Source organism: Nicotiana tabacum, chromosome 16, assembly GCF_000715075.1.
Source record: "Nicotiana tabacum cultivar K326 chromosome 16, ASM71507v2, whole genome shotgun sequence".
Taxonomy (NCBI): domain Eukaryota; kingdom Viridiplantae; phylum Streptophyta; class Magnoliopsida; order Solanales; family Solanaceae; genus Nicotiana; species Nicotiana tabacum.
In genome coordinates, this window is record NC_134095.1 from 56,239,561 (window position 1) to 56,311,649 (window position 72,089).

The window sequence follows — 72,089 nt, forward strand, 5'->3', positions numbered from 1 at the left end:
TGTGTCTTATTTGTTATATGTTAATTGTGGAGTACGACGTATAGGCATGGTGATGAGTATCTATACGATGGTGTCAAGCATGCCCGTAAGTCTTGTATTATAACTGTTATGACTCCGTTGAGGTTTATTATGCTTCATATAAGGATTATTATTATTGTTCCCTTGCCAGGATGTTGTTGTTATATTATTGTTCTCTTGCTGGGATGTTGTTATTATAATATTATTCCCTTGCCGGGATGTTGTTGTTATATTATTGTTCCCTTGCCGGGATTCTGTTATGATTGGTATTGATAAATGAAAAGGGAGCGGGTTGTATGCCTGCAACAGTAACATATGAAATGGGAGGGGTTGCATGCCTGCAACGGTAACATATGAAAAGGGAGCGGGTTGCACACCTGCAACGGAAATATATTAAATGGGAGCAGGTTACATGCCTACAACGGTAATTATATGAAATGGGAGCGGGTTGTACGCCTGCAACGATAATTACATGAAATGGGAGCGGGTTGCACGCCTACAATGGTAATATATGAAATAAGAGCGGGTTGCACGCCTGCAACGGTACAATATGAAATGGAAGCGGGTTGCATGCCTGCAACGGTACTATATGAGATGGGATCGGGTTGCACGCCTGCAACGGTATTACATGTGTACTTGTTCTTCTTATTTCCTTATCTTTGCCGGTAATTTATTTATAGCATTCCTTACACTTCTCTACTGTTGTTTAGTTGTTATCTGTTACTCCCCGCAACATGTTTCCCGCGCCCAACTTTAGTCGTAATTATCTGCTTCTATTTCCGTTGTATATTATTTAACTGTACATGTTTATTTGGTAGTCTGGTCCTAGCCTCGATACTATTTCGCCGAGGTTAGGCTAGGCAATTACCAGCACATGGGGTCGGTTGTGCTGATACTACACTCTGCACTCTTTTGTGTAGATCCCAGTGCTATAGACTTTCGGACCGCATTGAGATTGATGTTTCTTGTTCATCAGGCGACTCGAGGTAGTCCTGCAGGCGTCCACAGGCCTTGGCGTCTCCTTCTATCTACTATTCCTGTTTCTTTTATGTATTTCCAGAGATAGTGTTGTATTTATTTCTTTAGACATTTATTTGTAGTACTCCTGGACAGTCTGTGAAGTTGTGACACCGGTCTTGGGTAGATTTGTTATGGAATGGTATTTGCAGTATTATTAAACTTGAAATTTAATCTTCTGCTTAGTAAATTTTGTTGATTGATAACTGTTGGATCTTAATTGTTAATGGATTTAGAATGAAAACAAGGTAAATAATTCAATTGGTTGGTTTGCCTAACTTTCACTAGTAGGTGCCATCACGACTCCCGAGGGTAGGAAGTCCGGGTCGTGACAAGTTGGTATCAGAGCTCTAGGTTACATATGTCTCACAATTCACAGACAAGCTTAGTAGAGTCTGAGGGATTGGTACGGAGACGTCTGTATTTATCCCCTAGAGGCTACAGAGTTAGGAAAAACTTCACATCTATTCTTTCCTATCGTGCGGTTTGGTTTCTCAATGTTGATTGGATTTCTACTCTGTTCTTTCGTAGATACCGAGAACACACGCTTCCTCATCCGATGATCAGCAGCCCGAGCCCCAAGCAGCAACTCCCACGAGGGGCAGAGGGCGAGGCCGAGGCCGTGCTAGAGGCCGAGGTAGGGGCAGAGCTTAGCCTAGAGCAACAGCACCAGCGGCGGAGCCTCAAGTTGACTTTGCTGATGAGGTTTCAGCCCAGATAGTTTCGGTGGGCCCAGCTCAGGTCCTAGAGGGGTTTATTGCTACCCAGTACTCCAGGATGCTCTGGTCCGTCTAATGGGCCTTATGGAGAGTGTCATATGAGCAGGCTTGCTTCCTGTAGCACCAGCCGTCTCTCAGGCGGGAGGAGGAGCCCAGACTCCTGCTACTTGTACTCCGAAGCAGATGGCTCCCCAATTCCAGACTCCAGCAGCTTAGCCAATTGGAGCAGTTCAGCCGGGTGTGGTGGCTCAGACCGGTGATGGAGCAACTATGTCTGCCGATGCTTTGTGGAGATTAGACAGGTTCACCAAGCTCTAAACTACTACTTTCAGCGATGCATCTCCCTAGGATTATCTAGACAGTTGTCATGAGGTTCTCAGGAACATGGGGATAGTGGAGACCAATAGGGTCGACTTTGCTACTTTTCGCTTATCTCGATCCGCCAAGACTTGGTGGAGAGATTATTGCTTGGCTAGACCAGCCAGATCGCTAGCTTTAACTTGGGAGCAGTTTACTCAGCTATTTTTAGAGAAATTTCTCCCTATAACTCAAAGAGAGATATACCGGAGGTAGTTTGAGTGTCTCCAGTAGGGTTGTATGACTGTCACTCAGTACGAGACCAGATTCATCGACTTGGCCCGTCATGCTCTTATCATACTTCCCACCAAGAGAGAGAGGGTGAGGAGGTTCATTGAGGGACTTATTCAATCTATTCAACTTCAGATGGCTAAGGAGACAGGGAGTGAGATTTCTTTCCAGGAGACGGCCAATGTGGCCAGGAGAGTTGAGATGATTCTGTCGCAGGGAGGTGGTCAGGGGTCTGACAAAAGGCCTCATCATTCAGGCAAATTTAGTGGCACCTCGTCTGAAGGTAGAGATTCTTTTGGTAGAGTCCATCTTCCTAGGACTTTTTCATTCAGCACTTCAGGCTTGTCACAGTACCCTAGGTGGCCGTGGTTCTCATATGTAATATTCTGATCAACAGTCCTACAGTGCATCACCAGCTCTTATCAGTGCACCTCCCCATCAGAGTTTTCCAGGGTCGTTAGCCCCAGTAGCCAAGGGCTTGTTTTACTTGTGGTGACCCAAGGCACATTGCTAGATATTGTCCTCGAACATCGAGCAGCTCTCAACATCCGGGTTCCCGTTAAATGGTTCAGGCACCGAATGTTCCACAGCCTGCCCAGCCAGCCAGAGGTGGAGGTAGAGGAGCTAGAGGTAAAGGTAGAGGTAGAGGTGTTAGAGATGGAGCTCAGGCCGCTAGAGGTGGAGGCCAGCTAGCTACAGGCTATCCTAGAGAGGTAGTCCAGGGTGGTGGGGCCCACCCCCGATGTTATGCTCTTCCATCCAGGATTGAGGTTGAGGCTTCCGATGCAATTATCACAGGTACGGTTCTGGTTTGTAATAGGGATGCTTCAGTGCTATTTGATCCAGGGTCTACATACGCTTATGTGTCATCTTATTTTGCGTTGCATCTGGTCGTGCCTAGCGATTCTTTGAGTGCTCCTGTTTATGTGTCTACACATGTGGGTGATTCTATTGTAGTAGATCGTGTTCATCACTCTTGTGTAGTTGTGATTGGGGGTCTTGAGACCCGAGTAGACTTATTACTGCTGGACATGGTTAATTTTGATGCCATGTTGGGGATGGACTGGTTATCACCTTACCACGCTATCTTGGATTATCATGCCAAGATCGTGACCTTAGCCTTACCGGGTCTACCTCGTCTTGAGTGGTGAGGGACTCTTGGTCATTCTATACGTAGTGTTATCTTATATATGAAGGCTCGACGTATGGTCGAGAAAGGCTGTTTGGCTTATTTAGCATATTTTTGTGATTCTAGCACTGAGGTCCCTTCTATTGATTCGGTGCCGGTAGTTCGTGAGTTCCCTGAGGTATTTCCTTCATACCTACCGGGTATGCCACCTGATAAAGATATTGACTTCTGCATTAATTTGGCTTCGGGCACTCAGCCCATTTCTATCCCGACGTATCGTATGGCCCCGCCTGAGTTAAAAGAGTTGAAGGAGCAGTTGCAAGACTTGCTTGAAAAGGGTTTTATTAGACCTAGTGTTTTGCCTTGGGGTGCATCGGTATTGTTTGTTAAGAAGAAGGACGGGTTGATGAGAATGTCTATAGATTACTGACAGTTGAACAAGGTTACAATCAAGAATAAGTATCCATTGCCGAGGATTGATGATTTGTTTGATTAGCTTCAGGGTGCCAAGGTATTTTCAAAGATTGACTTGAGATTTGGCTACCATCAATTGAGGATTAGGGCATCCAATGTCCCTAAGACAGCTTTCCGCACTTAGTACGGACATTATGAGTTCTTGGTGATGTCATTCGGGTTGACAAATGCCCCGACAACTTTTATGGATTTGATGAACTGAATGTTCAGGCCTTACTTGGATTCATTCGTGATAGTATTCATTGATGATATTTTGATCTATTCCTGCAGCTGGGAGGAGCATAAGCAACATCTTAGAGTGGTTCTCCAGACTTTGAGAGACAGTCAGGTGTATGCCAAGTTTTCGAAGTACGAGTTCTGGTTGAGTTCAGTTGCATTCCTCGGTCATATTGTATCAGCAGAGGTATTCAGGTAGATCCAAAGAAGATAGAGACAGTCAAGAACTAGCCTAGACCAGCATCAGCTACAGAGATCCAGAGTTTCTTGGGATTGGCGGGCTACTATCGTCGGTTTGTGTAGGGGTTCTCATTTATCGCAGCCACGATGACCAGGTTGACCTAGAAGTGTGCCCAGTTCAAGTGGTCGGACGAGTGTGAGGCGAGCTTTCAGAAGCTCAAGACACCCTTGACTATGGCGCCAGTGTTGGTTTTGCCCATAGGTTCAGGGCCTTATACAGTTTATTGTGATGCATCTCGTATTGGACTTGGTGCGGTGTTGATGCAGGATTGCAAGGTTATTGTATATGCTTCACGTCAGTTGAAGATTCATGAGAAGAACTATCTGATTCATGATTTGGAGCTAGCAGCCATTGTTCATGCGTTGAAGATTTGGAGGCATTATCTATATGGCGTGTCATGTGAGGTGTTCACGGATCACAAGAGTCTGCAGCTTGTTCAAGTAGAAAGAGATAAATTTGAGGTAGAGAAGGTGGTTGGAGCTATTAAAGGATTATGATATCACCATCCTATATCATCCAGGAAAGGCCAATGTGGTGGCCGATGCTTTGAGTAGAAAGTCAGCCAGTATGGGTAGTTTTGCATATATTTCGGTCGGTGAGAGACCGCTTGCCTTGGATGTTCAGGCTTTGGCCAATCAGTTCGTGAGGTTGGATGTTTCTTAGCCTAGCCATGTATTAGATTACACAGTTTCTCATTCTTCATTATTGGAGTGTATCCGAGATCGGCAGTTCGATGATCCTCATTTGTGTGTCCTTAGGGACACGGTGCAGCACAGAGGTGCCAAGTTGGTTACATTAGGAGATGATGGAGTTTTGAGGCTGCAGGGTCGAGTTTGCGTGCCTTATGTGGATGGGCTTTGAGAGTTTATTTTAGAGGAGGCCCATAGTTCCCGGTACTCTATTCATCCGGGCGCCGCTAAGATGTATCAGGATTTGCGACAGCATTATTGGTGGAGGAGGATGAAGAAGGATATCATTGCGTATGTGGCTCGGTGTTTGAATTGTCAGCAGGTTAACTACGAGCATCAGAGGCCTGGTGGTTTTTTTCAGAGGATTGAGCTTCCCGAGTGGAAGTGGGAGCAGATCACTATGGATTTTGTTGTTGGACTCCTACAGACCTGGAGGAAGTTTGATGCAGTGTGCATTATTGTTGATAGGCTGACCAAGTCAGCGCATTTCATTCCTGTGGCAGTCTCCTATTTTTCCGAGAAGTTAGCTAAGATCTATATCTGGGAGATTGTTTGTCTTCATGGTGTGCCTATGTCTATCATTTCGGATCGATGTATGCATTTTACCTCGCATTTCTGGAGAGCAGTTCAGTGGGAGTTGGGCACAAGGTTCGTGATTTGGCTTTCATGGTTAGTGAGCAGGTATTACTTCGAGTGTCGCCTATGAAGGACGTGATGAGATTTGGGAAGAAGGGCAAGCTTATCCCTAGGTTCATTGACCCGTTTGAGATTCTTGATCGAGTAGGGGAGGTGGCTTACAAACTTGCATTGCCGCTGAGCTTATCAGTCGTGCATCCAGTGTTCCATGTGTCCATGCTTCGGAAGTATCACGGCGATCCATCCCACGTGTTAGATTTCATCACTGTCCAGTTGGATAAGGACTTTTCCTACGAGGAGGAGTCGGTAGTTATTCTAGACCGCAGGTTCGTCAGTTGAGATCGAAGAGTTTCCCTTCTGTTCGTATTCAGTGGAGAGATCAGCCTGCTGAGGCATCGACCTAGGAGTCCGAGTCTGATATGCGGAGTAGTTATACCCATCTTTTTCCCAACTTAGGTACTTCCTTCTTATATCCGTTCAAGGACGAACAGTTGTTGCAAGTAAATTCAGTGTTTTGAGGCCTAAAATGTCCTTTTTACCTTACCTTGATTTATGTGCGTGGTCCGGACCCAAATTCGGAAAGCCTTCTATGTCAAAAGATGAGAAATAGAAATTTCTAGAGTTAAAAATTTGATTTTTGGTTGACTTTGGTAAACATTTTGAGAAAATGGACCTGGATCCGTGTTCAGATGATCCCAGGAGGTCCGCAGTAAAATAAGGGACTTGGGCGTATGCCCGAAAATGAATTTCGAGGTCCCAAGCCTTAGAAATCAATTTTTGAAAGAAATTGTTTTGCGGAATTATCTAAGAAATAAAGAAAAGAATTAATGTTTGAAACCATTGGTATCGGGCCCATATTTTGGTTCTGGAGCCCGCTACAAACTTGTTATAGTATTTAAAAGATAACTGTGAAATTTGGTGAAAACGGAGTTTATTTGACGTGAGTTGTACTTCCGGTTGAAGAGTTATGAACTTTGAGAGTTCTTGATGAAAATGTTGAGTTTTGAGGTTTAATTGATGATTTTACATGTTATTTTGATGATGTGATCGCACGAGTAGGTCCATATGATGTTTTTGAGCTAGTATGCACGTTTGGTTTGAAGTCCCGAGGGCTCGGGTGAGTTTCGGGTAGGTTCCGGGATGTTTTATGCTGAAAATATAGTTGTTGCACATCCAGAGATGTTGCAGATCTCTGAACCCGCCAGTGCTGACCGCATTGATTTTGTGTTGACCGCGTAGGGGCCTTTGCGGCCTCACTCCTTTTTGTGCGGTCCGCGGTGAGGAAGAATTTCACTGGTTTGATTTTGGAAGCCTATATCTTTTGATCTACAAGGAATTTTAAAATTATACAAAAACGAAAGTTGTAGCCCTTCGTGTGTAGTTTCCAGAAAGGTAAAGAAATTATAATTTGGACATATGTATAGAAAGTTATGACTAAAATACTAAAGCATGTCACTGCAGTCATTATTGTGAGCTCCGCGACCGCACTCCTTATTGTGCGGTCCACACAGGGGGTCCGAGAGGGGTATATTTAAACGGAATTTTCAGTTATTTTTTATTTTTCAAAATCCCAAAAACATAAGAGGCTATTATTCAAACAACCTTTCTTCTCCAAAACATTAGTAAGTGATTTCTAACTCATTTTCTTTACTCTTTAACTTCTTTTTACAAGATTTCATCCTAGAATCTAGGGTTTTCATGGTGGAATTGAGAAATTTTGGGTAAAACCTAAGAATATTGAAATTTGGGGATTTAGACCTCAAATTGAGGTCAGATTTCAAAACCAATTATATATCCGGGCTCGGGGGTGAATGGGTAATCGGGTTTTGGTTTAACCTTAGCTTGGGGGATTAGGAGTTTTGTCTTATTTGCTATGTGCTAATTGTGAAGTACGACGTATAGGCATGATGACAAGTATCTATACGTCGGTGTCAAGCATGCCTGTAAGTCTTGTATTGTAATTGTTGTGACTCCGTTGAGGCTTATTGTGCTTCATATGAGTATTATCATTATTGTTCCCTTGCTGGAATGTTGTTGTTATATTATTGTTCCCTTGCCGAGATGTTGTTGTTATAGAATTATTCCCTTGCCGGGATGTTGTTGTTATATTATTGTTCCCTTGCGGGGATTCTGTTATGATTGGTATTGATAAATGAAAAGGGTTAGTAACATATGAAATGGGAGCGGGCTGCACGCCTGCAATGGTAACATATGAAAAGGAAGCGGGTTGCACGCCTTCAACGGAAATATATGAATGGGAGCGGGTTGGATGCCTGCAACGGTAATTATATGAAATGGGAGCAGGTTGCACGCTTGCAATGGTAATTACATGAAATGGGAGCGGGTTACACGCCTGCAATGGTACTATATGAGATGGGATCGGATTGCACGCCTGCAACGGTATTACATGTGTACTTGTTCTTCTTATTTCCTTATCTTTGATGGTAATTGATTTATAGCATTCCTTACATTTCTCTACTGTTGTTCTGTTGTTATCTGTTACTCCCCGCAGCATATTTCCCCCGCCCAACTTTAGTCGTAATTATCTGCTTCTATTTCCGCTGTATATGATTTAACTGTACAAGTTTATTTGATAGTGTGGTCCTAGCCTTGTCACTACTTCGCCGAGGTTAGGCTAGGCACTTACCAGCACATGGGGTTGGTTATGCTGATACTACACTCTGCACTCTTTTGTGCAGATCCCAGTGCTGTAGATTTCGGACTGCAGTGAGATTGTTGTTTCTTGTTCATCAGACGGCCCAAGGTAGTCCTGTAGGCGTCCGCAGGCCTTGGCGTCTCTTTCTATCTACTATTCCTGTTTCTTTCATGTATTTCCAGAGACAATGTTGTATTTATTTCTTTCAGACCTTTTTTTGTAGTACTCCTAGACAGTATGTGAAGTTGTGACACCGGTCTTAGGTAGATTTGTTATGGAATGGTATTTGTAGTATTATTAAAGTTGAAATTTAATCTTCCGCTTAGTAAATTTTGTTGATTGATAACTGTTAGCTCTTAATTGTTAATGGATTTAGAATGGAAACAAGGTAAATAATTCAATTGGTTGGCTTGCCTAGCTTTCACTAGTATGCGCCATTACGACTTCCGAGGGTGAAAAATTCGGATCGTGACGTAAATATTAAAACTATAATATTTATGAAGATTCGTTTGATCGATTCCAGCTTATTTGAAATTAAACGTAGTTATTTGTTCTCATTGCACATGGGAAAAAATGTAGTGCAAACAAAAATTGAAGAAAGAGGGAATACGAAAATTAAACGAAGATGCTTTCCACATTCCAATTATACATTCACTCTTTTTTCCGAAACCAAAACCAAGAGACAAGACAACTATAACTCAATCTCTTCCAAATCTAGACAAAGATCACATATTGAATGAGGTATCTTCTAATGCTACTTCCAACTCAGCCTACTTCATTGGATTCGCATCGTTTTGTAGTATAACTATGAGTCTTTAGAGGAGGTCTACAATTTGATACGAAATGTGATTCGACATTTACGGAGAAAATAAAAACTTTTAAAACGTATAGTCTTAAACATATTATAGTATTTGTGTGCCTATAATATTATTGTAATATTTTTGTTGCTACAAAAGTTTATTAATTAATTAAGGATAAAATAAAAAATTAGTGCCAAATTATATTGAAATATAAAATGTATTTTTTTAAGAAAAAGACTAACAAGAGAAGCATTATATATATATATATATATATATATATATATATATATATATATATATATATAGTGTTTATAATTTACGTATTAATTTAAGTACATTGGACATGAATGTGGTGACATTTAGAGAGTATTGATAGATACTTCTTACAAAAATACTCCCTCCATTTCCAAATATTAGTCGTTCGGACGAATTCTATTTGCTTAAAAATATTCTCAACTTCATTCGTTTCTCACGATCTTGCTCACTCAATTGTCATCGTCCGCTTCATACTTTTTGTTGTATCTTTTCTAAGTTACGAGGGACTGTTAGTTTATATGAGTCCACAAAACTATAAAGTATCTGGTCCTTTATGAATTTTTATTGAGAATACTAATGAAACAGTAAGTAAATAAGACACGAGATTTTTATATGGAAAAATCTCACACAAGGGGGACAAAAACCACGACCTACACTTATAGGCTTTTAACTTCACTAACTTGGAAACACTCTATTACAAGCCACTTTGTAATGACTGTATTACAAAGACATCAACTCAACTAACTTGTGATATTCTTACCACAAGCCACTTTGTCATTCACTAGTTACAAAGACTTTGACTTATGACTAACTCTAGTCACAACACAAACTCAGAAAGTTTATGGTCGTACACGGGGGTTCCTAAGCAACGCTTCTAGCTAAGCAATTTAGGACTTACAATAAGAACAATCACAAAGTTACAACTCAACTAAGGACAACAAAATACTAGATTTAGGAACTGGTCCGTAGTAGCATTTAACTTTGTTCTTCAAGCTCTTGAGAATTGAGTTCACTATTTTTTTGAAGGCTTGAATGCTTGAAGTGAATTCTCAAGTGTTCAAGTGATGTTTTGTTATAATGCTCTTGTTAATACACCCTTGATGGCATCATTTGAATGATGTAAGCACTCGGTAGGTCAAAGGCAAGTGACTGCAAAACTGCTGCACTGCGTGCACTGTTTCTATGTCAGTCACTTTCCAGCTGTGCACAATTAACTTTCGTACTGCTGTCAGGGAAACACAAGGGATCGTGTCCTTGACTTGTTTCTTCATTTTCTATAGCAGTTCACATTAGCTGGAGTCTACGCTGGAATCTGTTCATTTGTAATGAGTACCAAGTGTGTCAGGTTTCCTAACTGGTTCTTGACAGTAAGTTTGTTAGATCATCAAAGCATAAGACAAAGATATTGAAAACCCATCAGGGACGGATCGAAATTAAATTTACTGACTATTTGAGTTACTAGGTTCGAAATCTAATATGTACCTCATACATATTTAGTAGTATATTTTTAACACATATACAGAATCATTATAAAAAGTTACTGAATTAAGCCAAAGTTGTATCTTATATGCTATCTTCGCCCATGTTTCAAGTTCTTAGCAATATCTTCATCTTTGTCCTTGCTCAAGATTGTGGCTTGGGGCGCTACAAATATTGGAAAAAATCATCTAGGTATCCTATACAATAGCTTTCCTTTAAAAGATCAAATGTTGAATCCATTTTCCGTATTCTTATGATTAACTGAGGTAACAGATCGATGTTGCTACATACCTTCCAGTAGGATCCCATTCAACATCTGTGGCCATAAAATGCTCAACAAATGCCATGTTTTCAAGCTCAACCACGTCATAGAATTCGAACTATCCCATTGAAAGTGTCTTTCAGTCCAAGCAAAATAAGGAGCTGCCTCCAGTTGAGAGTTGTCATCTTTGAAACACGGCACATACTGTTAGTGCCAGACCGCATAGAGTAGAAATTGATGTTTGGCCTAAGGGTTGTCAACACTCATCACCATGGATTACAACAAATTTGTGACCATTCGGCTACCAAGAAAATGCAATGATTTTGTCATACTTGTTGTCAAACTCCAAAAACCTCAATTGGAATGTCCTGTTCTTTGATTTTGAACAGCTCAAAACCAGTCTAACTGATTCTTTTAGTCTTTGTGTACTGGTTGTTTAACCTAAAATTAGATTTGTATATGGTCAAAATCGGGCTTGTCCCTTGTGTGACAAATCATGACTGGAATATGATAGGTTAAGGTTCGACCCCGTATTATATCGAACCATGGTGCAAAGTTAGATCGTCGAGCTCGTGACCGGAGACCGATCAAGATTGAGATCGAGGGAAATTTACCGAGCCAAATAACAGAAAGCCGAAATATCCGCAATCGGTCGAGGATCACGGCGGAAATTCCAGCACATATCAAAAAGAGGCTGATTAATTAGCTAATCATGAGATTTCTTACCTCATATAGAACTGTATCAAGAGTAGGACTCCCCTACTATATAAAGGGGGTCTGATCATTTGTAAAACATCATCATATTTACGCAACATAATGCAATATACTGTAATTTTTCTAGCTTTCATTATCTTGTTACTCTGTTCGTACGTCAGTTGAAACATCTTTGGTTCAAGGGTGATTGAACTCGAGGGCCAAGCCTATTCAATTCGTGTAGTTTGCATTTATTCTTTTATCGTCAATTTCAATATTAATCTATATTCTTAATTTGTGCCAAGCTATATCACGTATCCTTAAAATCGCGTATAAATTCAATTGTTATCCGTTTTTTTGGGTAAACAGTTTGGCACATACAGTGGAGCTAAGGATCATAGTGATTACCTGGTACAAACTTTCGTAACACACACTATCTTACACTTTTTCTTTTGAAGTATCTTTGATTAAAGGACTAAAAAAAGTCAAACTCTCAGTCAGCACCTCTACACGTTGATAATGATTTCGGCCACCACATCGAAAATGATAACATAGCACCAGGGAACGATGTACCCCAGGTTGGCCTCGATGGAGTTCCGGCTGTAGATCCAATCGATGTCAGTTCACATGTAGCCATCAACGGAAATTTGGCATTGATCCCAAAGGTAGCGTCCATGGGGATACTCGATCAGCCGCTCAAAGCGCACATGGTGGTGAAGATGGAGGGATCAGCCTACGGGTGATCTTTGAAATGTCTGCACAAAGTGGACCGCGGACCGCATTGGGCATAATCCTCCAATTGTCACCTCTCTAAACTTTGGTTCTGCGGACCTCATGAAATCGAGTGCAGCCTCAATGAAATCAATGCGGTCCACACAAAATCCTTTGCGGCCGCATTGTCTGGCTGACTGAGAAGCATACTCTCTGATCTTCATCTTTGCGGACCGCACAAAATGGTGTGCGGACGCACTGACCCTGTTTGACTGAGCTTGGTGTTGGTACTTGTGCGTGTTTCACTCCTTTTTGAGTTGGTTTTTGACAAATTGTCATCTTGTCGATCAAACCCTGCAATCAAGTACAACTTGTGAGCCTTTGGGATTATTTTGTGCACATTTCTAATCAAAACTTAAGTAAGAAGGAGTGTAAAATGCATCAATATCCCTAGTTATCAACTCCCCCAAACTTAAGTTTTTGCTTGTCCTCAAGCAAACAAAATAAGACTCACCCTTTGAGAGTTAATCCAAGAAAATTCAGCCGACCTAAAGTGACCTCATCTAGCATCAATTGGGACTAACAATTGCCCTAAATTCAAATGAATCATTAACAACATTCACTCTTTTAAACACCATGGATTTAGTGCGACACAACAACATCAAGAGTTGACTCAACACATCAAAGAAACTCTTTCTATTACTTTTGTCGTTGTGAAACCCAAACTCACACATCCTCAACTCTCCCTAAGCAAATTTCACCTTTAGTATAATGGCACTCAGAACGAGGTTAATGAAAATACACTCATCTCTCTCGAGAAAAAATCACAAGTCCGGCTCTAAGTACCATATGTTTGCCCCTTATGTAAGTCACCACTAATGAAAGTTTCATTCAACTCATGATCATATAGGGTTTTGTGGAGACATAGTGAAGGCTTTTGGTTCAGGGTAGGAAATATTTGGTCTAAGTAGGTTCCATCTTCCCTTTAGCACTTCTTTTGCTTCATTTTGGCACGTATTCACTTGACTTTTTAAGTCATTTCACTTCTTTCTAAGGGGTTAGAGAGACACACTGTCGCTTTTTTTGGTTATTTCAAATCTTTTCTCCTTTCTCAACTTTCCACACCTTTCATTCTTTTCTTTTATTGAATCCATTTATTAATTTCTACATTGAACATTCTTTTTGTCTTTTTGCTTTTCTTTCGTTTTCATTGCCTTTCCTTTTCTTCATTTTGTGCCTTTTTACCACTTTGTTGCAATCCTCGTCTCTCCCCCCAAACTTATACTTTTGCCATGTGCTAAGGAAAGATCGGGTGCCAAGAGAGGGTATCTTTAGAATGGGTAAAGGTTTGTATCGTGGTTCTTGAAGGAAAAAGGTCTAAGGCTCAAAAGAGTTGACTAGGAATTTTATCATTGGTAGGCTATGGAAGTGTTCAAGATATCATTTGGATCAAGGAGAGCCTATAATCATGTCTCAAGTCAAATTACACTTAGGATTTTGCCTAGACAAATATTCAGGGCAAGTTCTAGACCAATGGCTCGGGACTTGGACTTGCAATGCAATTCTCACCACACAAGCTATGGGATCGCTAAAGACACAGAGTCGGGGGCCCACAATAACCTTAGATAAGATTTGAGCACACAATGATCCCGAAAAATCACTTGATGATCATCGGCCAACACAAGAGTCTCAAGGTCCCAACTTACACCATCATATACACAACGATTTGTTTTTTACCATAGGATTAAAGGTAAATGTGTTAGGCCCAAGTGAAGCTTTGCTTGAGGCACTCTTACCACTAACTACTAAAAAGCAAAAAATAAAAGAAAAACAGACTCAAACTCTTAAGAAGGTTGTCATGCCATCCATCATCGGGAAGAGTTACCCGGTTCACACAAATTCCACCTTTGGAAAGAACCGTGACATTAAGAAAATCAAAGGCTTATTGCAAAAACTCAAAACAAGAAGCTACAAATATAAAACAAGAATCTAAGAAAAGAAAAAATGTGGAAAGTAAACTGAATATGTATAAGAGGGGATTTAATCGAATATACAATAGGGGAGATGAATATATACAATGAAACGTAACTTTTATATACAGACCCAAGGTAAAAAGTACGAAAATATAATGAAATGCTGAAATTATATACATACCAAAGATGAAAAAGAAAGAAAGAAATCATAAAATCTGTCATATATATACAGTCATTCAAATCCACATAGGGCTACCCCCTCAAATAAAAGTTGGCATTGTCCTCAATGCCAACTAAGCAAAATAAGCACCAAAATAGAGGAAAGAGGAAAAAGGAACTCCCTATGGGCCGTCCGTCTGCATGGGGTCCTCTCTACGCTTGGGAACCTGAGACTGGCTCCTTTTGATCTGTGGCTCTGCTACTAGGACTTGGGGTTGGACCTGGACTGGCTCCTGGGCTACATCCTGAGGCTGACTGGAGGAAGTCTCTAGTGGGTCCGCCAACTGGATACCTGCATCATCAGACTGAGGTATCACCCTCTTCCTCTTGGGAGGCCTCTAGGACTCCTGCTCTGGCTGGGGCTAGGCAGCTGGTGTTGGGTCATGGAGTAGCAAATCCAAAGGCAGGTGATCCGCCTTCAATTTCTCAACCTCGACTTGAAGCTCCTTCACCAACTCTTTTGACGCTCGAGTCTTCCTCATTTTCTTTGATTCCTTTGCAGGTTCCTTTAATGCCCTTCCATGTGAAGCAACAACATCCGTAAGCACTTTCTGGTTCTCTAGGATCTTCTTCTGGTTGTCCAGAAGATCCTTGAGGGTGTCCTCAATAGACTGTGGGACCTGTGAAGGAGGAGGTGCTGACTGAGCTGCCATGGCAGTAGATAATACAGACAGCTTAGAAGTAGTTGTCTGCATCTAGTTGTTGATACTGGTGAGGGCCTGGCTCAGACGGTGGGCAGTCAATGGATAGGCACTGGTGGAAGGTATCTCTAGATCTGTGGAGGTGGATGGACCTGGGGCCGTATCTGCTGCAGAGGAAGGAGGCTGCAGAGTAGTCACTACCACTACTGGCTCTTCAGACTGGCCAGTTGAAGTAGTGGATTTTCCTTTGAAGTGCTTGCCCTTAGGGTTGTCATCACCCTATAGGCTATACTATGAGAAGGGTTCCTTTGCCTTCACTTTCACATCAAATCTGCGCTTCTCCACATTGAGGTCCTCCAAGTACATTGTCAGGAAACTAGGGAATGGGTAAGACCTTTCACCCTCATTCACTATCCAGGTAATGACCCGGGACATCACATTCTCGACATTGATCGGGTAACCTGCCATGATAGATGTAACCAGAATCGCTCGGTGAATTGGGAGTGAGTTGTTGTGGGTGGTCGGGTCTAGCCTGCTGCACACAAATGTCTCCCACCCCTTTGCCTCAAAGTTCAATGTCCTCCTCAATATCTTCACCCCCGCAGTCAACCACTCGGGGGTGGTACCTGGGATTACCAAGTACTCCGCCAACCACGAACGGGCTTCTTCACCCAACTTTATCTTGTCTAAGTATAGGGACTCATCCTCCTCCGTGAAGCCTAAATAGTCATTGATGGTATTGCCATCAAACTTCACTTTCAAGTTCCGCACTTTGGTGACTGTGGTACCCTTTTTGATGTGGGCCATATTGGTGTAGAATTCTTTCACCAAATGCTCATTGGCGTCATCCATATGCCCTACGAAGTAGTCCCATCCGACTTTATCTCTGAATTGCCTCAACATATTTGGGTTGTAAGGCAGAAGGCCCCGGGTGATAATTTTTCTCTCAAGTATCAACCTCTTTTATGGCCACCACTCTCTGAATTTGTGGTAGGCAATCTCACTTATGAACCCGTCCTCCCATGCCTCCGGGTTCCTAGTTCTCTCTACCCCACCAACTTGGGGCTCACCCCCTTCTGCTTCTTCCTCTTCTTCTGCTACTGCACCCTCTCCGGATAATGAATCTGTAGAAGAGGTGGAGTACTCATCCCCACTGCCATCAACTGAGCCCTTAGACAACTCAGAAGATATATGACCTGAGGCTTGGGCAGTGGGGGATGCTGGAGATGTATCTCTCAATCGGTTTCTCTCCGGCCAGTCAGGAACATACGCTGGCACGGAGTCTGAAGATGCCTCCCGGGAGGGCTCATACTCACTCCCCAACTGATCAATTGCTCTGTCTGCAGCTTTAATGATTTTCCTTATGTTTTTAATGTTTTGTCGGGCTTGTGGGGTTAATTTTATCATTCCTTGCTTCCCACCCCAGGAGGACTCTCCTTTTTCTAGTTGTTTACCACCTTTGCCTCTTGATTTTACCATTGTCTGCAAACAACATTCATTTAGACTTTGTTAGTATCCAAAAAAACAATGAAATTCACAGTTGCAGAAAAAATGTTGCAGACAGTTTAAATTTGCAGAGTGCGGACCGCACAAAATCCATTATGGTCTGCATAGAGGTGGGGTTCAGACTACCCACTCTCTGAATCTACGCACTACGGACCGCACAAAATGGCAATGCGGTCCACATTGAGGCACCGCGGACCGCACAAAATCCAATGCGGTTGCGGTCCTCATATGATCAGCTTTCAGGACTTTTCCATTGTAGTCCGCACAAAATACCAATGCGGACCGCACAAGGGCACCGCGGACCGCACAAATTCCACTGCGGTCCGCACTGAATGCCCAGAAGCAACACCAACCTAGGGTTCATGATTTATTCAATTTTAGTCCAATTTTACACCTATTGATGAGTCCCTAAGTGTCGGTTCAGTGGTTTAACTACCTAGTCCTACTTTAAACAAAAATTAACTAACCTAATCTACAAAATTGAAAGAAATACGGACAGGTAGAGAAGAAGAACTAAGAAAAATAAAAACTCAAAGAAAATAAATACATTAAACAACTAAGAAGAAGTTAATGTTACTAGAAAATAGATGAAATGCTGAGTAATGAACTTGAGCAGTTAGAAACGTGCAGATTAGAGAGATGAACAATGAATTTTTTACTTCTAAGATGAGAAAGTTCAAAAAGTTCAAAAGGAGGGCCTCAGGTCTTATTTATAGGAAAGGGTCTTAGGACCCAGCTTTCCTACCCATCACGGACCGCACAAAATGGCACCGTGGTTCGCGATGCTTGAAACCAAAGGGTACTGACAAATTGACCACTACGGACAACACAAAATGTAATGCGGCCACAGTGGACCACCGCGGACCACACAAAATGCAATGCGGATGCGGTGGTAAACTTCAGAGAACCCCCACTTTTGTCAAATTATCAATGCGGTCCGAATTGATTTCTTGTCCCCGCACAAAGGTCTTTGCGGCCGCACAAAATGAGTGCGGTCCGCATTGACAACTTCAGAGAGTGGTCATTTTCCAACTTTTTCTGCACCGCATCAAGACAATCCTACAGCATCTCACAACTAGTCAGTCCAAAAATAAAACCTACACTACAATGAAAATCAAAGAAACACAAGAAGAAAAACGCATGGGTTGCCTCCCAAGAAGCGCCTGATTTAACGTTACGTCACGACGCAGGTTACCATCAAATCATTTGAGATGAAGAAGTGCCACCACGTGGTTGTCCCAAGTAATGCTTGACTCTGTGCCCGTTCACTCTGAAAACTTCCCCATTTTTGTTCTTCAAGTCAGGTACACCAAACGGGGTCACAAACACCACTTCAAAAGGTCCACTCCATTTTGACTTAAGATTTCCCGAAAACAGACGTAACTGAGAGTTGAACAAGAGAACCAAATCACCCACTTTGAACTCCTTGCTACGAGCATATTTATCATGAAGGTACTTCATCTTGTCCTTGTACAAGAATGAACCGGAGTAGGCATGGAATCGAAATTCATCAAGTTCATTTAGCTGCTCTACACGAAGATTTGTTGCCACTCCCATTCAAGATTTAACTTCCTCAAAGCCTACATGGTATTGTGCTCTAACTCAACCGGTAGATGGAAATCTTTCCCAAATACCAATCGATACGGAGACGTACCAATCAGAGTCTTGTAAGCAGTCCTATAAGCCCATAGAGCATCATCCAACTTCTTTTACCAATCAGTCCTATTTGCATTAACCATCTTCGACAATATACTCTTGATTTCCCTGGTTGAGACTTCAACTTGGACACTTGCTCGAGGATGATAGGGAGTAGAAACTTTGTGGTTGACACCATACTTTGCAAGTAAAGTGTAAAAAGCTCTATTGCACAAATGAGACTCCCCATAACTTACGATTGCACGAGGAGTGCCAAACCTTGTAAAAATGCTCTTCTTGAGAAATGCAACAACACTCCGGGCCTCATTGTTGGGTAAAGCCACGGCCTCAACCCACTTTGAAACATAGTCCACCGCCACAAGAATGTATGTCTTCCCACACGAGCTAACAAACGGGACCATAAAATCAATGCCCCATACATAAAAAATATCAACCTCAAGAATGGTATTGAGAGGCATCTCATCTTTATTCGAAATTCCACCCGCTCTTTGACATTCATCACACCTCTTCACAAGATCACTTGCATCTTTAAACAATGTTGGCCAATAAAACTCACAACTAAGAACTTTGGAAGCCATCCTCGCCCCGCCATGATGGCCACCATAGGGAGAGGAATGACAAGCCTCCAAGATACTCAATTGCTCTTCCTCCGGGACACACCTTCGGATCACACCATCCGTGCAAATCTTGAACAAGTACAGCTCATCCCAATAGAAATCCAAACTATCTTGTTTGAGCTTCTTCCTTTGGTTAGAAGAGATCTCACACGGGATTATACCGGTTATAAGAAAATTAGCAACATCCGCAAACCATGGCATACCATTCACCAACACCGAAAGGAGTTGTTCGTCAAGAAATGAATCATTGATCTCTAGGCCATCACGAGGCCTCCCCTCCTCCTCCAAGTGGGACAAGTGGTCCGCCACTTGGTTTTCACTACCCTTCCGGTCCACAATCTCCAAATCAAACTCTTGAAGTAACAAGACCCATCGCATCAGTCTAGCTTTGGAATCCTTCTTCGTCATCAAGTACCGGAGTGCGGCATGATCGGTATGGACTATGACCTTGGCACCCATGAGATACGATTGAAATTTCTCCATTGCGAACACAATAGCCAAAAGTTCTTTCTCGGACACCGTGTAGCTCACTTGAGCATCATTCATTGTCTTGCTCGCATAGTACACCGGATGAAACATTTTTTTCACTCTTTGACCCAAAACCGCCCCAACCGCAACATCTCTCGCATCACACATGAGCTCAAAGGGCAAGCTCCAATTAGGTGCGGTAATGATAGGAGTAGTGGTCAACTTATGCTTGAGAAGTTCAAAGGCTTGCATATATTTTTCATTGAACATGAACTTGGCATCTTTTTCCAATAACTTGCATAATAGGTTCACTACCTTCGAAAAGTCTTTGATAAATCTCCGGTAGAACCCCTCATGCCCAAGAAAACTTCTAACTCCCTTGACAGAGGTAGGGGAGCCTTGAAATCACATCAATTTTTGCTTTGTCTACCTCAATCCCGTGCTTTGAAATTTTATGCCCAAGAATTATGCCATCTTCTACCATGAAGTGGAATTTCTCCCAATTAAGAACAAGATTGGTTTCTTCACAACGGGCCAAAACTCTATCAAGATTTTTCAAATACTCATCAAATGAATCAACCACAACACTAAAGTCATCCATGAACACCTCCAAAATGTCTTCCACCGTATCGATGAAAATAGCCATCATACATCGCTGAAATGTAGCCGGTGCATTACACAACCCAAAAGGCATCCGAGAAAAGGCAAAGGTGCCATATGGACAAATGAATATGGTCTTCTCCTGATCTTCCGGAGCAATCAAGATTTGGTTGTACCCAGAATACCCATCCAAGAAACAATAGAAGGCACGCCCAGCAAGTTGGTCTAACATCTGATCAAGAAAAGGCAATAGAAAGTGATCCTTGCAGGTCACTTTATTTAACTTGTGGTAGTCCATGCATACCCTCCAACCGGTTACGGTTCTAGTAGGAATCAACTCATTTTGTGAATTTGCAACCACAGTCATGCCACCCTTCTTCGGTACACATTGCACCGGTGAAGTCCATGAGCTATCAGAGATGGGGTACACAACCCCGACATCCAACCACTTGATCACCTCCTTTTTCACAACTTCTTGCATTGTCTCGTTCAACCTCCTTTGATATTCCAAGGAGGGCTTTGCATCATCTTCCAGAATAATCTTGTGCATACAGAATGCGGGGTTTATCTCCCGAATATTAGTTAAAGTCCATCCAATTGCCTTTTTTCACTTTTGAAGCACCGCCGATGTAGCATCAACCTGCATGTTAGTAAGACAAGAGGAAAGAATAATTGGCAAAGTAGAACTAGGGACTAAGAACTCATACCTGAGGTGTGGAGGCAACGGCTTCAACTCCAACACCGGAGGCTCCTCAATTGAAGGTTTTGTTAGTGGAGTCTTCCGATTCTCAAGGTCCAAAGATAGTTTTCTAGGCTCATAAGAGTAAGAGCCCATCCCATGTAAAGCATTCACACACTCCACTTGGCCCTCATCATCATTGACATCACGATTCAACAATACGGCCTCTAGAGGGTCCTCCACAATGATCATTGCACTAGTATCATCAACTATCACTGCCGTGACAAGGTCCACAAAAGAGCACACCTCAGAACTGTTGGGTTGCTTCATTTACTTGCACACATGAAAGACCACTTTTTCATCACCCACCCGGAAGGTGAGTTCCCCTGTTTCCACATCTACTAAGGCCTTCCTAGTAGCAAGGAAAGTTCTCCCCAATATGATAGGAACTTCATAATCCACCTCACAATTCAAGATCACAAAATCAGCTGGCAAGATAAATTTGTCCACCCGAACAAGCACATCATCAATAATAATGAATGGTCTCTTCATTGTTTTATCCGCCATTTGCAATCTCATAGAAGTCGGCCTCGATTGCCCAATACCCAATGTCTTGAAAACTGAGTAGGGCATCAAGTTGATACTTGCCCCCAAATCATATAGAGCTTTAGCAAAGTCCACACTCCCAATGGTGCAAGGAATGGTGAAAGCACCGGGATCTTCAAGCTTCGGATCCATTGAATGCACTATTGCACTAACTTTGTGGGTCATCTTTATAGTTTCACAATCCATGGATTGTTTCTTTGTCGCCAAGTCCTTCATGAATTTAGCATATTCCAGCATTTGTTCAAGAGCCTCCACCAAAGGCACATTAATGGATAAGCTCTTCATCATGTCAATGAACTTTTTAAACTAATTCTCATTTTTCTGCTTTGTGAGCCTTTGAGGATAAGGTGGATGTGGCCTTGGCAAATGAGCCTTGGATTTAGGAACAACTGGCTATGGTATGTCTATTACGTGTTCCCTAGACGGGTTCACATCATTTTGAGTTTCCACCTAGGCATCTTGAATATCAATCCTTACTTCTTCATTCACATTCTCATCAATCACATTTTCAACCACCAAAGGAACTTCATCTTCTTGTAACTCAACTTCATCACTCAAAATTTGCTTTTGTTTGGAGTCTTTCACATCACCACCTCATCCACTCCTTGTAGTTATCGCCATGACATGATTGTTCCCACCCTTCGGGTTTACTATCGTATCACTTGGTAGAGCCCCCTTAGGGCGAGTATTCAAGGTCTATGAGATTTGACCTAATTGCACCTCCAAATTTCTAATTGAAGTATTGTGGGAAGACAACTGAGCATCGAAATCCGCACTCTTTTTCATCATCTGTTCAAACATCATTTCAATTCTCCCCATATTGTTGTTGGAAGAACTAGGGCATTGGGATGGAAATGGGGGTGGATTGTTTGGTTGTTGGTACATTGTGGGCCTTTGAAAGCCTTTCCCCAGTTTCCTTAATTGCCATTGTTCCATCCACCTTGATTGTTGGTACCACCACAATTGTTGTGTTCCCATTCCAATTACCCTGATTGTTCTAATTATTGTTCTGATTATTGTTCTGATTACCCCAGTTGGAGTTTTGGTTGTTGTTCCCCCAATTACCATTGCCTTGTTGTTGTTGATTGCCCCAAATTGCCTTGGGGTCTCCATTGTTGTTGGTTGGAAGAATTGCCCCTTTGGCCTTGATAATTGTTCACGTATTGCACCTCTTTATTCTGCCCCTCATAACCATCATCTTGGAATCCACCACAATCATTGTCAAATTGCTCTGAATTCCCTTAGTTCTGTTGACCTCTTTGTCTTCTTTTGTTAACTAGCATGTTGACACTCTCCATAGCATTCACTTGGAGAGGATTTTGAACTTGTTGCAACTGTGCCTTTGCTAGTTGGTTCATTGTAGTTGTCAACTCAGATATAGCTGCCCATGATCATTTAACTCCTTGTGCAAATAAGTGACTGTGGGGTTACCCTGGGGCACATTGGCTCTACCTTGCCAATCAGAAGAAGTGTCAGTCATCTCATCAAGAATGTCACAAGCCTCATCATAAGACAGCTTCATGAAGTTGCCCCCAGCAAGTTGGTTCACTATGCATTGGTTTGTTGTGTTAATGCCCCGGTAGAAAGTCTATTGAATCATCACCTCAGTCATATCATTGTTGGGGCATTCCTTTACCATTGTTCTATAGCGCTCCCAAATCTCATGCAATGGTTCAGTGGGCTCCTACTTGAAAGACAAGATCTCATCTCTCAATGCTGCCATATGCCCCGGTGAGAAAAAAATTGCAATGAACTTGTCCGCCAACTCATCCCAAGTAGTGATGGAATGGTTGGGAAGTTGAGCAAGCCAATCCAATGCCTTCCCTCTAAGTGAGAATGGGAAGAGTCTCCATCGAAGTGCATCCTCGGACAGATTTATTTGCTTGCTCCCCCAACAAGTATCCACGAACCCCTTGAGATATTTGTACGCATTTTGATTGGCAGCGCCCGTGAAATACCCACGATGCACTAGCAATGTCAGTATCACATTGGTAATTTGAAAATTTCCCGCCCAAATCCGAGGTGGGACAATTGCACTTGCATAGCCTTGGTTTGGAAGAACTCAAGGAGCCACTCTTGGAGGTGGCGGAGGAGGGTCTGGAATATTGTCATTGCCATTAGCATTGGCCTGGCGGCCTCTACATTGTCCTTGAGGTACAAGAGGCACCTTATCATCTTCGACATCATCTACCTCATCTCCCGCAATCACATTTCTAAGAGGGTCATTAGCATTTGCTGCCATTTTGTACCTGAAGTTGTGACACACACAAATTAGTAACACCGAAGGAAAGAAGAACAATACACAAAACTATTTAGATAGATAGCCAAAATCGTTAGCTCCCCGGCAACGGCGCCAAAAAGTGATCGAGGCCAACCCTGAACTACTATGAAGTAGCAAGAGAGGTCGAAGCAACTTTTACCCGAGAAGGTCGGGATCGATTTCCATAGGGAGCTAGATATTGGAGTTGAGTTTCTATCTAAATGGGAGTTGTGTAATTGTTCCTAATTACACTTCTAAACATCGGTTGTTTTGATTTTACTTCTAATTTTATATTACTACGATGCTAAATTAGGCTAAGGAAAGCTAAGATTAAACTATTGAGAGTTGATCAAATAGATAAAAGGCACTAGGGTAATCACTTTCTCCTAGGTGCTTAATTGACAAATTCTTGAGTCTAAGGCTAGATTGTCACATTTGGGGAGTATGATATAACCATTGCACGATTCTACTCACTCTATACCTCTCGGTAGTTCGAGTGATTTTGCCTGAATTGACTTTCTCAAGACCAATTGGGTATGCAAATTTGTGCAAGCAATTGAGGTTCAAGTCGGGTATTACTATCTCTAGGTTTAACCCTTTAATTGGGGCTATCAATTTCTTGAATACGCCCCAATTCCTTGTTGGATCAATTTCATGGACTTAGGCTCTCTTTCTCAAGAAGAACCAAAGTCTACTAGGCATAAACTAGTGTTTACAACCACTAATTCAACATTAAAACCCTAAATTAGTCCATATATCAAACACACATAGACAATTAAGCATCAAAACACAAGACTCATCAATTACCCACACTAGGGTTGAGCCACAACCCTAGCTAATGGGTCTAGCTACTCATAATTATAGAAGAAAACAAAAAAATAGATGAAGAAAAACCCATAATAATTAATTGCTAGATAAAACTTGAAGATTCAATGTTGAAACTAAGCTAAAATTACTCAAAATGGTAAAAGAGAGGAGTTCACGAGCGCAGCTCTATCCCAAAATCTATCTGATGACCTAAAAATGAGAAAAGAGACTATTTATACTAGGCTGAAAATTCTGGACAAAAATACCCCTGCGGGGCTAGTGCAGACCGCACAAAATCAAGTGCGGCCGCACTAAGGCTCTTGGCTTGACTAATCTCCTCTCTAAAGTTGGCCACTGCGGACCGCACAAAATGCACCGCGGCCGCGGTGGCTTCTGTTGCGGTCCGCACAAAATGGACCGCGGACTGCATTAAGCATAACCCTCCAATTGTCATCTCTCTAAACTTTGGCTTTGCGGACTGCACGAAATTGAGTGCGGCCGCAATGAAATCAATGTAGTCCGCACAAAATCCTTTGCGGCCGCATTGCCTGGCTGACTGAGAAGCATACTCTTTGTTCTTCATCTTTGCGGACCACACAAAATGGTGTGCGGCCGCACTAGCCCTGTTTGACTGAGCTTGGTCTTGGTACTTGTGCATGTTTCACTCCTTATTTAGCTGGTTTTTGACAAATTGTCATCTTGTTGATCAAATCCTGCAACAAGTACAACTTGTGAGTCTTTGGGACTATTTTGTACACATTTCTAATCAAAACTTAAGCAAGAAGGAGTGTAAAATGCATCAATATCCCTAGTTATCAGCAGCCCCATCGCCGGCGGGTCATGATGAAGAGGTGGCCTCCTTTTGCGATACAGTCTTAGAAGTTTTTGCCATTGTAGGATAGAAGAAAAGGGAATTAGGATGATATGCGGTTTGCTAAAAGCTCAAGAAATTTGGGGGAAAGAGTTGCAAAGCAAAGGGATTTTTGAAAAAACAAGAATATGAGGAGATTTGAACGTAAAGTTTGAATAAAGGAAAGTTAGGGTACTTATAGTTTATTGGTGACGATTCAGAACCCATAGTGGCTGACCAGTAACTAACAAGCATTTAATGTGTTGGTAACTGGACCGACGGGACATTTCGGTATCCATTTGTTGCTTACGTCATAGTCGGGTGTCTTAGTGACCGTTTGTCACTTATGTCACGGCCCATCGAGGCGGGATTCGGAAGTTTATATCGTTTTTCATCATCTTCTCTCCAAGAAACGAGGGGACTATCTGTATACGGTCAAAATCAGGCTCGCCCCTTGTGTTACTAATCGAGACTGGAATATGATAGGTTAAGGATCGACCTCATGTGATATCGAACCGTGGTGCAAAGTTAGATCGTCGAGCTCACGACCCGGTGACCGATCAAGATTAAGATCGAGAATAATCGAGGGAAACTTACCGAGCCAAATAACAGAAAGCCGAAATATCATAATCGATCGAGGATCACGGTAAAAATCCCGGCACATATCAAGAAGAGGCCGATTAATTAGCTAATCATGAGATTTCTTACCTCATATAGAACTGTATCAATAGTATTGGTCTCCTACTATATAAGGGGGCCTGATTATTTGTAAAATATCATCATATTTACGTAGCATAATGCAACATACTGTCATTTTTCCAGCTTTTATTATCTTGTTACTCTGTTCGTACATCAGTTGAAACATCTTTGATTCAAGGGTGATTGAACTCGAGGGCCAAGTCTATTTAATTCGTGTGGTTTGCATTTATTCTTTTAACATCAATTTCAATATTAATCTGTATTCTTAATTTGTGTCAAACTATATCACGTATACTTAAAACCGCGTATAAATTCAATTGTTATCCGTTTTTTAGGGTAAACAAGATTATTAGGTCAAAATAATTAAATTTGTATTTCAAGGCACTAACAACCAATTTGAATCAATTTGCCAAATAAAAACAACATGAAATAACATAAGCGATAAACAAAATTATAAAGTGATGAAATAAAAAGGGAAGAGAATTCTTATTGATTAGAATAGCTCCTTTCTAATATCTCTTGAATCTAGAATTGACATAAACACAATGCTTTGATTACCGGAATAATATAGTAATTTTCAAATGGAAATAATTAAAGGGAAAATGGGGTTTAAATTGTGAATTTATCCGTAACCATTTTCCTAATATCACGTTCTTCTGCATTAGTTATATTTTCTACCCGTTACATTGATGATCCTGCTTTATGCGGGATTGGCTGGTTCTTTCTCCTTTTCGTACCAAATTTGGCGCAGATTCCGTTATAATTAGTTCCGATGCTTATAGCTACGTAGTCACTATGTAGTACCGAATGTTTCTTCAAATTCTGTCCGAGTTTTGCTACTTACTTGACACGTGTAGAGATTTAAACGGTCCACGTGTTGAGCCTTTCTTTTACCAATACACCGGTCAACTTCGACAGCAAGGTAGTCTCCATCGCTTTGCCAATACATTTTGCAATCACTAACGCTGAAGAGATTCTTCTGCCTCAACTCCTCTCTTAGTGTGTTATTTAATTTCATTAAAATTAATCATAGGTTGTCTGTTGGCTTTTATTCTCAAATTTAACCTGGGTTTATATGCTGAAGTTTGTGGATTAAGTAGTAGTTCTAATTATAATTAAGAGTTTGAATAACATATTCAATATATTTAAACAAAAACAAAATTACAGAAAAAAACAACAGCAACGCCATGCCATGTCATGCCCGTATTCGGCAGATCATGGAAACATTTGGCTTCTAATTATTACGTACAAGAAACACATTAACAAAAGACTAAAAACAAGTTACTTAACTTAAAGTGCAGCAGCCAAGGTTTTCTCCAACCCTTCGACAACAGCAGCCAACAACTTATCCTTGTTCCTCACAGAACACTTAGCCCTAATTTCACCTTGTCCGCCAGTCAAAACATTCAACTGTCCCATCTTAATCATGGCATTCACAAACTTGTTAAAGAAAAGTGTCTGATTCGCACCAAAGCTTGTGACAATGTTCTTAGTCCTTCTATCCGTGAACAAATCTTGATCCGATGTGAAAAGCCCTTTCCTATTGATGAGATCAACGTAGTACTTGTTGTCGAAAACGTTAGGGCTTAGGATATCCATGTTGACAGTGTTGTTGGAGTTCGCAGTTGGACAACTGGTTTTAAGGTTGTTGGCAAATGTTTTGTCCATGGTGGAGTCTTGGTTAGGGTATAGACGCTCCGTGAAGGAAGTGCAGTGGCTTATTCCGATGGTGTGGGCCCCGGAGAGGGCGACGACATCGGTGGGGTCGAAGTCCTTAGCTGCAAGGCGAGCGAGGAGGGTTGTAGTGTTGGCTGTTGGTGCAACAAGGTTGTCTAAGGTTGCTTGTTCTGTCGCAAAGTTTTGTCCATCTCTTCTTCCCAATGGTACAACATAGTTTGGGCCACCAGTCTGGAACAATGATAGATAAGTATTAAATCAGCAAATAAGATATTTGTATCCTAATAAGTGTTTTTCTTGTTGGAGTAATTGTATCTTTGGGTTCGAAGTCATTGGTAAATTTTTATTTTAGTCCTCTGATGTTTGATTGAACATATTTTACCTTCATTAATTAAAATATATATTTTTGGTCCTTTTATACAAAGATATATGTATGTTATATACAGACTATTATGAGTAGAAAGTTAACAGTACAACATTTGAGCTGTTAAATAGTTAGTTCATAATAGTCCGTAACTTTTGCGGTACACAAGTGGAGAGGTTATAAGTTATAACTTCAAATTTCAAATAAGTAAAGGTCAAATATACGTGGGAGAGGAAAAAGATTAAATATGTTTACCTAAAATGTTAATGGAATTATGGTTTCCTGGGAGAAATAGGAAATTTAACTAATTTATATTTTATTCCGTGAATTGCATAAAGAAACTGTATATCGAGACAAGAATATAATGAGACCACAATCACTTTTTATAGTTAAAGTTGCAACTCCAATTGGCTTTCCGAGGTGAAGTTTCTTAAATGGGTAACTAGTGCAGTAATCTAAGTTAGTCGAATTTTTCGAAAATATTATTGGGTGTGTTGCAATCTTCAAAAATAGTGTATTTTTGGAAGATTCGACATCAGTACGACAACATTTTGAAGAGTCTGTGTAATATAGGTATATGTAATATAGATAGTAATTAATCGGACGGGAAACTAGATACTAGATAGACAGATCGATCACCGGTGAGTGGCATAAGATCCTTCTCTGCTTGTCTAACTCAAGCCAGTTAGCAGCAATCACTCGAAATAGTCATATAAAGTGTTTAATTATTAATGGACCTACATTTCCATTAAGGTACGCACTATATGGAAAGAAGAATGTATAAATAAATTACCAAGAAAACTGCATCCCTCGCAGCAAGGGCTGTAATATCAGAACAAGATACAATTCTTCCACACTCCTTATGCACTCTTTCTCGAAGATCATCAATGATTTTGAATGACTCTTTTCTTAGTGTCAAATTTGGTATTGCAGTCTTCTCACTAGGACCTCCTGCTGATCCATCTAGCAATACTGAACCATCACATCCCTGCATCATTTATACATTCATAAAAAAAAAAATAGACATACTACCCTCAATTTAAAAAACCATGTCAAAAGTACGTTGTGAATAAGCCAAAAAAAAATGGAAAATGAACCTAATCAAGGCATATTAGAATCAGCCAAACTAGAGAGCTAACTATTTAAAGTAAGAAGAAGTGGATGGATTGAAGTTGCACAAAAATAGCTACTCCATCCGTTTTATTTTATTATATATATATATATATATATATATATATATATATATATATATATATATATATATATATATATATATATATATATATATATATATGACGTTATTTGATTGGACTATAAAGACATTTAAGAAAGAAAGACAAAATTTTGGCATAAACCAAAAAATACTCTAAAGTTATTTATCTTGATTAAACATACCATGACGATATTTCGAAGATTATAAAAGTAGGCCATTAAGTAAGAGTAAAATGAATAGTTTCAAGTTAAGTAGCTTCTAAATATAGATAGTTAGTTGTTAATTAATATTCTTTTATAGAGCAGACCAAAAGAAAAGAAAAAATGTTATATAAATGAAATCGAAGAGTATTTATTGATCTAAACTTTCAGGTTAATGGTTGACTGGTTAATCAAAAATAACTAAAATAAGAAGGAACGGTTTATAGAGTTAATTACTTGGACAAAGCAATCATGGAAATGAAGGCGAAGCAAGCCAGCAGCTTGGCCAACATCATCCTTAAAAACTCTCTCGAGTCTCTTCCTAACAATGGATTCTAATTTTGGACAGCTAGATTGAAAGAATGTCCATGAAAGCCCTTTTACTACAGGAGGAAGTCCTTGAGCTTCTGAGACAAAGAATTGAGAAAAAAGCAAAAGAGAAGAGATAAACAAGAGCTCAAATGTTGAAGAGACAGTAGTAGAAGCCATGAGTATAGCTAATTAACTGTCACTCTCTTGATGCAAAAATAGCAAAAACAATGGTCAAATTTATAGCCAGTAGTAATTATTCAAAATGATTAGTTTTTGGTAGAGTGAAATTTAATTAAGATGTAGAGCCATCGAATTTCCAAGATCAAAAGGGTCATTTGTGCATGTGGTCGTCACAAGCTGCCATCTTCTAATTTCTTACTTAAGATTAGAATACTTCGTGCTGTAATGATTGGTTACCCTCAAAAGCGGATAACAATTAAATTCATATGTGATTTTACGGATATGTGAATTAATTCAATACAAACAGTAGATTGCGTTAGATTAAACAAATAAAAGAAGTGATAAAGTATCACACCAATTATATGTGTGTGTAGGGGGGGTGAAATCGAACTCGATAACAGCCTTAATGGAATGTCTGCCCTCGATCCCGGACTCACAATAACGAAGCACTGATGAACAAGAATAAGAACTTTGAATAACAGAGAAAATACGAGTATATTGCCTTGATATACGTGTTACAATATTTCTAATGAATAATGAGACCCCCCTTTATATAATAGGAGAGTTTTACCCTAAGTACAATTCCATAAAAGGTAAAAATCTTCCATTTAACTAATCACCAATTCACTGTCGATACGTGCCGAGATTCACGTCGTGATATTCGGCTAGTCGCGGATATTACGGCCTTTTGTTGGTTGTGCTCGATTACCTGGTAATGCTCTCTAAGACCTTTGGGGTTGGAATCGGACATGGGGACCATGACCCTGATACTCTCGAGGGCAGGTGTTTTGCCTGGACTCCGGATCGAGGAGCTCCTTGCCTCGATTCTGGTTCCTTGCCTTCACGTCTCTCGCTCCGTTTACTTCATCAGAAATCGAGGCGTCCCATGGGCTTGATTTTATCCGTATATAGATAGTCCCCTTATTTCTCGAAGAGTAAGCGTACGGAAATGACGAGAAACGATATGAGCTCTTCGATTCCTTCTCCAATACACCTTGACAAAAACGACAAAGAATCTGAAACGTCCAGTCAGTCGCGTCATAATGACTTTAAACGCGTGACAGCCATTGGCAGGCTGTCCCTGGATGTGAAACGGTGCAAAGCCTCTATAAATACTCCCTCCTTCATTCATTTTTAATTTTAACCAAGCTTCTACATTCGAATTTTCAATATATCATTGCCTTTGTTCATACTCCAACATTTTTACCTTCGTTTTTCAAGATCTCTCGGCAAATTGCAAACTTTTATTTATTTTCTACCCTAAACCAGCGCACTTGATTCTCTCAGCAAAGCTCTTACCCTTCATCTCCCAATCTTCCTTCTCACTTTCTAAAACATGTTTTCCGGATAACAATGGCAAAGACTTCCAAGATTGTTCCCCAAAAAGTCGTTTCTTCTTCTCAACCGACTATCGAAATCGATGAAACCACTCCCAATGTAGTCAACCTGGAGAGGTTCATTGCTGACGTAGCTACCGATCAACCGGCTATCGAACTTCCCTTGAAAATGTTCATTCCTGGGGTTTTTTTGGTCGCCGACGACTTTAAGGTTAAGAAACCCTCTTCGGTGCAGGGTCGGCATGAGAAGGCACCGAGATATATATGCTTGATCACCAAAGATGTCCTCCCTAAGTTCCGAAAGGACTGCAACTGGGCAGATAAGGATATAGTGGACCCTGACGGGGTCATTACTACATATGTCGAGGGATATCTAAGTGTTTATACTTATCCCTTAATACTAGGCCCAATGGACTTGGTCATTATAGACTTCTATAAGAGGTACGAAGTATGCCTCGGTCAAATCCACTCATCGCTGTAGAGGATCGTAATCCTCCTTCAATTCTTCATGAACAAGATCGACTCATGTCGGCTCACCATTGATCATCTACTCCACCTGTACAGTCCCTGAATCTTTCGAGGGGGACTGATAAAGCTCGTACATCGGGCTAGCACAGCCGCGTTCTCAAGCATCAATGAGGACCGGGATCGAGACTGGAAGGGGCATTTTGTCCGGGTAAGGACCTCGGACTTGATCCCCGTCGGATTTAGGCCATTCCCCGAGAGGTGGAATGCATCACGTAAGCACAACTTTCCTTTAAATGTTGATTTTATGTTCATCACTTTTTTCCTCATCGGTATTTGTGGTGGTGTAGCTGTTGCTCGAGTCCCAAACGCTGTCCCTCGGCTCAAGGAGTGGATCGAGGGTATCGTCTCACGGATGCCTTACTCCGAGCGCTCGTGGCATAAACTCTTGAAGGATCGTTGGGGGGCCCATTCCCATGGTAAGATTTCTTTCCCGAATAAGTTATATTAGGCTTCTCCTTCTAGCATCACGTTCTTATTTTCTTTTCGCAGGCTTGCCAAAGACCATCAAGCTTAGGCCTCCGGTAGGGGACGAGGACTTGCCCGTTGATTCCTCTGCTCCAGGTCAGATTGGGGCTGCAGCAGGAGAGAAGAAGAAGAAAATAAGGGCTCTGGGCTCCCCGATCTCTAAGAAGAAAAAACCAAAGAGAAGATTGGCCCGTAAGCCAAAGTAGAGCTCCATCTTTGGAGCCCCAGACTCAGACTCGATCTACCGTCTCAGGGATGAGCCGTAGGAGGATGATCTTTTTGCGGCCCACAAACCAACCTCCCCCAAAGAGCGGGTGGGCGGGCCTCGAAAGCCTTAACATCGGCCATGTATTAGGCCACCATCTCTTCAGCATCAGCCCTGGTTGTCTCCGACTCGGACCTTGCTATTTCAAGCTCCTTGCCAAGGGTATCTCGTTCAGCAGCAGCTGAGCCCAGTTGATCTTGAAGGTCCACAATTTGTCGAGCCCGTGCTTCAGCCTTCTCTTTCGCCACTCGGAGTTGGACCTCTACTGATTCCAGTTGCTCTTGGGATGTCTTCTTCTCCGAAGCCAATTGGTTCATTTTTCCTTTCCACCCTTCGGCCATGGCCTTGACCTTGTTTATCTCGGCTCGGAGTTGGTCGATCCTGTCAACCATCTGTTGGGCCTATAAGGCTTGGCCGCTAGTCTCCATGTCTAACTTGTCATCACTAACTTCAAAAATGTTTACCTGTTCCATCAGGTCAGCATGCTTCTTTTGAGCCGCGTCCAACTCAACCTGAAGACTCTTGACTGCTTCTTCACGTTGCTTGCTGAGAAGCTTATACAAGTATCTCTTCTCAGCAAGCTCTTTGACCTCAGCCTCGAGCTGGTTAACCTCATCCCAGTACTGGAGAAAACTTTCATGATGAAGTACCGAGGCCTACAAAAATGTAAAAAACAAAGGGCATGAGAGATATCAAAGACTAAAATCCGAAGATGAAAGAGTGTAATGACGCCTTACCCGATTCAGCGCCTGTTCTTCTTCATTGAACAAGCATGACATGCCCACATCGTTCATTTTCTCCTGGTCTTCTTCGGTTACCAGGCACCGGGGGTTGCTAGCTACTCCAATGAGGGTGGAAAAAACCTTGACATCCTCGGGGATGGTGATGATTATTGACTGCTTTAGGCCAGGATCCATGCTCAGGGCAAGGAACCGGTTGACTAATTTTGGGCTTGAGTTCAGCTTGTCGACCTTGGAAGATGGGTTTTTCCTCGGCACCTCCAAATCACCCAACCTAGAGAAGTCTTCTAGGGCGGTTGAGTCCACACCTTCAAAAGAAACAATGGAGGGACCCTTCGTTAGATTGCTCATTCACCGCTCTGGATTCGTCGAACATAGATTCGGTGAACGAAGACGACCCCAAAATTTCTATGACACTGGGCAGAGCGGAGCCGGCGTCTCAAGAGGCCTCAGCCCTCATTTCTACATCGGCTTCCAAAGCCTGAGGAAGATCGACCTCTATTGTTTCCTCCTCGGCTGAGTCACAATCGAATATATGAAGCAGTTGTCTCGGAGGGAAACTCTTAAGGAAATCGATGCCCATGGTTTCGACTAATCGGCTGAGATTGAAGAAGCGAAAAGGCTCGAGGCCAAGGCCAAGAAGTTGGTTGAACCCGAGGGCGAGGAAGGTTCTGAAAGCTCCGACGACCAAGAGGACGGAGAAGACCCCAACAGCTCTGGTGACGAGGCAGGTTTTGGTGAAGATCAGGCGTAGGTGCCTTAGGAATCTTTGGTTTTTTATTTTGTACTTTGTTTATTTATTTTGTTAAGACCGTTTTCATTAGCCTTTGTAAAATTGTTTTGGAATGTATATATAAGTTTTTTTTCCTTTATAAGGTTTTTTTTTCTCCCTTTTGGCAATTTTTTGTGTCTATTTTTTTTAGCATCCTTTCGTAATTGCAAAGATTTCAAATGTTTTAGCATAGAATAAAACGTAACAATAAGTTATTGTTCGGAGGTTCGAACAAGACTTGTTCTCGATGTAAATTTTGTTTGAAACTCACGGGGGCTCAGAACAACCAGAAACATCCCCCGAGATAAGTGTTTTTACACTATAATTTTGCCGAGTGTAACCTTTGAACCGGTTTGAAATTTTTGAAGGCCTTATATTTTGATTACGGGCTTCGAATTTCTCCGAGCCGTTTTTAGGGTGACTGTAGCCTTTCAAGTTCGGGCACTACCTAATAGGCTTTGTACCTCCGGGCTTTGATAACCCGAGTAGTCCGAGTTTATTTTGGATGACAATCCCCGAGTGGGGGTGATTTATTGGATCCGGATAGAGGTGGCCCTTGGGCACGATATCTTTAAGGAACAAGATATAATAGTCTTAAGAGACAAAATATGTATCTGCAAGGTAGAAACTTTCTTTTATTCCTATGCGCAATATACAAGATTGTAAGTATGTACAGGCTTCGTGTTATGGCTTAGGAGGTCTATGCAGGCACGGTTCATTTGACCGTTTGGCCTTTACAGTAAATCCTATCCACTGAGCCTAGATTGTTCAAGCACAAAGTTTCCTTCCTTGCTAAAAATCATCATCCGAGGTGATGGCTTCCAGTATTCAAGGTCGATCGTTGAGAGGGCTCAGATATTATTGGCTTGACCATCGACTTCGGTTCATAATCGGTTTTTTATTCTAAGTTAGCACGATCCTTGCCGGAAAACCCATTTGGGACAAAATAGGTTCAAGGGAAAAAGGGTGTAACACATGCTTTCAGGCCTAACAACGACATCGTCCTCTAGCTATTTCCTACAAATGTTAGTCCAATTCATAATATCTATATATATTAAAGAATGAACGGGGTCATACCTTAGCAATAGTATCATTTTAAGTGAGTCATGTTCCAGGTGTTTGGTAGCCGCTCATTGTTTCCTGCTTCGAGTTTGTATGAACCTTTCCCGGTAATCTCAATAATTCGATATGAGCCTTCCCAATTCAGTCCTAGCTTCCCTTCGTTTGGGTTCCGGGTGTTCAGTGTCACCTTTCTCAATACCAAATCACCTATATTGAAGTGTCGAAGGTTAGCTCTCCGGTTATAATACCTTTTGATCCATTACTTCTGGACGGCTAACTGTACGAGGGCGGCCTCGCGCTTTTAATCCAATAGTTCCAAGCTCATTTTCATGGCCTCACCGTTTGAAGTTTTGGTCGCATATCAGAACTTAAAAATCAATTCTCCCACCTCGACCGGTATTAGTGATTCGGCACCATAGACCAACGAAAACTGGGTGGCCACAGTACTAGATTTTAAGGTCGTATGGTACACCCATAGGACTTCGGGCAAAATTTTCTTCCATTTTCCTTTGGCATCGGTTAAGCTTTTCTTAAGGTTTTGAAGTATGGTTTTGTTTGTAAACTCCACCCTCCCATTCCCTCTAGGGTGATAGGGTGTTGATAAGATTCTTTTGATCTTATGGTCTTCAAAAAATTTGCTCACCTTTCCGCCAACGAACTACTTCCAATTGTCGCATACGATCACGGCCGACATTCCGAACCGACATATTATGTGGTCCTAGATAAAATCGGTAACTTCCTTTTCCCTAACCTTTTCGAATGCCTGAGCTTCAACCCATTTCGAAAAATAGTCAGTAATAAATAGTATGAATTGAGCCTTACCGGGTGACTATAGCAGGGGACCAACGATGTTCATTCCCCATTTCATGAATGGCCAAGGTGACAAGACTAAATGTAGTAGTTCCCCGGGCTGATGGATCATTGATGCAAGTCGTCGCATTTTTGCACGAACTCCTTTGCATCTTTCTCCATGTTAATCCAGTAGTAGTCGGCCTTGACTATCTTACGAACCAACGATTATGTTCCCAAATGGTTCCCACAGGTGCCTTTGTGAACCTCTCTCAAAACATATTCGGTGTCTCCCTGTCCTAAACATATGGCAAGTGGTCCATCAAACATTCTTTTGAACAAAGTATTATCTTCAGACATGATAAACCTAGCCGTCTTCGTACGCAGAGCCCTCTACTCTTTAGGATCTGAGGGTAGCTTCCCGGTCTTCAAGTAATCTATAAACTTGTTTCTCTAGTCCCAGGTTAAGCTTGTCGAATTTATCTCGGCATGTCTTTCTTCCACCACTGATTTCATGAGTTGTACGACCATCCCCGAATTGAATTCATCGTCGTCAACTGATGACCCCAAGTTAGCCAGAGCATCAGCTTCTCTATTTTGGTCCTGGGCTACGTGTTGCAGGGTCCATTCCTTGAATCGATGCAACGTTACTTGTAGCTTATCCAAGTATCTTCGCATTCCTTCCTCTTTTACTTCGAATGTCCCATTGACTTGATTCAACACAAGGAGGGAATTGCATTTAGCTTTGATCACTTCGGCCCCCGGGCTTTTAGCCAATTCGAGACCTACAATCATGGCCTCATACTCGGCCTCATCTTTAGTCAATTTCATAGTTCTAATAGATTTCCTGACTACATTACCTGAGGGCAACTTCAATACGATGCCGAGTCCGGATCCTTTTGCGTTCGATGCACCGTCTGTAAATAGGGTCCAGATCCTCGAAGAAGTCCTCGAGGTTAACAACAGTTTTTTCTCGACACCGGGAATTAAGGTCGGCGTGAAGTCGGTCACGAAGTCTGCCAAAATTTGAGACTTGATGGCGGTTCGGGGTCGATATTCATCATTGTACCCGCTAATTTTCACGGCCCATTTGGCCAATCACCCTAAGAGATCGGGTTTGTGCATTATGTTTTTCAACGGTTAAGTAGTCATGACACATATGGGATAGCACTAAAAATATGGCCTTAACTTCCTAGAGGTGTTTAGCAAAGTGAGCGCCAATTTTTCCAGGTATGGATACCTTGTTTCGGCCTCGCCTAGAGTCCTACTAACATAATATATAGGAAATTATGTACCTTTTTCTTCCCGGACTAAGACTCCGCTTACCGCTATCTCGGGTACCGCTAAGTACAGGTACAGTTGTTCGTATGCCTTCAGAGTATGAAGCAAAGGTAAACTTGAAAGGTACCATTTTAGTTCTTCCAAAGCTTGCTGGCACTCCGGGGTCCATGAGAAGTTATTCTTCATTTTCAATTACGAGAAGAACCGATGGCTCTTATCGGAAGACCTTGAAATTAACCGACCCAAGGCGGCTATGCGCCCGGTTAGCCTTTGAACGACCTTAGATATTATCCACCACGGTGATATTTTCTATGGCCTTGATCTTGTCGGGATTGATTTAGATTCCCCAGTTGGACACCATGAATCCAAGGAACTACCCGGGCCCGACTCTGAATGACCATTTTTTCAGGTTCAGCTTCAAATTATATTTCTTCAGTATATTGAAGGTTTCATGCAAATGTTCAAAATGGTCCTCTGCTCGTAGGGACTTAACTAACATGTCATCAATGTAAACCTCCATTTATTTTCCTATTTGTTCTTTGAACATCCGATTTACTCATTGGTAGGTGGCACCAACATTTTTTAGTCCGAATGACATTACGTTATAATAATAGGTGCCATATTTAGTGATAAAGGAAGTTTTTTCTTGGTCGGCCAGGTCAATCCGGATTCGTTTGTACCCGGAGTAGGCATTGAGAAAGCTGAGTGTCTCGTGGACGGCCATTGCATTGATCATGTGATCGATGTTATGCAAAGGAAAAGAGTCTTTGGGACATGCCGTGTTTAAGTCTTTATAGTCTACACACATTCTCAAATTATTTCCCTTTTTAGGCACTAACACTACGTTTGCTAACCAATCTGGGTATTTAACTTCCCGAATGGAGCATATTTTAAGAAGTTTGGATACCTCGTCTTTGATGAATGCATGCTTGATTTTCAACTGAGGCCTTATCTTCTATTTAACCCAGTGAAACATCAGATCCAAGCTCAGCTTGTGAGTAGTTATTTCTAGCGAATCCGTGTCATGTCAAGATGGGACCAAGTGAAGCAATTTATGTTAGCTATAAGGAATTCAATGAGTTTTTTTCTTGAGCCCGGGAGTAAGTCGCGTGCCCAGGTATACCTTTCGATCGGGCGGGTGCTCGATCAACTTGACTTGCTCCAGCTCCCCAACCATTGATTTGGTCGCGTCGGAATTATCAGGGGCTATGAAAGACCTACGGACTCCATAGTTGTTCATTTTCGCCTGTCTCCCGCTTTTCTAATTCTATTGGGCCGGCATCAGTGATTGCTATTTGGCTTCTCCCTTGGTAACTCAACTCAGGTACTTCGATATCAAAAGTGAGGATATCGTGACCACCTCGTCGACCACGAACATTTCTTTTGCAGTCGGTTGCTCCCCGTAAACTATTTTGATCCCTCCCGGTGTAGGAAATTTCAACACATGATGTAGCATCGAGGGTACCTCCCTCATGTTGTGAATCCATATTCTCCTGAATAAAGCATTGTACCTCATATCTCCTTCGATCACGTAGAACTTTGTATCCTGAATGGTCCTAGCGGTATTTACCGATAGGGTTATCTCCCCTTTAGTGGTCTCACATTCCATGTTGAATCCGTTTGAGACTCGGACTACAGGCACTATTTGGTCTTGCAGACCCAGCTGTTCCATACCCTCGATCTGATGATATTGGCCGAGCTACCTGGATCAAACATATGCTTAACTCGAGATTTATTTATGAGTATAGATATTACCGGTGCATCATCGTGTGGTTGCACGATGCCTTCAGTGTCCTCGTCATTGAAATATACGATTCCTTCTGGTACATAGTCTCGAGTCCATTTTTCCCTTGTAATGGATACTTTAGTGCGTTTCAACATCGGCCCATAGAAGATGTCAACTCCACCAATGATCATGTTAATGACGTGCTGGGGTTCCTTTTCCTCGATCTATTTGTTGGTGTCCCTATTCGTGAAGTGATTTTTGGCTCGATCACTCAGAAATTCTCGGAGGTGCCCATTGTTGAATAATCGGGCAACTTCTTCTCTCAGTTGTCGGCAGTCTTCGGTTTTGTGGCCGTAGGTGACATAATATTTACACATTAGAATAGGGTCCCTTTGGGCAGTATCAGACTACAATGACCGAGGCCACTTAGTATTTTTGATGCATTCGATAGCTTATACGATACCGGCAGCGTTGACATTTAAGTTGTACTCCGATAACGTTGGTGCTTCCTTCAACCCGATGGGCCTATCAAAACTGTTTTTGCTCATGAGTCCTTGATTATTATGACCTCGATCACTCCTTCTTTCACTCCTCGCGAGGTTACATTCGGACCCACTTCTCATTTGATCTCCATTGTATGATTGATACCGATCTATATTCGATCTTGGTTCGTAGTCGATGGCTCTTTTGGATCTGTCACTGGTCATGACAGGGTAAATGGACCCGGAAGGGGTCCCGAGCTGATCATCTTCGACTCTGATTTTTTATTGGTACATGTTATGGACGTCAGTCCAAGTTAACACCGGGTATTCTATCAAATTTTGCCTCAACTATTGTGAAGCCAACGAGCTTTGGGGATTGAGTCCTTGGATGAATGCCTAAACGGCCCAGTGGTCTGCCACAGGAGGCAAATCCATCCGTTCCATTTGAAACCTCGACACGAATTCCCTGAGCATCTCGTTATCTCTTTGCTTTACCTTGAAAAGGTCTGACTTCCTGGTCTCGACCTTGATGGCATCGCTGTGTGCTTTTACAAAGGCATCTACAAGCATAGCAAACGAGTCAATAGAATTAGGGGGTAAGTTGTGATACCATATCATAGCTCCTTTTGACAAGGTCTCTCCGAACTTTTTCAGCAGAACAGATTCGATTTCATCGTCCTCCAAGTCATTCCCCTTGATGGAGCATATGTAAGAGCTCACATGTTCATTTGAATTTGTCGTTCCATTATACTTCGGGATTTCGGGCTTATAGAACTTCTTAGGGATCGGCTTCGGAGTTGCGCTCGGAGGGAAAGGTTTTTGGATAAACTTCTTGGAATCCAGGCCTTTCAATATCAGTGGTCCACCTGGATTTGATCGACCCTAGAGTTATAGGTATCCACCTTTTTGTTGTTAGCTTCGATTTTCTTTTCTCCCAATTCTACCCGTTTTGACAATTCCTCGAGCATCTTTATTATCTCGGGGCTGGTCTCAGATTCAGCTTCATCGGTCTTTCTGTGACTGGTTCATTTCAGCGAGTGTTTTTTCGGGATGGTTCGGGCTCAACTCTATTGGGGATGTGGCCTTGGTTCTGCAACTGGACTATCACTGCCTGTTGAGCCTGTAACATTTCGAAAATCACCCGCAAATTGTTCTCATCGCCTTCACCGTCGTGCGTATCCATGGCTACCGACCTAGTTCCCCCACGAATGCTATATTCTGGATCGGTGGGCAAGTTAGCGTCGATGGCCACATGGGAGTTGGCGTCGATTGGATCTGCGACCTCATTGTTGGGCACTATATTGTTGTTCTCACCATGGTGACCGGATTCAGCATCAACGTCAGATTCAGCATCAACGTTTATGTGAGCAGATTGAGAGTTTGACATCCTTAAGTTTTCCTGAAATTAAGATCTCAAAGAACAAGAGTAAAGCAGAGTGTGTTGTGGAAATTTAGATCAAATAGCCACTATTATCCTTATCCCCACGGTGTACGCCAAACTGATTACCCTCAAAAGCGGATAATAATTGAATTTATATGTGATTTTAAGGATATGTGAATTAATTCAATATAAATAGTAGATTGCGTTAGGTTAAACAAATAAAAGACGTAATAAAGTATCAAACCAATTATGGGGGGTGAAATCGAACTCGATAACAGCCTTGATGAAATGCATGCCTTCGATCCCGGACTCACTACAACGAAGCACTTGGTGAACAAAAATAAGAACTTTCAATAACAGAGAAAAAGTAAAGTAGATTGTCTTGATGCGCGTGTTACAATGTATCTAATGAATAATCAGACCCTCCCCCTCCCTCCTTATATAGTAAGGGAATTTTACCCTAAGTACAATTCCATAAAAGGTAAAAATCTTTCATTTAAATAATCACTGGTTCTATGTCGATACGTGTCGTGATATCCGGCTTGTTGTGGATATTACGGTCTTTTGTTGGTCGTGCTCGGTTACCTGATAATGCTCTCCGGGGCCTTTGGGGTTCGAAACGGACATAGGGCCATGACCGCAATACTCTCGAGGGCAGGTGTTTTGCCCGGACCCCGGATCGAGGAGCTCCTTGCCTCGATTTGGGTTCCTTGCCTTCACGTCACTCGCTCTATTTACTTCATCGGAAATCAAGGCAGCCCATAGGCTCGGTTTTATCCGTACACAATGATTCTTACCGGTTAATGTTTTTACATGTTTGGAACATTCAAAGTATAATATAACATCACAAACAATTCTCCTTCGCCACAATAAAGTTTTTAAGCCAATTTACATGTATTTACTATTCCTTCGGATATTCGTTAAGATTCCACTAGTACATGTACGAAATAACTCACATTCTTCGTATTAATTACCCATAATTCTTCAAGTATTGCTATAACACATATTCTTCAGATTAATTACCCAACCAATTATTAGCCTAAGTAAATTTTTGAACGGGTTAAATCATGATTCGTGTATTGACTTAATTATCTGTTTTTAGTCGTTTAGAAATTCCAATTTCCTCATTGGCTTTACGTGTATCATGACTTAGGGTTCAAGCGTGTTAGGTCGAGGCGATGAAATAACAGTGTACAAACATTCGTGTATATCTGTTTCTTTCAAAAGAGTTAATTTTGGTAAAATTGCTATTTATGTTGTCTGTAGAATTTTCCGACCTTCTCTGCTCCCACTAATTAAACAACTCACCTAGTTTCCTAGTGCACGCAATTTTCTATTTTCCTATTATTGGCTTTTCTCCTTTCTTGTCCTAGCTATGTTCGACATACCAGGTCAAACAGACATGATGAAATGCATTATTCTTAATTAGCCTCCTAAATTGTAAAGTATCTCTTCTGTAGCTTTTTCTTTTTAAAAACAAAGAAAATGAAAAAGAAACAAAGACAAAATAACATAGCAAAATAATTTCAATAACACATGATCACTACGTGTACACATAGGCGTACCCAAGATTTTTTGTAAGCTGTGATATTTATAAAAGATGGAGAATAAATAATACAGTATTAATCATACATTACGTTAGCTTTGTTTCACACTTTGTTTCCCTTTAATTAAAGATAACTCTAATTTGTTTGACTTGCTTTTTTAAGCAATCAAATAAAAAGAATTGTTTGATTGTGGGGATGTTTTCATTAACAGTTTAATAGTACTTTTGAAACGATAGTATTTATTCATGTAAATTTTATTCCAAAAGTATATTTATCACTATCTAAATACCAATAACAATGATAACACTTCAGTTACAAGTTGATGAAGTTATGAATCCAAGTGTTATTAGTTATTATTTCTCTAAGATTAAGAAACTACAAAATAACGTAGTTATTTTACTTTGTCTTTAGTATCGTGCCGATCTATTTTTCGAACAACTTGCCTATTTGTCTAGACAAAAATTTAGGCCGCCCACGTGCAGTCCAGGATTGACAGTAAAAATATATACAATGAATGAGGCCAACCACCCCATAGTTTTTCCTCACCTAATCCCATATTCATATGCCACTTTTGTTACTTTTATAACTTTTTTTTGTTTATAAAACACTAATATGATTCCTTCAAATAGTTATTTTAGTGCATCCATAACTTTATTAATTATGAGCTCCACATTTAAATATGTTATTTAGTCATCATTAGACCCAAGTCTCTTTTAACTTTTGTAGTCATGTGAATCTTTCAAAAGGATATCTCCGCGTACTCCTTTATAATCTTGACGCATTTATGTTAAGGTTTTGTAATTTTACCATAGAATTTCTTATGATTATCACCATATTATATTTGGTTTAAATAATGATGGTTCCTCGCATGGGAAAGTGGGGCCTTAATTTAACCTTCGTTATTGGAAATACCTGCAAAGTTTTATGCTTACCCAGAAACTTGAGGGTATAACCTAATAGTCCTATCGTATTCAAACTTAGCTCTTATTGCCATCACTTCTTGGAGATTCAAGTTTTTGGTTGAATAACACTTCTCTTTCTACTTTTTGTATATCTAAGCTAACAAAGCTCCTGAATTTCTTTTTTTTTTTTTTTTTTTTTTTGTGGTACTCTCCACGATAAAAATTCACCTATACACTTATCAAAGTAGTATGTTGGAGGACCGCCCAGCGGTGATGTAAATTTTTTTATTTACAGGTATTGTGTAAAGTTCAATCTACTAGCGGTACTGCCAGATTAGCCTAAGACCTGCGCGGTGTTAAAACGTATCAATCTACTTTGTTGTCCGCCCAACATTTCTTGTATTTTGCCAATGGAAAATCTGCTTTAGAGCGTAACACTTGGCATCACAACAGAGAGACTTTTTTCTTTGAGACAACATGTAATACTACTATCCTGTTTGAACTATCAGTAATTTAAACTGCCCAAGTGAAGGCAGGGCCGGAAAACTAAGACGGAGTGCTTTCTAAACTGTGAATAATTAGCAATTAAATTAGCGATCAATATACTTAGATATGAACCTTGTTTAGTTTCATGTCTCGGAACAACATTATTAATGAAAAAGGAACTAAAAACAAACCATGAAAGGAAACAGCAACCAAGCAAACATTTGGGAAGCGAAAGAAACAGCTTTAACCGAGAATTCAGAGATCTAAAACTAAAAAAGAGTTGCCTATAGTTGGAATTCATGTGCCAAAAAATGTGGTATTCTCGTTTTATAACTAGGAAATTACATCTCTCGTCAATATCCAATGAACATAGAAAAGCTCCTAGAAATTCATGCCGTATAATTAAAAATCTATTAACTTTAACTCTCATAGAAAGATAGGTGCCATCACAAGGGTTATTGTCGCAAGCATTTTGATTAGTACATGCAGAGAAGGCCCGGCTGTATCTTTGAATGGGTCTCCTACCCTACAAACACAAAAGAAATTGTAAGTACTGTGCAGCACGGCCCGTATAATTTTATTAACTTAAGAGAAGATCTATTGTCATGACTCATGAGAATTTAGAACAATAATGCAAGCAAAAGAACAAAATGAATGCATATAACAGAGCTGCATCAATGACCTGTGAGTAATACGACTCTACAAACACTGGAAACTATGTTGCTCGGATCCTTCAAAAATAGTCACACCCATGTCGTATCTTCCAGAAATATTTGGAAGATCTGACATCGGCGCAGCCGTCATTCTCAAAGGATCGAAACAACATAGCTTGAGAACATATGAATGGTCTAACCACACTTACGTGTCTCCTGTAACTGCTGCTTTGTGGGTGTCACTCCCCTTGCCTCCAAGAGCGCCTGTTTCTATGTACTTCTTTGCATTATCCCAGGCTCCACCAGCAGTGTTGAGGAAAAGAGCCATAAGAATACCAGAAACCGTGGCAAACATCAACATGGACGCTACAACTTTAGCCCCAAGAAGAGGATGTCCTGTGTAGTAGCCCAAAATGCGGAAAAGAAAACCTGTACAGAGCCCAAGATGAACACAATAGGCTCAAAATTCTATACTGAGATCAAAGAAGATTATGAAAACACAAACTTGAAAGCACAATTAAGAATTAGAATTTGCAGGTATGTGTGCACAAAAGGAGAATAAACAGATTGCAAAGAATTCTCCCTCGGATTCTACTTATAATATGGTGGAGGCACCAAAGATAAACTACAGAGTGCAGAGACAATAGACGTAACCTAACAGGAACGATGAGAAAATAATTGACATGTACTATATTCAGGTAACATATAGTACGGTCACTGCTGAGGAAAATAATCAACAGAGAATCACGCGATGTGGTGAACGCATAGAATTTGGACAAGTGTAGATGTTTCAGCAGAAAGACATGCAAGGTAAGATTTGTACAGATGTAGGTGCTCATTGATATCACTTAATGATTAGCAAAACTCCCATTTCTCAGTGATACCTCACCTCACAACACCCCTTTTGCAATTCTAAGCTAGTTGTTACTTTGCAATATCAAGTGGCTAAGCTTCCACAAAATGAACAGGCGGGAATAATTGAAAACACAAACAAGTAATAAAAGGGAAAAAAAAGATAAAAACGACCTGATGATGTGATTCAAAGAGAGTTAAAGTAGCAGATAATTTACCCAGACACTCCACAGAAATTGCAAGCAGATGCATCTAAGAGCACATACATGAGAAGATTAACGAACTGATTGAATAAATCCATGACAGAGATTATATCAGAAGGCAAATTTAGACAAGACTTAAAAGTTTAAACAAAGAGTTCTAAAGGACCAAACACAGTTGACTAATAGCGATACATTTTATCAAAAAACAGTGATAACTACAAATCTAAAAGACTTAAAAGTTCAGACAAAGAGTTCTAAAGGACCAAACACAGTTGACCTAGGTTTTAGCAGGAAAACAGTTATCGTAAAGCATGAAGAAAATGATTAACGAGTGCAAGACTCACCAACAACCGCGGGGGATATGATAGCTAGGGCTCCAGGTTTAATCATCTCCCTCAAAGATGCAGATGCAACAATGGACACACATCGACCATAATCTGGCTTCTCCTTGTAGTCCTGCCACCAGTAAAAGTAACATCAATTAACTTCAGTCTCTCCATGAGTATTCTGCAATGCAAGTAAACCTTCTGAACGGTAACACTACTAACCATGATCCCTGGCCTCTCAATAAACTGTCTTCTTACTTCATTGACTACTTCTTGAGCAGTTCGACCAACAGCCGAACAGGCCCATGCACTGAACAGAAAGATGAGCATAGATCCCAGTAATCCCCCAACAAATACCTCAGGTATCGCTATGTCAACCTGCATATTAATTGAATATTATTAGTCCTGCACCAGAAAGTTAATGTAATTAAAGAAAAAGGCCAAAAAGAAAGTCAAAGCAATTCGGTACCTGCTTGAAGGGTTCCTGAGCAAATGCAGCTACCTCATCCATATAGGCACTGAACAGAAGAAAGGATGCAAGTGCTGCAGATCCAATTGCAAATCCCTTGGTTGTAGCTTTCGTAGTGTTCCCAACAGCATCAAGAACATCAGTGATCTCGCGAACACTCTCAGGCTGTACACAAAAAGGCTTAGTGAACTAACCAAGCCAATAAAAGATTAAGAGGGAAAAAAAAGTCATGACCTAATGCTTTAGCTCAGAAGCATTAAAATCACCTGTTGGCTCATCTCAACAATTCCACCAGCATTATCAGCTATTGGACCAAACATATCCATGGTGAGAACATATGCTGCTGTACTAAGCATTCCCATAGTTGCTACAGCAGTACCAAACAACCCCCCAGTTGGGTTTCCAGCCTCGTCTGTCAATCCCGAAGTGCGACCAAGCCAGAAAGCAGAAACGATAGCCAAGCTTATGACAAGGACAGGTAGAGCTGTGGATTCCAGACCTAAACTAATACCCGCAATTATGTTCGTTCCATGACCAGTGGAGCTAGCGAGGGCTAAGGTACGCACAGGCTCGTATTTGTAGTCAGTGTAGTACTTTGATATCCAAACAAAGGCATAAGCAGTTACAATTCCAACCAGACCGCATAAAGCAAAATTCAACCAAGCAGAAGGTGCCTGTTCAGTGTAAAGTAACCACCGTGTGGACTGCAAATGCAATGAAAACTATTAGCAGAGAAAACAGACACAGAAAGTCATATAACTAATAGGAGAATAAATGGTGGATAATGTTCCAAGGAAAATAAAACTTTACCAAACCAAATGTCAGAACAGCTAACAATATTGTCACTGAGTACCCTTTTTCAAGAGTTTTCATGGGGTCCTCTACAGTGCCAATTACTCCAGATTCCCTTTTGTTCCGGATAGAGAATATGCCAACAGATGATACAACCAGGTCGAAAGAATGAACAACTAGAGGAAACAGAATAAAGCCAGATGGATCTGCAGAAGAAATCAACATATATTAGATAAAACAGAAAACTGCAAGGAAACAGCAGATCACATAGGAGGCATCACATATAATGAGATCATTTCTAGGAACAGAAGTATTCAGCTACATCAAGAGGAAATATAGTCATCAATCATTTTATATACATATATTTCTACTAGTCGTTCCTGAAGCTCACAAAAGCTCAAGAGGGCACTTCATGTCGCTTAAGCTGCGCTTCGATGTAGGCAAGGCACTAAGGGCAGGCATCTCATTGTTCATGAGTTCTATCTTGAATCAAGCAGTACTAACAATAAATATAATTGGCAAAGAGATGCAGTAATTGTTGAGGAAAACATTAAGAATGAGTTTGTTACTTTTTCCTGCATTACAGATACATTTTAATTTTTTTTTCTTCATAATGCTTTTTTTTACTAAAGCCCATACTTTAACTGCACTTTGTGCTTAAAGCCCCAGTAGATATGGAGCGTTTTAAAGCTTTTCGCCTTTGAAACACTGCTAGTGAAACAAACATATAACAAGCATAACTAAGAATCAGGTTCTGGGTGAAGTTCTCTACTTTTTGTACACAAGTTGTATGCGGAGATTTTTCCTACCACGTCAATAAATCACCATCGAAAAAATTCTAAAAATAAGCCTTTACGGGTGGGAAACTGTTATGGATGCATTTGTTGGCAGACAATTTACTAGACGCAAGAATTAATAGGATAGATAATGATTGATATTTTCTGAATTATTTTGTCAGCTTTCAATAAAACTTCTCTAAGTGATTTAGGTCTTTTAGTTAAGACTCTTTTCTGAGTTAGGATTCTTGCTATTTCTTATTTGTTAGGATTCTTGCTTTGTAACCTCTATTTAAGAGAGTTGACGCTTATGAATAAAAGTAGGTTGAATTTCTTCAAGTCACAGAGATTTGAAACTTTTCTCAAACAAGTTCCCAGGTGTGCAATTCCCTGATTGAATTGCAAATCCGGCAATCATAGGCAAGTCTAGGAACAAGAACAAGGGCTTAGACCTTCGTGTTGGGCCTGACTTTCCTGTTAATCGTCCAGCGACTCGAGCCAAAATTAGGGACCATAACAATTTGGTATCAGAGCTTGTCACGATGGACGAAAAATCTGTAGAAGCAAAGTTGCGAAATCTTTTCCGGGAAGCCCAAGCTGAAGCAAAAGTAGCAGCTTCAGAAGCGAGGACAGACGCCAAATTCCAGCAACTATCGCAATAGATTGAAGCCTTAATCCGCACCGCGACGTGTATGAAGGGAGTTGAAGTTGGAGATAATAGTGTTGCTGCTGCCCATCGAACCAGTAATGCAGGTGAACATTCAGATCTTCATCTAGGGAGAAGAAACAACATCAATTCTGGTATTGATGACAGCATCGGAGGAAGAGGTATAGTACCCAGATACACTAAATTAGACTTTCCTACTTATGATGGAACTGAAGATCTTATTTGGCTTCACCGTTGTGAGAAATTCTTTGCTAACCAGCGTACTGCCAATCAAGAAAAAGTAGGGTTAGCTTCTTTTCACATGGTTGGGGAGGCCCAATTATGGGTTTATCAACTAGAACTAGAGGAACCCAATTTGACTTGAGGTGTGTTCAAAGAATATTGTACCCTTCGGTTTGGCCCACAATGAAAAGTAACCCATTAGGAGAGTTGATCAACTTGAAACAAACTAGTTATGTGAAAGAATATCAGAGAAACTTCCAAAACCGGTTGGCTCGTGCTTCATCTGTGCGTATAGACCAACAAGTTGATATGTTTACAGCAGGGTTAGTTGATTCAATTCGTCTTGATGTTGAAATGCATAATCCATATAACTTAGTGCAAGCAATGAGTCTGGCAAGAGCATTTGAGAAGAAAATACAGATTTCTTCTGCAACACAAAGGGGCTATGGTTCAACCTCAAACGGCAGTGTTAAAGTTGCGGTACAGCAATGACCCCAACTGCTAAGACTACTGCTTCTTCTTATCCTTTTGTGAAAAGGTTGACTCGCACCGAGATGGCTGCCCGGCGTGCAAAAGGATTGTGCTACAACTGCGATGATCCTTATGTTGCAGGCGATCAATGCAAAAAGTTATTTTGGCTGGAAATAGAGGATGGAGAATCTGAGGATATAACAACGGAAAACAAAGAGCCTGCCATCTTACTGCATGCTATCACAAGCAAACAACATGCAAATACTATGCAATTGCAAGTTGTAGTTGATATGAAGTTGTTGCTTAGCTTAGTGGATTCAGGCAGCACACACAATTTTATTAGCTCTACTGCTACCCAGCGTTTAGGCTTGCCTATCCATCATCAGGCAAATCTCAATTTATCAGTAGAAAATGGCGAGAAAATCTCCAGTTTGGGCATTTGCAAGGGAGTGCAATTTTCTGTAATTACCCATTCTTTCATTGCTGATTTTTATGTGATTCCTTTGGATGGTTTTGATATTGTCCTAGGTGTCAAGTGGCTGCAAACACTCGGGCCTATCTTGTGGGATTTTACATCATTGACAATGATCTTTGAAGTAAATGGAAGGCAGATCACCTTACAGGGACAGCAACAACTATTCCAGCCGCACCTACATCTTTCGATGGATTCCAAGCAAGGTGACCTCGAGAAGATATTGGCCGAATTTGATGACATATTCCAAGAACCTACAGATCTGCCTCTTATGCGGTCCTGTGACCATCGCATTTGTTTACTACCAGGAACTGATCCGGTGGTAGTTCGACCCTATCGCTACCCTCACTTCCAGAAAGATGAGATTGAGAAACAGTGTGATCAAATGCTTCATCAAGGTATCATCCGACCCAGTCGTTCTCCATTCTCATCACCTGTACTGCTAGTTCGGAAACATGATGGAACATGGCGCTTTTGCGTGAACTATAGGGAGCTTAATTGCGTGAACATGGCGCTTTTGCGTGCAAAACAATAAAAGACAAATTCCCTATTCCAGTAGTGGATGAATTACTTGAAGAATTGCACGGAGCACAATTTTCACCAAGCTTGATCTTCGCTCTGGTTACCATCAAGTCCGCATGGACTCTATGGATGTTGAGAAAACGGCTTTCAGAACGCACCATGGCCATTTTGAGTTCCTTGTCATGCCATTTGGATTGACCAATGCTCCCTCTACCTTTCAAGCACTGATGAATGAGGTATTCCGGAAATACCTACGTCAATTTGTACTTTTGTATTTTTTGATGACATCCTTGTGTATAGCAAGACTTGGAAGGATCATTTGTCGCACATGCGAATCATCTTTGAGTTGATGCAAGCTCATCGCCTTTGTTTAAAAAAATCCAAATGTTCGTTTGGCGAAAAACAAGTAGCTTATCTGGGCCACATAGTTTCAAACACATGTGTTTTAGCTGATGCCAACAAGATCAAGCCGTGGTGGACTGGCCTCAACCGGAATCAACAACAGCGTTGCGTGGATTCTTAGGCTTGGCAGGATATTACCGTAAATTCATCCAGAATTTTGGTCTAATTGCTGCTCCCTTAACAAGTATGCTTAAGCGACTTTCTTTCAAGTGGAATGATGATGCACTTGCTTCTTTTGAAGCTCTTAAAAAGGCATTAGTTGCTGCCCCAATATTACAGTTGCCAAATTTTGAAGAAGAATTTGTTGTTGAGTGTGATGCTTCAGGTGATGGAATAGGAGCAGTTCTTCTTCAACAGCAGGGACATCCAATTGCTTTTTCTAGTCGTAAACTAGCTGATCGAAACCTAAAACTTCCGGCTTATGAACGTGAATTGATTGGCTTGACAAAGGCAGTGCAACAATGGAGACCTTATCTTTTGAGTCGAGCCTTTCTAATTCGAACTGATCATTACAGTCTTAAATACTTGTTAGATCAGCGTCTTACTACTTCTCCTCAACAACATTGGCTTAGCAAGTTGATTGGTATGATTTTCGAGTGGAATACAAGGTCGAGCGCTTGAATACTGTTGCAGATGCATTGTCACGACGAGAAGGAACTGAAGATATGTTATTTGCTATTTCCCAGCCTCAGGTTTTGATATTTGATGAAGTCCGGGCAGAAGTCGAGCAGTCACCAATACTTCAAGAACTTCAAGCTAAAATTGAACAGGGAGAGATGGATGTGGATTGGGTATTTCGAGATGGATTGTTGTTCTTTAGAGACAAGGTTTATCTCTTGCCAAATTCACCATTGGTAGCTTCTGTCTTGTCTAGGTTTCATGATAGCACACATGAAGGTGTTCAGAAGACCATGCAACGTATTCGCAAGGATTTTTATTGGCCAACTATGAAGACAGCTATCAAGGATTATATTGCTGCTTGTTCAGTTTGCCAATGTAATAAGGCTGTTAACTTGAGTCCAGCAGGACTGTTACAACCTTTACAACTACCTAATCAAATCTGGTCGGATATCTCCATGGATTTTATTGCTGGGCTGCCAAAATCATTAGGTAAAACAGTGTTATTGGTGGTTTGTGGACAGGTTCTCTAAATATGCACATTTTATTCCTCTTGCTCATCCATATAATGCGTCTTCTGTAGCAAGAATTTTCTTTGAGAATATTGTTCGTTTGCATGGTATCCCAGAATCAATTGTTAGTGATCGAGATCCCCTCTTCACTAGTACGTTCTGGAAAGAATCATTTCATTTATGTGGGACTAAATTAAAATTTTCATCTGCTTATCATCCACAATCGGACGGCCAAACTGAGGTTGTTAATCGCACAATCGAGATTTATTTGCGATGCTTGGTGGGTGATCATCCTACAAAATGGGTAGAATGGATTCCATGGGCTGAATTTTGCTATAACACTTCTTTCCATTCAGCACTTCACACATCTCCATTTCAAGTTGTTTATGGCCGCGAACCTCCCAGATTGCAATCCTACATGGCTGGTTCTTCTCGAGTTGATGTTGTTGACCGAGCATTAATAGACCGAGATGTTGTCTTACAGGATATTCGAGCCAAGCTCCAACAAGCGCAGCATAAGATTAAGACTGTTTATGATAAAGGACATCATGATGTGGAATTCTGTTTGGTTACGTTTACATCCATATCGCCAAAAAACTCGGGCTAGCCATGTCTATCATAAACTTGCACCAAAATTTTATGGCCCTTTTGCAGTTTTGAGGCGCATAGGATCTGTAGCTTATCAACTTGATCTACCTGCACGTTGCAAGCTTCATGATGTGTTTCATGTGTCACTTCTTAAGCCATTCAAGGGTGAGCTACCTGCAACTCTACCTACTCTTCCACCAATTGAAGCAGGACGCATTGTTCCTACCCCTTGCTCTGTGCTTCGCTCCCATCTGAATCGTGGTAATTGGGAACTTTTGGTTCAGTGGTGTGGTTTCTCTGTTGAGGATTCCACTTGGGAGATTGTAGATCATTTCGAATCTGCCTTTCCAGACTTCAAGCTTGAGGACAAGCTTTTTCTCCAGGAAGGGAGTAATGTTATGGATGCATTTGTTGGCGGACAATTTACTAGACGCAAGAATTAATAGGATAGATAATGATTGATATTTTCTGAATTATTTTGTCAGCTTTGAATAAAACTTCCCTTAGTGATTTAGAACTCTTGTTATCTCTTTTAGTTAGAACTCTTTTCTGAGTTAGGATTCTTGCTATTTCTTATTTGTTAGGACTCTTGCTTTGTAACCTCTATTTAAGAGAGTTGACGCTTATGAATAAAAGTAGGTTGAATTTCTTCAAGTCACAGAGATTTGGAACTTTTCTCAAACAAGTTCCCAGGTGTGCAATTCCCTGATTGAATTGCAAATCCGGCAATCATAGGCAAGTCTAGGAACAAGAACAAGGGCTTAGACCTTCGTGTTGGGCCTGACTTTCCTGTTAATCGTCCAGCGACTCGATCCAAAATTAGGGACCATAACAGAAACTGATGCACTTTCATTATGTCTAGTGACTACCATACAACTACAACAACTATGCCTCAACCCCAAGCTGGTTCATGTCAGCTTCATGAATACTCACCCTCCTTCCCAACTCCATTTGGATGCAAAATCCTCACTCTCTACTCTCTACTATAGGTAAAAAAAATACTAAGAGCTCATTTATGGTACCTGGAGTCCGCAGTTTCAATCGACAACACAGTGGGGTAATAATAGCCAATTAAGCTAAGTTGGAGTTGTCATCCAATTTAAGATGAAAAAACTTAACCGTGGGAGAAACAACACAGTAAGACAATTATTGTTACAAGTTCTTTTCTCCCCCGTGCTATAATTGGCAGCATCTCCAACAGTTTTATCAAAGGCACATTTTCGTGCAGCATAGCAGTGCTTCGGTGAAGGCACTAAGTTGATGACATGTGCATCTTACCCAAAACAACCAACCAACAGCTTTGTGCTCTCACTAAATCACGTGTTTTAATTGCATTTGCTCTCAAACACCTATAACTTCACTGACTTCAGCGCTTTTGGGGCTTTTTGGGTTGTACAGCACTGATCTACAAACACTTGATGTCTCTCATTTGCAAACATAAGCAGTTTCATCCTCACAGTACCCACGCCTATGTTACAAAATTCCCTGTTTCATAATATTTGGATTCAAGTGCAAGGGTCGGCATATTACATTCGTCTTTTTGATACATTCCCACCAAGATTACCACTCACCTTCAGAACCAAATTTCTGTAGCAACTTAAGTTAAATTAAATCAACTCAAGTGTGAGTGTGAGTGTCAAGCTACCTTCAATTTTGCAGTGCTTAGCCATGGTTCCTCCAAGTATCATTGCACTAATAATCTCCGCGGCAATACTTTCGAAAAGATCTGCACCTCGAGCAGCACAGTCACCAACATTGTCTCCTACCTTACAACCGGAAATTTATAAGGTTAGCATTAGACAAATCAATTTGAAACCAGAAAAACAACATTATAGGTAGCGACAATCTCCAGTTAATGAATTGACGGAGCAGATACCAATACTCCATAATTCCTTTTATATGTTTAATATTTCGCAATAGCAAACTTTTCTCTTTTTCGTATATTTCTTTTTATTTGGTGCTACCATAGCAAGCACAAAGCTAGGATGTGAAACAATTGATAATAGGGGCCTCAAAGAAGACAAAGACATTCTTCTTTAAACTCCAAGAAATTTCTCTAAGAGATAACTTTCATGTAGAAAAATGATAATCACTTGTTCTACTCAAGCACCAAGAGATGTTTGTATCTCACAGTTTAAGTGCTGTTTAAACTTAAACTTGGGATTCCACTGCATTAACTAGGTGCATGGTGCGTAAAGTAGAACTTAATGAGATCGTTCATACAACTTCCAGCTAGAATACATGACAGAAATGCCTAATGGTAATGCATGATAAACATAGAAGTTCATAGAAGAAAATGAAAAAAGACATTAAAAAGAGAGCAGATTAATACCAGATCTGCAATTACAGCAGGATTGCGTGGGTCATCTTCCGGTATACCCTGCTCTACTTTTCCGACAAGATCAGCTCCAACATCAGCAGCCTTTGTGAATATTCCACCACCCAACTGAGCAAAAAGGGCAACAAATGAAGCTCCAAAACCATACCCAACAAGTAGTAGAGGCACTGCATAAAGATGAGAAGTCATAATGTGAACTAGAAAACAGACATTCAAAGTCAAATGTACATCTTAGTGAAACAAAACAATGTGAAATGTTAGCAGATTTTACTCACAATCAGTTGACTTCATTGCGCCAGGTGAATCCACCCCCAACCACACATACAAAATTGCATAAAGAATAGCAACACCCATTACAGCCATTCCAACAACCACCAATGCTGAAAATCCACCAGCACGTACAGCTATCTACATCAGAAAGATCTGAAGTCAATTTCTACAACAGAGGATTATATTGAAAAGTGAAAAAAAGAACCTGTAGAGCCTCGCGAGCCGACCGTCTTGCTGCACTAGATACTCGGACATTAGCACGTACTGATACCCACATGCCAACATACCCAGCAACACCAGAACATAGAGCCCCGAAAAGAAAAGCAGCAACAGTAATATAAGCAGATGTTGCCCTACATCAGTGTGGGAAGTATCATAAAGTGAACTCAAACTTTTCCTGAAAGAAGAGAAATTATCCAACTCAAAATCTGCCATTACCTGCCTAAGCCAGACGATTCTTGCTGAGGAGTTGTATTACGGAATAAATATATGGCAAATATAACCAGTCCAAGCAATAATGCCATTTTGGAGATAGTCCCATACTGAGTCCTGAAGAAACCTTCAGCTCCATCACGTATTGCATCTGATATCTAGCAAGTTACATAATGAGCTTAAGACTTTAAGACTATACTTAACATATTGCAATGAAATAGGAGCAAAATCATGACTGTGAATCCAAGCTTCTGCATGTTGGGTGCTGATATCAATATCGTCAAGCTTTTACCAATTTATTTACGTTAAAGTTCCCATATCAATGGAATAAGAAAATTTTGCCTTCAAATCCACTTCTCTCGGAAAATCTTATGGCTATGAAGGATTCCAAGTTCAGGTGGTGTGTAATCTAGGAGCATGGAGAAGGGAAATGAAAATGGCGGGAATAGATCATTTCTTTGGTTGGCAGGTGAAGGTGACAGAAGCAAAAGCAGACTAGTCACCATACTGACCTCCATGGTATTCTGCAGTACTCTAGCACACAACTTTAACGCTTGAAACGACCACTCGTACATGATGATCATGGGCTAGCCCAAACAATGGAGCTCCTTAACCACGATTAAGGTTTTGGATACAAAACCATTCCTGGCTCCCTCATGGCATTCCCAACAACTCTATCCACCTCTATCTTCCACCCAAAAATTAACAAATGAATAAAATGAAAGATGAAAAAGGAAAAGAACTAAAGAATAACAAGAACTAGACTCATTTAGAGTACTGCATAAGTCTAGAGACCCATACCAAAAGAAAAATATGATCTAGAATGATATGAAAAAACATTGTCCAAACTTTCTGATCTACATATTAGAAGCAGAAAAAAACAAAACAGGAAAGTTTTGAAAGAGAACTTAGAAACTGATCAAGAAGATTGTACCTCGGACATCTCAGGAGGTCCCTCATCCTTTGCCAGCACCCACTTAGTAAGATAAATCGACACAAAAAAGCTGATGATACAAACTGAAAACACAAACACAATGATCGGCGAGGTACTTGCACCAATGTAAAAGATAGCTCCAAAACAAACAAGCAGGAGCACCAAAAGAACGCGAACATTTATCCTCATGAGAACACGAAAAATCTGCATGAAACAGCAATGACAATATTAAAGCAAATACTTAGAAAATAGAAGAGCAAGCTGTGAAAAGAGAAGGAAATTGAATTATGCTGTTATCCGCTGAAAGAAGCTTCTTATTCAACAATCTTATTTAAGCAAGAGTGAACAACTAGAACAGCTAAACTTAAACAAGCAAAAGTTATGAATAACTGGTTTCTACAGATAGAGGAGGCACTGCTGGTTAAAAGTTTCAAGTTTTTGTATACTTTTAGGATGCTGGTCCTCCTCATTTATTTTGCATTACAAAATTGTAACAAGCTCCCCTGACTGAAAGCTAGTATCATCTTTAATTTTCAAAATATTCATTCCGATGTGGCACAACTATTTGTGCTAGATTCAAAGATCAGAGAAGTTTACTATTAGACAAACAGGTCGAAAAGGGGCACATCATTTACGTTTATCTACTAATTTAGAAATGTAGATATGAGCAAATGAACGGTGAATAACACTTTAGGTAGAATGACTATAACCGTGATACAGATTGAGAACAGAGGTACTTATCATCTGCTTGTCAAAAAAGATCATTTAATTCTTCGGCAGACAACCTTTAATGAAACATAGTTCTCTTCAAGAGAGGCCAGGGTATATAGCATGTATATCATTGTGAGGCAAACGCCTACCGATAATTGATTCTTTTAAGGAAATATGTAATACAAGCTTTCAGTAAAGTAAAAAAACAAATAAAATGCATTTAAATAGCCAAAATGAAATGGCTCAACTGATTCTTCACCAAAAAGCATGAGAAGGTGAACATATCTAGTCAGAATCACCCGTAAGTTGGAGAACGAGAGGCTTAGATGCTAAATAAGGTGATTTGGAAGACAAACCTTCTTTAGTTTTTTGGTGAATATGAAAAGAAGAAAATATAGTTTATTTAAAGAGTTGATAAACCATCGGATTAAGTCGTGGTTTCTCTCTTATTTTATTTTATTTTTGGACTTTAGTGTAAAGAGAGTACCATTTTGTAGTTATAGTTGGTTAGAATTTTAGGGAGGCTATGGACCAATCGTACACATTATGCCACTAATGTAAATTAAAACACCGTCTTGGAGTGACATCAATAAGATATTGACCGCTAAAAAAGACATGAAAAGAATAAGAAAGAACTATTAAATCGTAAATAAATGATTACTATTTTTCAGAAAGCCTAGTTTAGCACTAAACTACAAGTTCATATTTAAGGTTAAGCCCTTCATATATTTCTATTTTCTAATAGCCTAAAATCAGCTTATTTTGAAAAGTGTTTTTCGAAAAAGTACTTTTGAGATAAGTAGTTTGTGTTTGGTTAATTTATCTGAAAAGTACGTTTGAGCAATAATTTGTGTTTGGCCAAGCTTTTCAAACAGTGCTTTTAAATATCAACTTACGAATAAAGACACGACGAGATTTACTTAATAGTTAATATTATATGAGTTCATAAATAATCTCAAAATTTTATTATTAAAGACAATAATTAACGTTTTCCATTTTATTTAAGTAAAATATGAAAATAAAATTGAAAAGCACTTTAATTCTTTTTAAGATAATTTAAATATATCAAAAATTATTCAATAAATATAAAAGCATTTACCCAAAAGTCACTATATATTAGAAAGCTATCCTAAAAATAAGAAAAAATACTTATACATTAATATCCTAAGTATTAGGTTTAAAATAAGTAACGTTATTTTGGTATATACTATATTTTGCTAAGGGTATTGTTGGTAAGAAGAAAAGTCAAAACTGCTTCGGCTTCTGGGGAGAAGCTACTTCTTTCTGCTTCTCAAAAACTGTTTCTACTTCTTTCCAAAAGCATTTTTTTCTCCCAAAAAGCTTCGCCAAACACCTCACGTTGAGGGAAAAAGTACTTCTTGGGGAAAAAAGCACTTTTGGCTCTTGAAGAAGCTTGGCCAAAAGGCTATAAGTGGGTAATGGTGCACACACTAATCTCTGCAAACTATCAGGTTAGGAAATAAGCCTCATATAATTTCCATTTTAAATTGCTATACCCTGCTCAGAGTGCTCTTATGAGTGAATTTGTGCTTCTAAAGAAGAGTAAAACTATCTGGAGCTTCAACTTCTATATAGTATCAATGAGACCTCAATGGTTAATCTCAAAACTCTATGCTTGTTTCGACTTTCAACCTTGTTAACTTAGTGAATCTGGAATGCCTTGAGCTCTTCTAATTCTAAGTGCATATTTTACTATTTTGAGGTCCACGTGAGCGGAAGTCAAGACCAAAAGCTTCAAATTTTAGAATGTAGCAACCTCTTAGATTTCTGAGTGCATGATTACTTTTTTATAGTGCAAGTGGGTGGAAAACAATACTAGAAACCTTAAGATCAATCTATGCCTACTGATTCTTTTTAGATTCAGAAATTTACTTTGAATTCTGATTACCTTCGGTCCACGGAGTTCAATGTTGGCAGGAGAAATATCTACCTGAACCCAACCTAAAGTGGGTTGCTAGATTTAGGAGGAGATGGGTAAACAGTCAATCAGTCAAGGGTGGAGTAGAAGGTGAGTTGGAGATGGTATCAAATAGAGAACTGACAGCACCTAGCCCGGTCTAATTATTAGGTAAAGAAACTATGCCACACATGCATGCAAGGGTGTGGCCTAATGGTCAATGAAGTGGGTGCAAAGACCCAGTTAAAATCCAAGCAAAGACAAAAAAAATACTTAGTGATTTATTCCGATCTACCTAAGCCTTGTTAGCTGGCCCGGACACTGCTGTCATAAAAAGATCTATCAACACACTCTACCTGTGTGCATATCTTTATTTTTAATAAGGATGTGCATGTCATTTTTTTGAAGTTCATAGTTAAAAATTACCTAGCAGAAGTTTTCAGAGAACTCTTAAAAAGTGGAAGAACCCATTTGACGCTATTGTGAGTCACAATATATTAGGAACACGGCACTAATTCGAGTTTCACTAGAAACAGATGATCGAGGTAGTTTTCTTTTTTATAAGTAACAGATAATCAAGGTCCTGATAAAAAAGTATCAGATGATAAAGTAGTTAAGAGAGACCAAGGGAATATTCAATAAAGTTGGAACTTAATTAATGTATACATTTTGTTCACTCGATTTCAAACATATATAGTCTTACTTTTACTCATGCATATGTATCCACTAATTTCTACTGATTCCTTTGAATTTAAACAGTAGCTCTTCTTTCTATAATTTTAGATGTATTTAAAATTATTAGGAAACATTGTTATATTTGTACAATTAGTTGGTTGGTGGAAGGCCTACAGAGGGTGGCTAGATTGCAGATGTCGCTAGATCACCCGCAACACAGCAGACTACCTTCTGTAACAGCATAGTGGTTACCGGTTTTCATGCAGAGTTTGTTTAACTATTGTACCACCTTTCCTGCAAAGATATGCTTCTTTCACCAGTAATGTTTTCTTCTCCTCGAAAAGTATATTTAGCAGGATTTAGAATATTAAAAAATGATAGAAGACTATATACTTAAAAAAAATTATAGAAGACTATAAAATATGACACATTTGGCAATTGATGATCCACATTAAAGAGCGAGAACATATGTAAAGGCAAAACTAAGGTGCTTAAAAGATTTAATAAAAATAAACAACAAAAATGAGCATGCCATTCTCTCCTAAAGGCTTGATCAAAGTAAATGTTCCTCCATGAATGAATCAAAAGGCATGATTTTAAGACAACCGAAAAGCATGTGCTCCCAAATAATGTAACTTACCCATGGTATATAAGCTTTACTCTTCATGCTAGGAAATGTCCTTGGCCTATCTTGGTAAGGGCCCAAGTTCCCTCCTTCCATGTCATCATCCATTGCAACGGTTTGGAAAGAATTTACCCTCCGTGCTACTGGGAAAGGGCTGAACTCACTGATTTGGGGCAAATCGCCCCCTGAACCTGGTCGCTGTATTTTGAATTTCTTTTGTTAATCAATTCCACTAATTCCTTAGCTCGTGTTCAGGCAGCTGTGATGTTTCCTTCTCAACTGTTAAATCATCTCAAAAAATTCTTCAGATCCTAGGGGAAAAAAAACAAAAACATTCTATCAGACATTACATATTCAAAAACCAATACAACAACAACAACCCAATAAAATCCCACAAGTGGGGTCTGGGGAAGTAGTGTGTACGCAGACCTTACCCCTACTCCGGGCGAGTAGAGAGGCTGTTTCCGGCTCAATATTCAAAAATCAATGAACTTGCAAAACAAATTCATTGGAAATTAATCACAGCTTTAGTATGAAACACAATTTCACGCTAAAAATACCAGTAGAGCAGTTACAACTTACAGCTTATTCACAAACCCAGAAATTGTAAAACAGATGGAATGTCCAAACACAATGCTAGTCTAACAGAAACAAGAATAATCAAACTACCATTATCAAACAAACGAGTTAAAAAGCAGTCAATTTGAACAGCAGAAGACACAATGAACGGAACGTATTAAAACCCTCGAAAAGGAACAATTTCAAACTATAAACCTACCAACGAAATCAACGAATTTGCAAAGAAACACATTTGAGGCTGTAATGCTGTAGCAATTAGATATTAAAAAATCGTGAAACACAAGCTCATCCTAAAATACCAGTGCAGCAGTTACAACTACTTTAAATCAAATCAAACTGATAATTAAAGTGTGAAAAAACAAATAGATCAATGAACGCAGAAATTCTTACGAGCACGCATACGCAGATCCGGATGCGAAACACTGACGAGGCGAAAACAAAACTCCTCGCCGGAAAAAGGATATATTCAACTCCGCGGTCTGATCGGCCTCGAAAACTTTCTAGAACCTTCAGATCTCAATTGAGAGACGCGAAGAGGAAGCTTAGAAGCGAATGTTGAAACGGAATTTGGGGCAGCGAAGCCGGCGAGAGAGTGAAACTGTGTAACTCTGAAAGTGTCTGTATTCTGTGTGTGTGTGTGTATTTTTTCTCTCTCAATGCGTTTCGATTAGGTGAAATAGCATATGTTGACTTATGTGCACAATCCAATTAGTGAATGCCACATGCGCAGTCCAACGTGTTTTTGCTGCCGTGTCCTGTTGTGGGCCTTCTACTCAACTGACGGAATTTTCGGATATGCTGCTACTTTCTGATAAATATAAGATTTTGCAGTTTTATTTTTGTTGCTTCTCTTGGTAAAACAGGTGCCCTAATTGGAAAACAAGTCTAACTAATCACTGAGATCTTTTTATTATCAAATTCCAAGTTTTTATTTTTCGGTTAATAGATTAGATAATTTACATCTGAATGCTTGTTTGTTGAAAGTTGAAACAGAAAGATCCAAATGCTTTGCTATGCTTAAAAACAAAGGAAATAAAAAGAAATGAAGGAAAAAGTAAAAGAAAAGGAACTAAAAATTGTTCGTTTTTCATTTGGAGAAAGCAAAAATAAAAATAAAAAAGGGTACCTTTTACATCAACTAGTTTATTTTTTCGTTATGTTAGTTCGAATAATATTCAAGACGTGTACTAACTTTAATATCGCATATAACAAAACTTTGAAAATTCGCTCCAAAAAACAAAATAGCCAAAGAAAAATTCAAGTAAGATATCTTAAGGAGCGTGGCGTCCAAATAAGAAATGCGAAAACGCTTTTCAAACATTTGCGATGACAAATGTAAGTTATTATATACACGAACTTGACTCTACAATTCCTATGAACACAAATATCTCCCTAAGCTAATACATAACTCATAAGATGGTTCGGTTTTGTTTAACTACAAAATTTTGCTTGTAATAACACATGCTTCATTCTTCGTTCTTAGATTATGTGGTTTGCCTACGCTATTGGATACGTGCACAAATTTAAGCCATTTTTGCAACCATCTCCAACATATGCATATTCAACATCTATAGTTGCCAAACCTTAGCATGATTGATGACCCAAAACAATTCATGTGCTAGTAGAATAATAATATGACTTAACAAAAAAAAGGATTTTGTGATAGACGATCTTGATGAACTAGTAAAGGTGACATATGGCATAGCTTGAAACAAACGTGACTTACATAACCTGTGTGCTAATTTATTCTTTCATAGGAAAAAAAAATATAAAGTTGCCATTACAATAATTGCGTCCACATAACCATTGTGCAAGCCGCATGCATTATGATTATTCACGTAATCACATTTAGTCGGTCATTTGGCACGGCCATTTGTATTTATACTCGCTTTTTGGGTCACGTTTTAACTTGTGTCTGCTTTGCAAAATAATTACAAGCGTACCCACTTTTTCGCGGTACTTCAGCATACGGGGCTGAAGTAGCAAAGACAATCACGCAAAACTTCAGCATTCTAGTAGCCGGGCCCGAAGTAGACCAAGTGTGCTGAAGTTTTTATTTGTAATTGTTGAACTTAAGCATTCTAGTGCTGAAGTTTTGTTCTCTATTTGATGAACTTGTTTTTGTTTGTAATTGTTGAACTTAAGCATTCTAGTGCTGAAGTTTTGTTCTCTATTTACTGAACTTAAGCATTCTAGTAGCTAAGTTTTGTGATACTGAAGTTATTTAGTTCATTTGTAAAGTTCTTTAGCACTAAAAACGCTGAAGTTTTTTTGGTCCTGGATAAGCTTTTTCAAAAACTTCAGCAGAAGATGCTGAAGTTATTTAGTTCATTTGTAAAAACTTTAGCACTATATAAGCTGAAGTTTTTAAAATAAAATTTGACTTGAAACTAAATGGCAGTAGAAGGGGAACATCAACTTCAGATTAACGGACATGCAAAGCAAGCTAAAAAATCAGCCAACTCCATACAATCCAAAGAGCTGAGCAAAAAGAAACGCAGGAAATTCTTAATTTTTGTTGCACTCTTTGCTCTGTTTCAAATTGCAATCACTCTCTTCCTTTCATTGTATATAATGAAAATCAGAACTCCCAAGTTTCACGTCCAGTCCGTACCTTTGATGTGTTGTCCAAAAATGCAGAAAACTCTTCATTCAACATTACAATGAATGCTGAATTTGGTGTCAAGAACACCAATTTTGGACCTTACAAGTACATAGACAGCACTGTTTATTTTTTCTATAATGGTGCGAGTATTGGAGAAGCCTTTGTTTCCCATGGCAAAGCTGGTTTTCTATAATGGTGCGAGTATTGGAGAAGGAAGAGGAGAAAGAGGGTTGAAATTGTTTAAAAAGTGGGTACAAATTAAAACTTTTAAAAAAAAATGGATATAGATTAAATGGGGGCGACCAAATAGAGCGCCCCGTGCAATTTTTACCATTTGACACTATCTAATGCTTCTTTTTAAATAATGTCAAGGTGATTAGTGTAATTAAGGTTGCACAATTATTATGTGACTAGCACAAATATTGTGTGATTATACGTAAAAATACAATTTTAAATCAAAATGTGAGTCATGCCAGATCTCGAACATAACACATCATTTTCATTTTCTTTTCATGTTTTTTGTGATTTCAATAAGAATTTTGGCTAAAATTTATCATTTCTATTTTTAGAAATTCAAAACTCACATTAGTTGACCTTTTTTCTAGTGAATCCTATAGCACATCAAGATAGTGCAAAAGGTATTTTGTTAGATTTTCGGTTCTTTTCATCAAAACTACTTACTTGTAAAATTCGAGTTTATTCATGAATCTGAGTTATATAAAAAGTTGCATTAAGCATTTGTAACCAAAGCTCACTGATCTGACTAATTAAGACTATGTCCTAGGGAGGTCCATTAAAAGGAACAAAGCGTTCCCTCCCAAAATATTGTTCATACCAAGATTTAAACCCGAGACATCTAAGTAGAGAACGAAAAATTTCTACCATCCCATCCTATTACATATCTCGAGGTGAGATGTAAATGATGTGATTAGATGACACACGATACTGAAAGTGTGAAAAGTACTAAAGCGTAATTATATTTGTAAATCCGACAACATAAAATGTGATAGGATGTTAAATTTTTTTAAAAAATAATTATTAAATGTATTGAATTAACTGAAATTATGTTGTGATGAATTTGATGAATTATATTATAAGTTACATAGTAACTGATTTAATGATTTGTTTTTAGAATGCTTTTAGGATATTAATTTACTTTGACTAAAAATTGATAAATTTATAATTGGAATTATATCAGTATATGTTATAGCTATACAATTATAATTGAACCGACTGTAAATAACATTTTACTTTAATTAGCTTGCTATATTAGAAGCCAAAGCTCAACAACAAAATTATCTGATCTTGATTCAACAATGAAGTATTAGGGTGAAAAGTTAAAAAATGTTTGAGTTTTCGGTAAAATAAAATTAAACCTTATAGTAGCAAGAAAAGTTTTCTAAAAGAATTTTCTTATGTGTTTGTGGTTGGATTTTGCATCTGTTTTAGAATCATTAGTTGCTTAGCTATATGAGAACTATAATATTTTTGATTAAATTATTAATTTCTTAGTTATAGTAAAAGTGCAGAACTTTACTAGTAGGATGAGTCTACTTCTTTATTTATAATTATGTGGCTATTTAAAACCCTATAATTAATGATTTTTTAGAAACATATTTCAATCATACTTTTAATCCTTTTGGTTGTAGATATATTTCGTAAAAATCCACAACAAGTGGTATCGAAGCCAGTGGTTCAGCAAAGTTGAAGACATGTTCAAGACGGGTTCAAATTAAGTTGCGACCAATTTGACGATAATTAAAATTTTATAAAAGCAAAATCTAGAGTACTACACGTAAAGATAATTTTTTAACCATACTTTCAACATTCCTATTGTTGTATTTTTTAAAAATAAAAAATATTTTTAATCGGCACTTACTTTAATGCATGAACTCTATTTTTAATTCTACTTACTTTTAATGCAAGACTTTAATATTTTTAAATCGTGCTTACTTTTAGAGTATATGATTCCAGTTTTTAACTCATAAATACTTTTAATTATGATAAAGAGCACTGCCGATGATTATGCAAAGAGGAAGGATCAAATTTATTTTGTCAAAAAATTCATATCAAAGGAAAAATTATAAGGGTTCGCCCTTTTTTTTTTTTTACCGTGTGTGTATTTTTCTCTTACTTGAAGAAGTGGTAGAATATTTTCCATAAGTGCTTTTATTGTTTCATAAAGGAAAATATAAATCTTTTCATAATTCATAATTGATAGATCACTTTCTTATAGAAAAATGTTGTAGACCTAAAATTAGGATTCTCCTTCACAGAAAGATAATTATAGCATCCACAACATAGTACTCACAAGAGTCTCGGAGATTTTGATCTTTCCATAAGTTTTTTTCCTTTTATATTAGTAGACTTTTTATGAATGTAGGTCAATTGATCAAACCATGTTTATAATATTCTCTTTTAGTATATTCCTATTTTGTCGTTTGATTTCTCGTCACCAAAATTAACTTTGTTAGCTTTTGCATAACACTTTATTATTTCGATCCCAATCATGAATTTTTTAAAATATGCAAGTAGCAAAAAGGTTGAAATTAGGATTAAAATTTTGTCTATGAAATTTGAATAATCATGGAGTTTAAATAGCCACATAAACGAAATAGACTAATTTTCCTACGACCAAAATACTAGGGTCTTATTACATTTCAAGAGTCTAAGATTTGATTTACTATAATATTTAGTTTTTTAGTTAAAATAAAACTATAACACTTTAATTGTAGGAGGAGTCTACGACTTTATTTATGTGAATATTTAAAGCCCTATGGTTAATTTATCTATCTATATATCTATCTATCTATCTATATCTATATCTATACTATATTAAAAGCACGAAGGCTCTTACCAAAGGTCGTTCGCTGTTTTTACCCTTCAAAATTAAAGTTTCACTAAACAAAATAGTTATTTAATTATTTTTTTATTTTTATAAATATTCATTTAATTAATTCCCTACTATTTAGGAATAGTTATTTAATTAACTTCCTAATATCTAAGACTTTAAAATCAACTAGAACTTGACTTATTAGTAAATTTTTCCTTATTTTAGTTATGTAGATTAATCCCGCCCTAACTTTTTTGTCTTAAACGTGTTAACACTATAACTCAAAGTTGTAGGCACTTTTTTATTTGGGTATTTTACTTAAACGAGTAGGGTGGGATTTAAATTTTACACTCTAATAGAGTGGTTAAAAATAATTAAATTTTAGAATTTATCATAATCATATGTTGGTCAATATTTTTACCCAATATAGTTTAATTATCTTTCTAATATTTAAAGTTTTAGAAATAACTAAAATTCTCTACGTGAATATATTTTAATCCTTTGAGCATAGAATTCTTATTGGATAATAATATAATTATAGTTAACTATTAAATTTGGAATGATCTAATATTAAGAATTTGAATGAAGAAAAATTATTCCCTCTAATTTTCAGAATGAATAATTAAGCTTTTAAAATTAATTTGAGAAAATAAGTTTTTGAATCAACTAAATAGTTAGAAAATCTAATTCATTATTTTACAAATTCATCATATAAGTAATTGTAAACTTGTAGAGTACGTGATAATATTGATGGTAAAAGAAATAATAAAAAAGAAAGCAGTTACAGTACAATATTTGATGATATTCGGGAGAAGGTGTACGCGGCTCCCATTAATGACAAGATGCGAGAAACGAGTCTCAGATGGTTCGGGCATATACAGAGGAGAAGCTCAGATGCTCCAGTAAGGAGGTGTGAGAGACTGGTTGTGGAGGGCACGAGAAGAGGTAGAGGGCGGCCTAAGAAGTATTGGGGAGAGGTGATCAGGCAGGATATGACGAGGCTTCAGATTTCCAAGGACACGACACTTGATAGGAAGTTGTGGAGGTCGAGTATTACGGTTGTAGGATAGGAGGTAGTTGAGTCTTGCCTTACTTTGCATCTTTGTGACCCTAGTCTGGTAGGATTTTTTTGTCTAAGATAGCTAGTGACAATGTCATGTCTTACTTATTATTATTTTTTTGCTCTGCATTTTATGTTTCTATTTTCCCTGTGATCTATTTGGTGAACTAATATCGTCTCCTTTTGTCTTTTTATTCTCTTGAGTCGAAGGTCTTTCGGAAATAACATCTCTACTCCTTCGGGGTAACATCTGCATACACATTACCCTCCCTAGACCCCACTTGTGAGATTTTACTGGGTTGTTGTTGTTGTTACAATACAATATTGAGAGTTAAATTGATAAAAATATAAACATAAAATAATAAAGATGAAATAGTAGAAGTCAAAATATATCCTAATGAGTGATTATTAATTCCATTTTCCTTTGCATTTGTCCAAATAATAAGTTCCTATATTTTTTATTTATTAAGTTATTTATTATAAATATTAACTTAATATTGGTCATTTTAAACTTTACATTGTCACTTTTCTTCTCCTAGGAGCTACAGAGCCAACATCTACATTCCCATATGTCTAAAAGACCAAAAGATTTAATTTTTAATTTACATTATTTGACAAATCTTCGGAGAATTGCAATAAATTATTTTTGTGATACTTGTTCGTTTCGAGTATTAAGTTACAAAATAGCAATAATTTTTATAAGATATTACCAAAGAATTCTTTAGAAATTATAATAAGACATTTGAGGACTTTTACGGCACGATTTTTTCATAATGAGCTAACAAAATGATATCAATATTCATTATTATACAAATATTTTTAATTTTAATTTTATAACCAAAATACATCATGTAAAAAAATTCTTATAATTCATAAAAGTTATGTACATATTAATATTGGGTACATGCACAAAGCGTGTATGCTATGACTAAAGTTTACACTAGAAAAAATATCGTTTATGTATATTAAAAGCACGAAGGCTCTTAGCGAAATATCATTAATCTTTTCTACCTTTTTAAAATAGAATTTACATTAGATAAAATAATCATTTAATTTTTTCCCTAATATTTAGTACATGAAATCAACTAAAACTTTACTTATTAAAACTTTTTTATTTGCATGATTACACGGGAAATCTTAATATATTAGGGCATCAAAATCAATTAAGTTTACCCTATATATTAGGGCATCAAAATCAATTGTTTATAAGTAACGTTAGTTTATGACACCCCCCATCTACGTATATCAACGTTAGTTTAATATTTATTTATCTCCTTTATTAATTATTTTATATTTTTGGATACAAATTTTGTTCACGATATTTAATTTTTTTTAATATTAAAACTTTTTTAAATCAACTAAAATTTTAATTATTAAATAACTCTTTATTTGAATTATATACAAAATTCTAATATTTTAAATTTTAAATCAATTAAGAATTTAGTTTAAATAAATTATTCACCTATATGAAGTTTGTACCATAATTATAATACCATCCATGTTAAAGCTACACTTAATAATTATTTTGACTTGAAAAAATATTTGTAAATGTACAGAATTTACTCAATAATTGAAAAATAACATATAATAAATAATTATTCTTCTATTAACGTATATAAACATGAAACAATAAGGATGAAATAATAGAAGATAAAATATACTCTAAATGAGTTATTTTTAATTATTTTTCTTTATCTTTTTTTTTTTAGAAATATTCGAACAGATGATAACTCCTTATATTTTTTATATATTATTTTTTTATTACAAATCATTGACTCAACATTAGTCATTTTTAAAACTTATATATTTACTTATTAAATTTTACAGGAGTTACGTGCCAACATCATCGTGATAAAAGTAATTATTTTTACTTGTTTGTTCTATATTAAGGCATAAAAATAACACTAATTTTCGTAAGATAATCTTACAAAACTTAAGTACTTTCATTGAGTTGGATTTGGGATCAACATAAATATATATTTAGAAAGTTATACATTTTATTTTTATTATAAATCAAAGATATTATTTAATATAATACATATGTGAGTTTTTAAAAATTATTTACTTATTGACACGGGGAGCATGCGCAACACGCGTATCCTAAAATTAGTACTAGATTAAAAGCATGAAAGCCTTTAGCGAAATATTATTCGCCTTTTTTACCCTTTCAAAATAGAGTTCACACTAGATAAAATTGTAATTACAATATAATATTTTTTTAATATTTAGGACTTTAAAATTAACTAAATTTTATTTATTAAATGCTTCCTTATTTGAAATAGGTAAGAACTCCTCATACCTTGTAATCTAAAATTGAATAAGATTTTCCTTATTAAGATTCTGTAACCATTTTTCTTAAATCTGACTTTCATTAAACTTCATTAAATCTGACATTTATAACATTAAATTTCATAAAGTTAGTGTCGTTTATCATAGCACTATTTTGGGACGTTAGGAATTATAATGTGTTGAAAACTATTTTCCAAGTTTTTGTCTTCATTTTAGTTTTGTAGAATTAAACACCTAAGATCATTAAGAATGTTTTCAAATTCAATTTTTTTTGCATATTTATTTTCTGGACCATGTGAGTATTACAAATTCTAATTTTTCACATATGCACGAAAAGCTTACTGTGGTCAATTTACTTGCTATTTTTAATATAAAACATTTAATCATTAATTATGGATAACACGTTCATCATGTGTTACGTTAGATATAATCATCATTAAATAATTTTTTAATATTTAAACTTTAAAATTAATATTTTTTATTTGAACTATTCGTAGGAATCGATCATACTAGCAATAACGCACCGGATCCCATCAGAATTCTAAAGTTAAGCGTGCTTGAGCGAGAATAGTACTAGGATGGGTGCCCCCTTGGAAGTCCTCGTGTTGCATCCCTCTCCCCACTATATTTATATTAAAAATTGAAACAATTTTTACTTATATGAATTACTTCCTTATTTGAATTACATAAAATAACTAAAACTTCTTAATCTAATTCTTATCCAAAGAAGAAAAATTAAAAATTTAAATTTAATTCTTTATTTATCAAGATGTAACGACAATCATGATCATTGAATATAAATGAACTAAGTTGCACCCAGTTCAATAATTTTGCTTTGAATAAAAAATATCGAATATAAAATTAAGGTTTATTGTCTTTTGCTTTGGCTAATAAATTCAGTCAAAATTATTATATCATTAATTCGAATGAGAAAAATGACTTTGGATATAACGATGAACGGGAAAACCAAAATGGCAAAGTCCACAAAGAATAAGTAAGAACTAATACATGCTAAAATCGATAATATCAATCGACACTCCTTCTATATTCAAGGATATTTTAGGTTCTCAAACACTTTTGCTTTGTAAATATATACGATATTTAAATCTCATTTTAGATAATACTATCATTAGTACTAGCATTTTAAAATTCATTGTAATAGTAGTTAATAGCCAAAAAACACAAAAGAGGATCTGCTTTTTTGAAAGAAAAAAGAAGAACACTTTTTTCTGGAATTATTACATGAAAGGATACTTGAGGAAAAATTTAATTGTTTCAGAAAAAATGCTATATAGAAAGATAAGTATGGTCAAAGGCCAGATATTTGAATATGAAAATTCGTCTATTTTTTAAAGTTTGCCGAGGGTCTCCTGGAAACAGTCTCTCTACCCTTCGGGGTAGAGGTAAGGTCTGCGTACATATTACCCTCCCCAGACTCCACTTGTGAAATTATACTGGGTCGTTGTTGTTGTTGTTGTTGTTATTGGTTGAGGTAACAAGCTCAAAGACAAACTAAAGTTAAAGCCTTTTTGTGAATGACGATAATAGTTCATTAATCACAATTAATAAAATGGTGTATTTAAGATGCTCGATATAATTATTAGACAAGAAAAATAACTAAGACATCTTATTTTATTGTACTAATATTTATGTTTTAGCTTATAGTGCTTTTCAAATTCAACTACAATTGTGTCCACTTAAAATTTTGATAAATCAGGAATGGACTATATCTCTTGATATTCAAATTGATTATCAATTTGATAAACTTGGTACTTTTGTGAGACGCAAATGAAGAAGCTAGATCAAAGTATGAGTTAAATATATGTGTTATTTGGATTTATTTTTATATTAATATTTTATTTTATTTCGCATTATATGTCTGAGAATTTTTATATGGCACAATTTCTTCTTCTATGATCTATCAAAATACAATCAACATTAATCATTTTCAGGAACTCACACCTTTTAATTTTATTTTGAAACTAAAATATATTATTTAATAATATTATTTCAATTGTATACTCATTGATATACATATACGCGCAACGCATATTGCTAAATGTCGTTTGCCTTTTTAAATTCAAAGAAGTTAAATTATGCGCAACGTGCGTATCCTAAGACTAGTAAAAATTTAAATATAGATTTTCAATCATACTTTCATTCCTTTTGCTGCTTGTATCTTTTCGACAAATTCATAATATTTGTTTGGAACTGTTTCGTAAAATAAAACAAAAATAAGTTCATTTTAGCCTTTCAGAACATACCCTGACGCACTTTTCTTTAAAAAAATTGCGATTCAAAAAAAAAATGTCTCAGAAGGACGACTAACTAACTTAAACATTTCGACAAAACTTCTTAATAACTTTTCTCAGGAATGGTCTAACGGGTATAAGATTTTTCTCAAAGTTTTATTGCAATAAATTTTCGTAGGAACAATCTAAATGGGTATAAGGTTTCTCTCAAACTTCTTAATAATTTTTATTTTGTCGCAAATGCTTTTCACATTCTTGAATTTCTCAAACGTTCAAACAAATAATTGCTTAATCATCATATTATATGATAAGTATGAAGCTCAAAGACTAAATTACAAAATTATCCTTTAAAAGATTGGATGACCATTT

The 72,089-nt window shown here is 38.6% G+C and overlaps 3 protein-coding genes and 1 pseudogene across 4 annotated transcripts; 2 read left to right on the top strand and 2 right to left on the bottom strand.

Annotated features, from left to right (window-relative positions):
* Nucleotides 1–27,045: 27,045 nt before the first annotated feature.
* LOC107828945 (peroxidase 12-like) lies at nt 27,046–29,936 on the bottom strand. Its single transcript, XM_016656340.2, has 3 exons — nt 29,637–29,936; nt 28,780–28,974; nt 27,046–27,853 (listed from the first exon to the last, which is right to left on the bottom strand). The coding sequence occupies exons 1-3, from the start codon at nt 29,886–29,888 to the stop codon at nt 27,236–27,238; spliced, it is 1,065 nt and encodes a 354-aa protein (XP_016511826.1). The 5' UTR covers nt 29,889–29,936; the 3' UTR covers nt 27,046–27,235.
* Nucleotides 29,937–43,874: 13,938 nt separating this feature from the next.
* LOC107813411 (pyrophosphate-energized membrane proton pump 3) lies at nt 43,875–61,369 on the bottom strand. Of its 2 annotated transcripts, none has more exons than XM_075232842.1 (15): nt 61,072–61,369; nt 60,118–60,413; nt 56,174–56,377; nt 55,246–55,397; nt 55,013–55,160; nt 54,813–54,945; nt 54,532–54,704; nt 53,845–53,965; nt 46,968–47,155; nt 46,424–46,861; nt 46,158–46,322; nt 45,911–46,066; nt 45,707–45,818; nt 44,517–44,736; nt 43,875–44,180 (listed from the first exon to the last, which is right to left on the bottom strand). In XM_075232842.1, the coding sequence occupies exons 2-15, from the start codon at nt 60,208–60,210 to the stop codon at nt 44,081–44,083; spliced, it is 2,403 nt and encodes an 800-aa protein (XP_075088943.1). In that variant the 5' UTR covers nt 60,211–60,413; nt 61,072–61,369; the 3' UTR covers nt 43,875–44,080. The 2 variants fall into 2 exon arrangements, with proteins under 2 accessions (XP_075088943.1, XP_075088944.1); XM_075232843.1 differs by having other exon boundaries at nt 55,246–55,390; nt 61,072–61,316.
* On the top strand, nt 48,977–50,198 carry LOC142170690 (uncharacterized). The gene is made up of 2 exons (XM_075232844.1): nt 48,977–49,955; nt 50,047–50,198. Exons 1-2 carry the CDS (start codon nt 49,103–49,105, stop codon nt 50,061–50,063), a joined length of 870 nt encoding a protein of 289 aa, XP_075088945.1. The 5' UTR covers nt 48,977–49,102; the 3' UTR covers nt 50,064–50,198.
* An 8,595-nt stretch (nt 61,370–69,964) lies between the features above and the next one.
* On the top strand, nt 69,965–70,082 carry LOC142171281 (5S ribosomal RNA; annotated as a pseudogene).
* The last annotated feature ends 2,007 nt before the right edge of the window (nt 70,083–72,089 follow it).

What these genes read in the sequence shown, in the direction of transcription:
- LOC142170690 (XM_075232844.1), top strand. Translation starts at nt 49,103, where the DNA reads ATGACCCCAACTGCTAAGACTACTGCTTCTTCTTATCCTTTTGTGAAA.
- LOC107828945 (XM_016656340.2), bottom strand. Translation starts at nt 29,888, where the DNA reads ATGGCTTCTACTACTGTCTCTTCAACATTTGAGCTCTTGTTTATCTCT. An exon ending in TCCATGATTGCTTTGTCCAA is followed by an intron (nt 28,975 to 29,636) that starts GTAATTAACTCT and finishes TAAATGATGCAG; the next exon opens with GGATGTGATGGTTCAGTATT. An exon ending in CGAGGGATGCAGTTTTCTTG is followed by an intron (nt 27,854 to 28,779) that starts GTAATTTATTTA and finishes TCATTGTTCCAG; the next exon opens with ACTGGTGGCCCAAACTATGT.
- LOC107813411 (XM_075232842.1), bottom strand. Translation starts at nt 60,210, where the DNA reads ATGGATGATGACATGGAAGGAGGGAACTTGGGCCCTTACCAAGATAGG. An exon ending in CTGCTGTAATTGCAGATCTG is followed by an intron (nt 53,966 to 54,531) that starts GTATTAATCTGC and finishes TCCGGTTGTAAG; the next exon opens with GTAGGAGACAATGTTGGTGA. An exon ending in TTGAGAGGCCAGGGATCATG is followed by an intron (nt 45,819 to 45,910) that starts GTTAGTAGTGTT and finishes TACTGGTGGCAG; the next exon opens with GACTACAAGGAGAAGCCAGA.